The sequence below is a fragment of the Vulpes vulpes genome, unplaced genomic scaffold (assembly GCF_048418805.1).
Source record: "Vulpes vulpes isolate BD-2025 unplaced genomic scaffold, VulVul3 u000000709, whole genome shotgun sequence".
Lineage (NCBI taxonomy): Eukaryota > Metazoa > Chordata > Mammalia > Carnivora > Canidae > Vulpes > Vulpes vulpes.
The window spans coordinates 1,609-73,697 of NW_027325751.1; the positions used below are offsets into that span (position 1 = coordinate 1,609).

At 45.8% G+C, this 72,089-nt stretch overlaps 1 long non-coding RNA gene across 1 annotated transcript; it reads right to left on the minus strand.

The window, feature by feature from the left end:
- Nucleotides 1–5,070: 5,070 nt before the first annotated feature.
- LOC140596797 (uncharacterized) lies at nt 5,071–33,535 on the minus strand. Its single transcript, XR_011998667.1, has 4 exons — nt 33,396–33,535; nt 19,837–19,913; nt 5,580–5,738; nt 5,071–5,224 (listed from the first exon to the last, which is right to left on the minus strand). It is a non-coding gene; the product is annotated as an uncharacterized lncRNA (long non-coding RNA).
- Nucleotides 33,536–72,089: the final 38,554 nt, after the last annotated feature.

The window sequence follows — 72,089 nt, forward strand, 5'->3', positions numbered from 1 at the left end:
AACAATCCAATCCTGAAATAGTCAAAAGACATGAATGGAAATGTCACAGAGGAAGACATAGACGTGGCCAAGAAGCACATGAGAACATGCTCCACATCACTGGCCATCAGGGAAATACAGATCAAAACCACAACGAGATCCCACCTCACCCTGGTGAGGACGGTGAACATTAGCCAGACAGAAAACCACAAATGTTGGAGAGGAGGTGGAGAAAAGGGAACCCTCCTGCACTGTTGGTGGGAATGTGAACTGGTACAGCCACTCTGGAAAACTGTGGGGAGGTTCCCCAAAGAGTTAAAAATAGACCTGCCCTACGACCCAGCAATTGCCCTGCTGGGGATTTACCCCAAAGATACAGATGCAGGGAAACGCCAGGACACCTGCACCCCGATGTTTCTAGCAGCAATGTCCACAATAGGCAAACTGTGGAAGGAGCCTCGGTGTCCATCGAAACATGATGGATAAGGAAGATGTGGTCTCTGTATACAGTGGAATATTCCTCAGCCATTAGAAATGACACATACCCACCATTTGCTTCGACGTGGATGGAACCAGCGGGTATGATGCTGAGTGAAGTAAGTCAATCGGAGAAATATGGTTTCACTTATATGGGGAGTTTAAGAAATAGTGAAAGGGAATAAAGGGGAAAGGAGAGAAAATGAATGGGAAAAACCAGACAGGGAGACAAACCACGAGCGACCCCTAACTCTGGGAAACGAATAAGGGGTGGAAGAAAAGGGGGTGGGTGGGGGGTGAGGGTGACTGGGTGATGGGCACTGAGGGGGGCACTTGACGGGATGAGCACTGGGTGTTATGCTATATGTTGGCAAATCTAACTTAAACGATGAGATAAAATATATGTATATATAAATATTAACTCAAAATGCACCATAAGTTTAACCAGAAAACATAAAAGTATAAACTTTTAGAAGAAACATGATAATCTTTAGGGTTTGGGCTACATAGAAAATTCTTAGAACACCAGAAACACAGTCCAGAAAGGAAAAAATATCAGTAAATCGGACATCTTTGAAATTTGAAACCTCTGTCGTGGGAAAGACACTGTGAACAGAACGGAAAGACAAGCCACACGTGTGACAGTAGAATCAGATCCAGGATTCATCGAGAACTCCAAAAAGTCAACAGTACCAAGAAAAAAAAACACTCCAATTACAAAGCAGACATTTTGCCAACAAAGAGAAAATATATGGGCAGAAAACAAGCACTTGAAAAGGTGGCTGGCATGACGAGCCACCTGGGAGATGCCAATAAACACAAGTCACTAAACGTGTTAGAACAGACAAAATTTTCTAAAAACAGAGACAGCACAAAGCTGGCTGGACGCAGAGAAGCTGCGTCTCTCACACGTGGCTGCCGGGAACGTGGTATGGGACGGCCTTTCTGGAAACAGTTTGGCAGTTTCTTTAAAAAAAAAACAAAAAACAAAAAACAAAAACAAGACCCATCCGCAGTACAGCTGGGCATCTGTCCCAGATAATAAGCATTTTGGTCCCCACGAAAGGGAACGCAAGCGTATTTTGCGGTTTTATTTTTAACAGTCATGGTTGGGAACAAGCTAAACATCCTTCAACGGGTCCGCCAACGGTGGCCCGCCCGCCCCGCGGAATGCCAGCAGAGCACGGTGGGACGGGGGACCCGGGGCTCCATCCCGAGTGAGGAGGAGCCAGAGTCACGGGGCGCATCCCAGGGTCCGCGTCCACGATGTCCTCAGTGCAGAAGTCAGCACGGAGAGCCGTCCATGGGGGGCCCGGCGGCTGGGGAGGGGACAGTATGGCTCAGCAGAAGGGGGATCGTGGCGTGAGGGAACGTTCCGGGCCCCGAGTGTGGCCGCCAAGACACCCCAGGGCACAGCCACAGGCACCACCCAGCGGCACCCATCACTAGCTCGGGTGCATGGGTCCTGGGGAGCTGCGACCTCGGGGAGCCCGCCGGGGGCCCCAGTGTGCACACTGTGTGGTGCCACCACAGACATGCGTGCAGCCAGGGTGGTGCATCACCACCCCACTCCGGAACGCAGCGAGAACATAGGATGGGTTGGGACAGCAGGCCCAGCTCCTTCGAGGGCAGGACCTCCGCTGCACCCCCCGCCCCCCTGCCCCGCAGCGAGGCCACGCACTCCCTCTTTGTCGTTCTTCCCTGGACTTTCCACAACAATAGTGTTTCCTCAGAAAACAAGTCAGAGCCAAGGTCACAAGGAAACATGCCCGTTTTGGTGCAGACTCTGGCCGCCTGAGCCTGTTTCTTGACCTGCCAGAGGGCAGGCTCGAGGCCTGGGTACAGAGCCCTGGGTGCGGGGCAGCCGTGAAGCCCCGAGGGCGCACCTAACATCTCTGCTCCAGCTTCCCGGTCTGCGACCCACAACAAGGGTGTCACGGCGTGCTGCCAGCAGGAAGCACCAGAGTCCATGCAGAGACCCAGGTGAGGCAGAGCCGCAGGGAGCAAGAGGCCCTCGCGGGAAGTCGGGAGGCCTGGCTGGGCTGGCTGACCCCAGGCAGGAGAGGTGACCCCGACCCGCTCTGCTCGCCACCAGGCCTTGTGGGGATGTGGGCATGACGGGGGTGGGCAGGCAGTAGAGCCAGCTTGGGAGCCAACATGGACTTCCCTGCTCTGCTTCCATCCCGCCAGCTGAAACGAGGACTCAAGGACCAGAAGCCCCAGCATCCGTGCTGGCACACGTGGCGATGACGGCAGGCAGGCCGGAACAGGGTCACGGGTCTGGCTCAAGACGATCATGAAGCTGCCACGTGGGCTCCCACCTGCCTGCTCTCTGGGTTCACTTTAAGTGTAAGAAAGCTAACCTCTCTCCTGTTCAAGCAGCCACGACCACGGATTTGTACAACTGCACGATGCCCACGCTGACTCACAGAGGCCCTGAGCGCACACACATGTGACATGAATTTGGGGGGCTCAGCGGTTGAGCGTCTGCCTTCAGCTCAGGGCATGACCCCAGGGTCCCGGGATCGAGTCCTGCATCGGGCTCCTGTGTGGAGCCTGCTTCTCCCTCTGCCTGTGCCTCTGTCTCTGTCTCTCTCTCTCTCTCTGTGTTTCTCATGAATAAATAAATAAGCCTAATAATAATAATAGTAGTAATAATAATAGTAATAATACATAGTGGAAAAGAGATGCCAAAGTCATACCTACAACCATTCGTCCAGAAAACCGAGAGAGCTAACCCTGGCCATACACGAGGGTGCCTGCGCAGGACTCAGGCATGGAAATGAACGACCGGGACACAGGGCCAGTGAGAGACCCCATCTCAATGGGGACACGGGCCCCGGGGGGCAGTGGGGACAGTGCCTGTGGGCAGAAGGGCCTGCCCAGCAGGGTCACCCAACATCCACCTCCCCAGCTGCCCAGCTGGCATCCTGGCCCAGCCTCGGTGCCTGTTCCCCGCCCTTCGGAACCACCGGCCTTGTCACTGCCCCGTCTCCACCGCGGGGGCAAACCCAAGGTGGGAGGCCAGGACCCGCTGTCCCCGGCAAACAGACAAAGGACCAGAATCGGCAGGTGTGCACGGCCCCACCTGGGAGGCATCCCGCACTGCAGACAGAGGTTCAGGGGTCAGGGGCTGGGCCAGGAATCAGGGACGCGGCCCTGTGCTCCCAGGTAGGGCAGGAATCCAGCAGGGACATCAGACAACAGGGAGGGAGGGAAGGGCTGGCGCGCACGAGCACATGCATGCGTTCTCATGCACACACGGCCATGCACACGCATGTACACTCACTCAGGGACACTTACAGATGCACAAGAACGTGGTAAGAAAGGGAAGCTGCCAGGGGCCCTCAGGACGTGGGAACCCAGGCTGGGCAGGTGGCAGATGCACCAGAGAGCTCGCGCAGCCCGTCATCCTGACTGCAGCCACGCAGGGCCTGAGAGAGATGGGCAGGAAGCTTCCCCCCAAAACCCCACCAGGAAACACGGACATGGGGAGACCCTGCCCCCCGTGGGGGGGGATGGTGAGGACCATGCCCGCAACCCCCACCTGTGCCCCCAGAACCCACCTGTGCCCTACGGCCCCCCCTTCTGTGCCCCCTGCCCCTCACCTGTGCCCCCCAACCCTCGCCTGTGCCTCCATCCCTCGCCTGCGCCCCCACCCCTCGCCTGTACCCCACGACCCCTGCCTGTGCCCTGAGACCCCGTCCTGTGACCCCAGACCCCACCTGTGCACCGTGACCCCCTCCTGTGCCCCCCGCTCCCCGCTTCTGTGCCCCTCGCCCCCCACCTGTGCCCTGCATCACCCACCTGTGCCCCCCAACCCCCACCTGTGTCCAGCGCCCCTTGCCTTTGCCCCCAGCCCCTTGCCTGTGCCCCCTGCTCCCTGCCTGTGCACCACAACCCCCACCTAGTCCCCATGAACCCCGCCTGTGCCCCACGTCCCCCACCAATGCCCCCTGCCCCTCACCTGTGCCCCGCATCCCTCACATATGCCCCACACACCTCGCCCGTGTCCCCTGCCCATGCCTATACCCCGCACCCCCCACCTGAGCCCCGCACCCCCTGCCTGTGCCCCTGCCCCTCGCCTGTGCCCCGCACCCCTCGCCTGTGCACTGTGCCCCCTGCCTGAGTCCCCCGCTCCATGCCTGTGTCCCCCGCTCCTTGCCTGTGCCCCTCACCCTACCAGCCTGTACCCCGTGCCCACCGCCTGTGCCCCGTGCCCCCTGCCTGTGCCCTGCGCCCCCTGTCTGTGCACCACACCCCTCGCATATGCCCTGAGACCCTCCTCTGTGACTTGAACCTCTTGCCTGAGCCCTGGAAGAACTAGGCCCCCTTAATCACACCCAAATCCATTTCCTTGGGCACAAAACCTTTGAGGGCCCCCATGCAGGTCACGGGCCCTCCCACATGCACAGCACCCTCAGCCCTCAGCAGCCCCACCCCTGACCTGTGCTGCTGGAGAGGAGTTGAGGCCCAGGAAGGTCAGTGGGGGGAGGGTGGTTGCAGGGGGCCCCGCCCCCGAGAGGACCCCGGGCTCTGCCTGGGGATCCAGGAGCCCGTCCATCCCAAGGGCCTGGCCCAGGCCCAAACAAGGGGGGCCCCGTCCCCCTCCCGGAGCCTACCTTCTGCCGGTGAGACGGCACGATGAAGAACGTTTCGTGCCGTGTTGTGAGTTTTCAGGAAGCTGTTCCTCTTGTGCCCGTGATCCGGCACCACCTCGTAGTCACCATTCAAACACGCCAGCGTCATCCTTGTGATGTGGACCTTCCTGCAACACAGCAGCCCCGCCATGCCCAGGGCGGCCCTCCCCGCGGGTGCATCCAGGACTCAGGCTCCCCATGTCAGTGGCAGCCCAGGCACTTGGACACACAGTGCCAGGAGGAAGCCGGCGTGCCCTCCGGACTCTGAGGCCACGGGGCCTCCCTTCCTCACGTGAGTGCAGGGGACGAGCAGAGAGAAGCGACAGCACCAGGTGGTCCGAGCCTCGGACCTCCTCTCCGTCCACTGTGGCTCCTGCAGAGGCCGGGGGTCCTTGGGCCCCCCCGCAGGCCCCTCCCAGGTGGCTCCGAGAAGCACCTGCACCAGTCCTCTGGCCCGGAGCGCATCGCCTCCCCCCGACTCACCCAGGCAGGCCAGCGGCCTCCATGACACTGGCCAGGATCTCGTCGTTGGACCACACGTCGTATTGCCACTTGCGCAGGCCGAGGACCCCGCAGAGGACCCTGCCGGTGTGCAGCCCCACACACATGTTCCTGTACACCTCAGTGGCCTCGGCCACCGACCTGCAAAAAACAGGTCATGGGCATGAGCTGGGCCCTCGTGTACACCCATGAGGAGAGGCTCTCCTGAACAGGCGGGAGCACGGGGTCCCCGCCCGGCTCTGGGACGCACGGCCACAGTCAGGTGCCGGAGGGAGTGCTGAGCCAGGTGACTAGCCCCTCTGCCGCCCTGGTCTGTCCACAGGTGGCCCCCACAGCAGGTGTGTCCAACGGGCCTTCCGCATGAGCCCTCGGCTCCTGCCTCCTACAGCCCCACCCACACCCCACGTGAGACGATGGGGTGCCCGCCCGGCCCCCTTGGGCTCCCCCGTAGACTGCGAGCTGGCCGCAGGGATGTCCAGTTCTCACCATTCAGTCTCCAGAGGACAGCGGCAGCCACCTTTTTGGACCCCTCCAGCCTCCCTGCCTCCAGAAAGGAGCTCCCGCATATCCCACGGGAAGGCCATGCTGGTGGCGGCCTGTCCTCTGCTGGTGTTGGGGAGCCGGAGCCAGATGGCTGGAGGCAGACGCCCCCACCCCGGAAGAGCCGAGGGCCGGACCCCTGGGAGTCAGCCAGCCCGCGTTCCTCAGCCACGCTTGCCAAGCCTCCAGCCAGCAGGAAGCCCTGGGCTCTCTCCCAGCTCTTCCAGAGCGCTCACCCTACTGTCCCCATCGTCCCCAGTGGGCAGGCAGGCCAGGACACCCATGCAGGCCAAGGACAGGGAGCCCTCTCCCAACGTCCCCTGTCCCCAGGCCTGGGGTCCAGGGATGGCACCAGAGGCCACTGCCAAGCCTCGCCCGTCTCCTGGGCGTCAGGGCGTCCTCCCAGAGACCAGCCCGGGGCTGCAGACCCCCACCTCCGAGGAGCCCAGGAGTGACGGCACTATTCCTGCAGCCGGCCCAGGTCCTGGTACCTCAAGGGTGATGTGTGCCCATCAGCACCTCGGCAGGGCGTGCCTGTGCCTCTGGCTGTCTCTGGACCCCAGGTGTGCGACAGCCACAAGAAGGCAGGGAGGTGCCCACGGGGAGCCCTGGGAGTGAGCACGCTGCCCGCACGCCGACCTCCAAGTAAGGGCAAAGCCACTTAGCAGGTAGCGGCCAGAGGCCACAGCCTCCTAATTACAGGCTGTCAGCGGCAGATGTGTCCTTCATGAAGGTCCCGCCGCACAGCCTCCACCCCTCCCAGCTGCCTGGCCGCGGGGCAGGGCAAGGCACAGCGCACAGCAGACTGGGCTGAAAGCAGCGAACGCCTCACCTCGTCTTCTAACCTCCAATGTCCCGGCTGCCATTCGCCAGCTCGCGAGACAGAGGAGGTGCTGCATGGACTTGAGCGTGCTCCAACCTCAAGCCCCCTGAGGGGCACCCCTGGAGCTGGAGCCAGGCCTCTGCGATGACGACGGGACAGCGGTTTCTGAGACCTCCACCCACATGTCCACGCTGGGGGACACAGCGGCCAGCGAGGCCCGAGGGGCTGCAGGAGGATCCAGGCAGGAAGGCCACACGCGGGGCCTCATGGACAAGCTCTGACCCGCCGCCCGGCGGAGTGGGCAGCCGTGGGGCCCGGACCCATGACGACAGCCAGAGCGATCGCTGGGAGGAGGTGCGGACCACCATCCACCGTGACTTCCGTTCCTCCTGAACCGTCCGCACAGAATTCCCTTTACCCAGCCCTTGAGAGCTGGCTCCCGGCTAGGATGAGGGTCCTGTGTTCCCAGAGCCTCTGCCCACCGGGGGGGGGGACCGCACAGGAGCCATGTCTGTCAAACCGCAGAGAGGCTGTCAGCCCAGCACCGACTCTGCAGGCCCAGGCAGGCCCAAGACGGCCCCGTGCCCGGTGTGGCTCTGGGCAGCAGGCGGTCATCGTGCACGTCGGCTCCTGGTACTGGTACCGAGGGGACTGCCCAAGGCAGCACGATGCCCGACCCCGTGGGCGGGGTGGCCCTCCCTCCACGCACAGGTCTTGGGGTCTCCACCGAGGAACCAAGCCATGCAAATACTATACACAGTTCAAAAAATTCAATTGAGGGACACCTGGGAGGCTCAGCTGAAGCGTCTGTCTTCAGCTTAGGTTATGATCTCAGGGTCCTGGGATCAAACCCCATATCGGGCTCCCTGGTCAGCACGGAGTCGGCTTCTCCCTCTGCCCCTCACCTTGCTTGTGTTCACGCTCTCGCCCTCTAATCAATTTTTAAAAATCAAAATAAATAAATAAATAAATAAATAAATAAATAAATAAATAAATGTCAAGCAGCGATGCTCAAAACGCAAAACCAAAATGAAATAAGCCCTAAGGGTGACACCGTCGGGTGGGCGACGGCATCGGGATGGCGACCGCATCCGGGTACGGCGACTACGCGTCCAGTGGGACGTCAGCTGCAGACAAAACAAAGAAAGGCCTCGAGGAACCCAAAACTGCACGTGGGGTCCTGTCGCACGTTTCGAGCGGGCAACATCCCTCTGAGCCTTCGATGCACAGAGACATGAAAGAGGGAAAGGCCGTCGCCAGCGCGGGGACTTCCAGCCTCGGGGAGAAGGGACGTGCAGGTGAGAATCAAAGGAGCGGAGTGACTCAGTGGTCGGAAAGAGCAACACAAACACAGAACTCGCAATTATTCTTCTAAAACACAGCCTCACCCCTGCGTCCTGAGACGCCGGAGGACAAGGAGCTGGAAAACCAGTTCCCGTGGATGGAAGCAATTGCTGCATCTGTGTGCGGGGGGGCGTCTCGCTGTCCAGGGACATGGGCTGGGGGCGGCCTCGTCCCTGGAGGCAGATGGCACCAGCGGGGAGGCCCCAGAGCAGGGGGAATGCATCCAGGCACAGCGGGCACCCACAATCCCAGGAACGCCCGGGACGGAGGGGCCAGAAGGCGGCTCCGGGGCGCCCATTCCTCAGTCGGAAAGCACATCGGTGACAAAAGCCAAGCGGGCACCGTTTTTGAGGATCACCAATCAGCTGACGTGTGAACCTTCTTCAATGTAAAGAATCACGAGCCAATAAGTGCAGGAACAATGATGGCAAAAGTTCACCGCAGTAAGTTGCCAAGCGCCCCGCTTTCCGGGCAGCTGCCACGGCCCCCCATGGGACGGACGTCATGGGAAGCAGCCGGCAGGTGGGTCGCATGCATGCAGGGACCATGGAAACCATGAGCCTTGAACCACCTGGGAGCCGGCCAAGGGGCACGCCAGGGGACGAACAGGGAGACCGGCGGCACCCAGGAAGGCTCCCCAACATGAAGGAACCAGGCAGGGTCCCAGCCCCAGAGGCCGCGACGACCAGTCCCGCTGTCTCCATGGTAGCCCAAGGGTCTGGAGCCCCCACCCCACCCCACGTGCTCTACTTGCCCTGCCACCCAGGCTGGCTGCCAGATCACAGAGGAGGGGACACCAGAGCCAGGGTCCATGTACCGACTGTCAGGCCCATCGCCCGCCTCGCCCTTCCTCTGTGGAAACCCCGTGAAGGCCCCACCACGCAGCCCAGCCCCCTCTGTGCCCCGCATGCCTTGCCCTGCCCTCTTCAGGGTCTGTGGGGCCGTGACCAGTGGCACGAGCTCCGTGCCATCGGACAATGCCAAACATACATTAAACCCAGACACGTATCCCGCCTGGAACGACGCTGCCAAGGAGAGAACACCTGACATGATGAGCAGGTGCCACAGCCCAGAGAGACCCAGAGCTTCCATGCTGGCGGTCCACTGGGTGGGTGACAAAGGCATCACGGCGGCCTCGTCATTCTCGAGGGAAGGGCTGGGGCCCAACTGTGAGCACAAGGTGCGGTGACATCTAGAACCCGGGAGGAGAGCCGCCAGCCAGAGGGGCTACAGGGGTCAGGTGGGGCCGTTGTGTCCTCCCTGCCATCATGCATAGGTGAGTCCACGCGACACGTTCCCCAGCCCCCGAAGGCAGGGCTGGACCTCTCCCTGCAGCTTCTCTGAGCGTGTCCCCAGAAGCACGCAGGCACCCCCAGGGTCGCCAGGTGCCTCCAAGCTTCCCGGGGGCCCACACCCCACAGCCCTGAGCTGCCAGGGACGAGCAGTGATCGTCTCCTCCTGAAACGAAGCTACATCTCTGCACACAGAAGCAGGCGAAGCGGGGATGACCAGGTGAGTGACCCTGGGGAGGAGGACCCCAGGCCCCTGGGGGACTATGCACTGGGGACAGCCCGGCCCCCGGCCCCCACCCCCAGGGACTGCGCACTGGGGACCGGGCACCGGGGCAGCCCCCTGGGTACCACGCAGCAGGGACGGGGGATCGTGAACCGGGGCAACCCGGACTGCGGCTGGGCTTCCACCCACGGGAAACCCCAGTGGTCGCATTCCACACACCGCCTGCTGTTTCAGGGAAGTGTTTATTTCCTGCTCATTAGGGAAGAATTAAATCGGGCTCATCATAATGCAGGAAGCTCCAAAAAATTAAAACTCAGCGAGAACCCACAGCCCTGGGGCCCTCGTCCCCGCAGCCCACCCCCGACGGCTCGTGGCTGCATGTGCACATGCTCTGCAGCCGGTTTGTGCCCCTGGCCGTCATGCACATGCCTCCACAACGTCAAGGCTCGCCAGGGGGGACAGTCCCCCAAGCTGAGGGTGGACGCCGCCTGCTCTGCCCCCTCCTCCCTTGGGACAGCCGGGCCCAGTCCTGACCACACCGCCCCATGAGGGCCCCTCTGGCTTGGGACACTCCAGGCGAGCCACCACGTGCCCCACAGCCTGCCTGCGTGCAAGCCTGACGGCACGGGCATAGCACGTCAGCACGGGGCAGCTGGGAACGCAGCTGGGGACGCAGCTGGCCGTCGCACACACTCCCTGCCCGCAGCACGCTCCGGGAGGAGGCCACCTCCGGGGATGAGGCCACCGGGGCTCCTCATATTCACTGGCCAGGAAGCCAAGGCGCGAGGAGACCCAAGGACGCCACTGAGTCTTCGCGCTGCCTGCTGAGCCCAGGGGAGCCCGGTGAGGAGGAGGGACGTGGGCACACACTGCAACGAGCTCTGGCTCCCAGACTGGCTTCTGTGGCCACACGCAGAGGATCCCCGGGCACTGGAGATGGACAACCTCACCCTCATCGGTCCTCATGGTCACCTTCCGGCGGCTCCCGGGGGAGCACAGCACCGCGGCTTTGGCCAGCCTCTCCGTGTCCTCACCGCCCCGTCTTCCCTCACAATCCCAAACAACACGCTCCCTGCATTCCTATCCAGCGGGTCGGGGGGCCAGGAAGGCTCCCCACTGCATGTGCGGCGGAGATTGCGCAGACTGGCCAAGCCCGGGGCGGGGTCCCAAGGTGAGCCCCCGCGTGGACATCATGCGCCCTGACAGGAAATGCTTCCCAGGCTTGTCCAAGCTGGCCGACTGCGCTGGACCCCACGCCAGTCTAGTCCGAGTGTATACGCCTGCTGTGTGACAGGCACAGGCCGCCTGGGGGCTGAGAACCGACCAGAGTGCACCAAGCTCCGGCCGGGAACTCCTGGGGCGCAGCCCTGACGGAGGATGGTCTCCAGCTGTCAGCCCCGAGGGGCGCGTGGGACCCAGGCCGCCTCCAAGGCTGGCACAGCCAGAGTCTGGGCCTCCGCAGGGAGCCTGCACGCTCATGGAGCAACGTCTGCTTCTCCCAGTGGGGCTGCTCTCCCCGCATCCAGAGAAGAGCCCTGTGGTCAGAGCAGATGTAAACCTAAAGTGGCTCAAGCAATAAATACTGTGTCCATCTGCGGTCCGCTGGGCACAAGGGTAAATAAACATCCGGAGACCGTGGAGACCAAGCCAACACGCTCACCCTCGGTCTCACTGCTCACAGCGACCCTGGTAAGGCGGGGTGAGTCTGGGTGACCGCATGCAGGTGCACTCATGGGGCTCATTCATCACTGGCTGGCCCGCCCTCCTCCCTGCAGAGCACCCACATGCAGACCCGCTGGTGACCCGAACAGGCTGGACCCCACTTTCCCTCTTCTAAAGGGAATGGCTCGTTTGCCCAAACATAAATGGCAACAATGCAGAACAGGGTTTATAACAAGAAGTGAAACATGCACAGCAGCAACCTCACAAAGGCCAGGAAGGGAGGCACATGAGGAGGCACATCCGCGAGATCCTCGGACGACGTCAAGGAACCTGCCGCAGACCCTGGAGCAGCCAGCCCAGTGACAGAGCCAACGGTGCACACTCATGAGCCAACAGAGGTGCAAGGGCAGAGTCACAGAACGCACCCCCTACACCCACAGAATGGCAGGAAAAGTAAAACCACGACACAGAACAGATGGGACAAACCAGGGATCCCTGGGTGGTGCAGCGGTTTGGCGCCTGCCTTTGGCCCAGGGCGCGATCCTGGAGACCCAGGATCGAATCCCACATCAGGCTCCCGGTGCATGGAGCCTGCTTCTCCCTCTGCCTGTGTCTCTGCCTCTCTCTCTCTCTCTCTCTCTCTCTGTGACTATAATACATAAATAATAAATAAAAAAAATAATTAAAAAAAAAAAAAAAGATGGGACAAACCAAACCCGGGCTGACGGCACAGCACAGCAAACGCAGACGGTCAGATTCGAGGGAGAAAAGACAAACCCAGCCCGTTAGAGAAAGACATGAACCCCTTGGGGGAAAAGAAAGGGGGATGGAAAAGACATGCTTCCCGACAATAATCAAAGGAAAGCTGGAACGGCTATGCTCACACAGGACGTTAGGTCTCCAGGTAACGAGGGTCATTTCTTCATGAAAATAGGGGATTAGGGGAGCGTGGGTGGCTCAGTAGGTTGAGCATCCGACTCTTGGTTTTAGCTCTCCCTCTGCTCCTCTCCTGGCTCACACGCACACACACACTCTGTCTCTAAAAAACCAGAATGGGACCGCTGGGTGGCTCAGTGGTTGAGCGCCTGCCTTTGGACCACGGTGTGACCCCGGGGTCCTGGAATCGAGTCCCATATCGGGCTCCCTGCAGGGAGCCTGCTTCTCCCTCTGCCTGTGTCTCTGCCTCTCTTTCTGTGTCTCTCATGAATCAATAAAATCTTAAAAAAGTTAATTCATCAAGAGGACCTAAGAACCCTAAATGTTACAAATCAAATAGCAGAGCTCGAGAACACAGGAAGCAGACAGATCTCTAAGTATGTCGCAGACTCCATACCCCTCGATCAGGAACTGAGAAACCCGGGAGCCAGGACATAAGTAATGACGCAGAGTAAGAACGTGAGCAGCCCGTCCCCAGCCAGCCTCAGCGTGTGTACACAACACCCCAGAACACAAGGATGGCACGGAAGCACAGTGCATCTTGTTGCTCAGTTACTGAGGAGACCGTGTTCTGAACCGTACACTTAAGAGGACTCAAATTTTTGATAAAATGTGTTCTCTGACCACAACAGAATTAAACGTGAAGTCAAAAACAGAAAGACCTTTAAAAAAATCCCTCACAAAACATATCTCTAAATAAGCCATGGGTGTAACCACAATTAAAAGGGAAATTAGAAAGCATCTTGAACCAAGGGGAAATGAGGACACAGTGTCACAGCAATGCGGGGATGCCACCTTAGCCAGACACCTGCCTGGTCTGCGGCACCAACTCTTCACATTTGGAGGGAAAAGATCCTGATCAGCAGTCTCAGCTTCCATCTTCCCAAACTACAAAAACAAGAGTAAAAGAAAAACAAGGAAAGCACAAGAATCACAACAATAAAATATCAGAGCAAAACAATAAAACAGAGAAATCAATGAAACCAAAAGCAAACTCTTTACAAAAATCGATATCATTGATAAACGTGCAGCCAGAATGATGGGGGAGAGAGGGAAGATACAAATTAGCACAGTCAGAAAAGGAGGAGATGATGTCACTGCTGCTTCTGCAAATATTAGAAAGCTAACAGGGAAATACCATAAACACCTTTATTCTAACAATCTCGGTGACTTAGCTCACGTGGACAGATACCTTGAAAGACTATGAAACACAAAGCTCACTCTGATATATGTACATAGGCATATCGTATATGGATATATCACATACATATAAAAAAAAAACGATTCTAGGGACCCCTGGGTGGCTTAGCAGTTTAGTGACTGCCTTCGGCCCAGGGCATGATCCCGGAGACCTGGGATCGAGTCCCACATCGGGCTCCCTGCATGGAGCCTGCTCTCCCTCTGCCTGTGTCTCTGCCTCTCTCTCTCTCTCTCTCTGTGTGTGTGTCTCATGAATGAATAAATAAAATCTTTTTTAGAAAAGCCCTGATTTTATAGATATATATATATATAATAGCCCTATTTTAAAAAATTGAACCTGTACATAAAAACTTCCAGGGGTGCCTGGGCAGCTCAGTCAGTTAAGTGTCTGCCTTCTGCTCAGGTCATAATCTCAGGGTCCTGGGAGGGAGCCCCCAGTTGGGCTCCCCGCTCAGTGGGGAGCCTGCTTCTCCCTTTCCAGCCTACTTGTGCTCTCTCATGCTCTCTCTCTAATACATAAATTTTCTTAAGAATTCTTTAAAAGTTTCAGAAAGAAAATCTCCAGAAAGTGGAACAGGAGGAAACATGCCCAAACTCTTCCAGGAGACCAGCCTGACCAAGATTCCACATGAAGACGACATAAGGAAAGCCACAGAATAGCATCCTTCAGAAACATAACAGGAAGACATCTAAAATAATTTTAGCCCACATGCACATACTCACACATGGACACCTGCACACATATACGTGAACAAGCATGTCCATATGCACATGTGTGTGCACAACTGCATACGCACATGCTCTCATGCATGTATGCACTGCACTCGCGGATATCCATACACACGTGCATTCCCCCACACACACAGCTATATGGACATGTCCCACCACGTCCCACTGCAGCCCACCCACCACGTCGCTCCCACGTGTGCAGCACCCGCTGTCTGGTGTGCGCACTTCTCTCGATAAAGGTATTTAAGCCAGAGTCCCAAACACAAGCACGTGTCCTGGTGAAAGAGCCAAGTAGTGAATAAAAAGGGACACATCTTATACACCAGCAAACCTGACAACCTAGAAGAAATGAATAAATCCCTACAAACACTCAACCGACCAAGACTGAATCATAAAGAAACAGAAAATCTGCAGACATTTCTAGTACAGAGACTGAAGCAGTGATCAAAAGCCCCCAACACAGAAAAGCCCAGGACCGGATGGCTTAACTAGTGATCTCTACCAAACGTTTGAATAAGATCACCAACAATTCTTAAGCTCTAAGAAAGCTCCCAAATTCACTCTATGGGGCCAGCATTACCCTGAACCCAAAACCACTGGACCTGACCAAAAAAAGATGATGATCTTTTTTTTAAAAATTTATTTATGATAGTCACAGAGAGAGAAAGAGAGAGAGGCAGAGACACAGGCAGAGGGAGAAGCAGGCTCCATGCACCGGGAGCCAGACGCGGGACTCGATCCCGGGTCTCCAAGATCGCGGCCTGGGCCAAAGGCAGGCGCCAAACCGCTGCACCACCCAGGGATCCCCGATGATCTTTTACTAATACCAATACCCCCAATGATCACAGATGCAGAAATCCCCCCAAACACACGAGCAAGCCACTTCCAACAGTACATTAAAGGGACTGGACACCACAACCAAGTGGGATTTGTTCCCAGGATGCTAGGATGGTTCGATATCCACAAATCGATGGATGTGATGCATAGCATTAACAGAAGAAAGGGTAGAAATACATGATCCTCTCAGCAGATGCAGAACAAGCATTTGACAGGACGCAACATCCTTTCAGGATAAAAACTCCCAACACGGTAGGTGCAGAGGGCACGTTTCTCGACACAGTGAGGGCCGGGGATGCCAAGCCCACAGCACACATCGGCCCCGACAGTGAGAACAGGAGAGCTTCTCCTGCAGGGTCAGGAGTGGACAGGGAGGCCACTCCCATCCAACAGCATAAGTCCCAGCCTCAGCAACCGGGCATGGAAAGAAAATCACACACTATCTCCTCTGCAAATGGCTTAGTATCTACAGAAAACCCTAAAGATGCCACCAAGAACTTGTCAGAACTAATAACTGAATTCAGCAAATTTTCAGGATGTGAAATTAACACACAGAAATCTGTGGTGTTTCTGCACACAAACAATGAATGCTCAGAAAAGCGGAGAAAATAATTGTATTTACAACTGCATCAAAGAGAATAAAATACCCAGGAATAAATTCAATGAACAAAAACAGGAAGGCAAGTCTAATGACTTGAGAGATGTTTGGAACACGTCCTGTCCCCAGAGTAGGCCCAGCAGATGTCCACCGCGTGAGCCCCGAGTGGGTTGCCGATGCAAAAGGATGGTGACATCGCAGCTGGGGTGCAAGCCCGGGAGGCCCCGCCTGGGCCAGGGGGAGCCCAATGTATCCTGAGCTGATGAAGAAAGAACGGGACAGGACAGCGAGCCCCCACATCACACATTTCATCCCGAGAACAAGAGCCAGACCATGCATCCCTGGGACAGCCTCTCTGCCCTCCACCCTGCGGTCAGGGAGGCCCACATCTGTAGCCCCCACCCCGAGCAGAAGTGGGCCAGCCAGCACACCCCTCCCTCACACTGGGGATGCCATGGTCCACACGAGAGGACACTGAGAAGTGGGCTGCACTCAGAGTCACACGCCATGTAAGTAAACTGGCGGAAGCCAGGGAGAAGACATCTGCCAACCGTGTACCCACGGAAGGACAAGCTAAGACTCTACAGACTCCTGTCATCCTGGGGTCGGGGGCTGTTGTAAGCGACCCAAGCAGGGGCGGGGGTTGGCGGTAGCCTGGTGGCACTGCTGACCACTGAGTCACTGAGGGAACACATCCCCTCCGGGACCAGGAAAGACAGATTCGGACAGTGGGGGGAGGGCACACCCCTCACATCAGCAGCCTGTCTTCAGAGCCCCAGTGGCCAGTGAATCCTCATCCAGAAGATTCTTCGTGGAGGGGCAGGGGAAAGTCGCAGGCCCTGGAAAGCTTAGAGCAGCACCCAGAAAGCCCCGGGCCACCAGGCACCCCGGCCTCGGACAAAACACATGTTCTGACTCTAATATGTGAGCTCCACACGCCACACGGGACTCGTCACCCTGACTCCTCCATCAGGCTTCCCCAAAACCACAGGTGTCAGGGAGGGAGGAGGTCCCGGAGGCTCCGGAGGCCGAGCCTCAGCTGCTCCCCAGGGCACGAGGCCCGCACCCCTGCTCGCAGGCTTCCAGGGCACCTCATGGCCCGGCGCGCCCGCAATGGACAGAGCCGACCCCCGCCCTTCATCCTGGTGAAAGACCCAGCAGCCTTCCCCACACGGGGTCCAGCAGAGCCCACAGCAGCGGGTGCCTCAGGAGAAAGGCCTCCAGTGCCAGCCCGGTCAGAGCAAGTGGCGAACTCCCAACTGGGCATCTCAAGATCCTGACCAGCCTCCAGGAGACTCCGGGTGGAGGGCGGGGGGCAACGTCCAAGGGCCGCATGCCGGCCCCCTCAAGGCCCAGTGGTCAGCTCGTGCCACTTGTTCCTGAAGCCACGAGTCGGGGGCGGCGGGCAGCGTGGGTGTGGGAGGCCGCGGACAGGGTTCTGCAAGGTCAAGGTGCTTCATGTGCCCCGGGTGCAATCGTGGGCGCCTTTCCACCCCCATACGCTGACAGGTTCCCGTGCGGAACACACGTCTTTTCCGGGCCAACGCACGACCCGTCTAGCCTCTCTGTGCCCCCGCACGGCCTCGACTGCACGTTTGGCAGCAACGGGACCGGCGAGCTACGTGCCCCCCCCTGCAGCCCGGCACCCCACAGCCCCCATGCGGGCACCCCGCTCGGAGGCACAGAGTGGGAGGTCGGGACCCCACGGGCTGCCCTGCTCTGGGCCAGAGGCGGGACACGGGCCAGCGGGAGGCCAGCGGACCAGGGGTGAAGCGGACAGCAGAACAGCAGGGCCCAGGTCACCGCCCTACACGCACCTCATCACTCCTTCCCTTCCCCCCCGCCACGATGATCCACCCTGGGAAACTGAGGCCCCCTGGCTGGTCAGCCCCGTGAGTGCTGGTGAAGCTGCCCGCGTGCAGGAGGAATCTGTGTCCAGCAGGCCGGTGGGGGCGCTCCTCTGCCTGGCGCTCTGCATGCACCTGGTCCGGGGCCTCCCCGCACCCCCACCTGCCGGCCGGCGCTCCCCTCCCTCCTGGCGTCGCCCACACCCTGTAGTCAGGCACAGCCCTGCCCGGTGGGCCGCAGGGCACCCTCAGCGTGGGCCACGTAACCAGCCACCAGTGATGGGGGTGATGCCCGGAGGTCACCTGCTGACAGTTGGGACCAGGGGCAGGGGGGGGAGTTCGCATGGGGAACTGTGGGGGGTGGGGGACAATCCGAGGCCGGGGCAGGGCATATCGGGGTCCAGATGAGCACCCCAAGACCCACAGGTTGGCAGGGCCACAGGGCAGTGGGGCAGGAGCCACAGGGCCGGCCAGGGAGTGCCCGGCGTAATCTGCTGCCTCTCTCATTCGGCCTCTGGGTCCCCACCAGGAGGCCGGCCTGTGGAGGAGGGTGCCCCGAAACCCTGCTCATCCGTGCCAGCCCCCTCCCCCCGTGAGGAAACACTGCCCACTCGGGCCCCCGGTGCACTCCTCCTCGTTGCTCCACGGCCAGGTCAGAGCAGCCATGCCCACTGCTGCCCCACCTGGCACCTGGCGCAGGCTGGGCCAGGCCACAGGAGCGGGATGTCCGCACCCCTCACGCACTAATGCTCTGGCCTCCCTTGCTGCAGCGCTCCCCCAGGGGGGCTCCAGCCAGGGGTCCCAGGGAGCGAGGCCCCGGCCCTGGCTGCTTCCAGACCACTGCCCCATTCACCACCTGCAGAGCAGTGGCACCTGGCCCCTCAACCACAGGGGTTCCTGGCAGGTGACTGGTCCTCGCTGCCCCCACCGTCATCGCCACCAACAGACACAGCTGCGCTCAGGACGTGCGGCCCTGGGCTGAAGGGACTGCTGCACACTCTACAGCCCTGAGCTTCTGGCCTCTGCACACCTGCCCCACGTCCCTGGCCTCCTGTATCTGCCCCACGTCCCTGGCCTCCTGTACCTGCGCTCACCCCCCGCCTCCTGTACCTGCCCCATGCCCCTGGCCTCCTGTACCTGCCCTCACCCCCCGCCTCCTGTACCTGCCCCACACCCACGGCCTCCTGTACCTGCCCCATGCCCCTGGCCTCCTGTACCTGCCCCATGCCCCCAACCTACTGTACCTTCCCTATGCCCCTGGCCTCCTGTACCTGCCCCATGCCCCTGGCCTCCTGTACCTGCCCCACGCACCCAACCTCCTGTACCTGCCCCATGTCCCCGGCCTCCTATACCTGCCCCACACCCGTGGCCTCAGCACACTGGCTCCTCAGGACTGTCCCGCCCTCTGCTTTCCAAAGCCCACACTGCTCTGGACACAGGGCCCTGTCAGGGCCTCCAGGCTACAGGTGTCCCGCCCTGGAAGCCCCAATCCGTATTCTCTCCTCCTCCCACCTACCCCCTTCCCGCCACTCTCCTACTCTGGGAGGAAAATGCAGTCCACGTGATGGGCCCTGCTCAGTCTACACCAGGGCTCTGGGTGCACCTCGTGTGGCTGGAGAGTCCTGCATTTGCCCCTCCTCCCTCGGGGCCCGCACCTGCCACCCAGGCCACAGGACTCCCTCTGCCCTCCGGGCGGGACACGTGGACCCGGCTGCATCCCCCTCGGCAGCTAACACACCGACCTGTGGTTCTTCCTCTCGTCTGAGGACAACACGCTTCTCCGGGCCCCTGCTGCCCCTGCCAGTTCTGCACCATCTGCCCGCAGCAAGCCAGGAAAGGCCCCCGCCCCCTTGGCCCCCCCAGCCCACCCGCCCTCACGGCGGCCCAGGCTCTGCCCAGGTCAGGTCCCAGCACCCAGCACCCCTCACTGCCCCTTGGGCCCATGCACATGCCTGGGGCCTCTCCACCGACAGCACCCGTCCCCCTGCCCTGTGCCTCTGCACTCCACGTGGGACCCGACGCCTGGGCCAAGGAGCCACACCTCCAGTCTGGCCCCATCCCAGCCTGCTGCGCCCTTAACTCCAAAACCCAAGAACCCACCAAAAGGGAGAATCCTGGACCGACGTCCCTGATGAACATGGAAGCACACCTTCTCCACAAGATACGACCCAACAGGAGGCAACGGGACATTATTAAGAAGTTACTCACCATGACCCAGTGGGGTTTATCCCCGGGCTGCAAGGCTGCTTCAGCACTCGGCGAGCACTCGATGGGCTTCATCAGATCTGCCAGAAAGAAAACAAGAACCAGATGATCCTCTCAAGAGACAAATGCAGAGGAAGCATTTGACAAAATACTGCATCCATGCCAGATCCAAACGCTTCAGAGTACGGGCACACAGGGAACGTTCATCAGCCTCTTGAAAGCCATCCCCGAGAAGTCCGTGGCAAATTATCATCCTTAATGTGGAAACACTGGGAGCCTTTCTTCGAAGATCAGGAACGAGAGACAGGGATGTCCACTCTCACCACATCTATACAACATACTAAAAGATATCTTGGCCTCAGCAATCAAGCGACAGAAAGAAATAAAAGGCATTCAAATTGGCAATGAATGAGTCAAACTCTCCCTCTTCACCGATGACATGGTACTGTACCTGCAAAACCCAAGAGACTCCACCCCAAGATTGTAAAACTCATACAGCAAATTCGGCAGCGTGGCCGGATCCCAAATCAATGCCGAGCAATCATTCAACTCTTTATACGGCAACGATGAGACTGAAGAAAGAGAAATTAATGAGTCCATCCCAGTGACAACTGCACCCAAAAGCATGAGATACGTAGGATTACACCTGACCAAAGACGTAAAGGATCTCTACCCAAAAAACCACGGAACACATCTGAAAGAAATTGAGGAGGACACTAAGAGATGGAAAACTATTCCATGCTCCTGGATTCGAAGAATTCATATATTGGGAAAATGTCAACGTGACCCAGGGCAACCTACACATTGAACTCAATCCCTATCATCAAAAATACCAAAGGCTCCCTTCAGAGAGTTGCAACAAATCATCTGAAGATTAGTGTGGAATCAGAAAAGACCCCGAATGGCCAGGGCAGTATTAGAAAAGAAAACCACAGCTGGCGGCATCACAATGCCGGACTTCAGGTTGTGCTACAAAGCTGTGCTCATCAAGACTGTGCTACTAGCACAAAAACAGACACACGGACCAATGGGACAGAATAGAGTCATCCAGAAGTGGACCCTCAACTCTACAGTCAAGACCATATATTCAACCAAGCAGGAAAAACCATCCACTGGAAAAAAGACAGTCTCTTCACTAAAGGCTGCTGGGAACGTGGGATGGGACAGCCACATGCAAAAGAATGGTACTGAAGCATTCTCTCACACCATACACAAAGATAAAACTCAACATGGATGAAGGATGTAAATGTGAGACAAATTCCATTAAAACCCTCCAGGAGAACACAGCCAACAACAACACCCTTCTTGAACTGGGCCACAGCAACTTCGGGCAAATTACATCAGCCACCGAGGCCAGAGAAACAAGAGCGAAGATGGATCGCTGGGACTTCATCAAGATGAGCAGCTTCCGCACAGCAAAAGAAACACTCAGCAAAACTCAAAGACAACGTCCAGACTGGGAGAAGATACGTGCACATGACCTGTCACATAAAAGGCCTGCATCCAAGATCTCTGAAGAACTTCTGCAACTCCACAGCAAAGAGACCAACCATCCAATCCAGAAATGGGCACAAGACAGGAAGAGAAAAGTCACACAGGAAGACATAGACGTACATGGCCAAAAGCACACGAGACCATTATCCGCATCACTGGCCGCCAGTGAAATACAGATCAAAACCACTATGAGATCCCACCTGACACTAGTGAGAATACTAAGAAGATAGGAAACACCAAATGTTTGGAGGCTGTGGAGAAAGGGGAACATTTTCAAAATGCAAAAATTTCAGAAGTAGCCGTACTCACCTGTAAGGGACCAAGGAGGGGGGGGCGGGCTCCCAGCCAGGCTAGGGAGCTTAGGGGGGGACCTGAGAGCGGGGAGGGGGGCAGGGGCGAGGTGTGGGAGGGGGGCGGAGGAAGAGCCAAGGGCCTTGGTGGAGCTCCTGGGGCCCCGCATCCCAGGCCCTAAAGCCACTGCCCCAAGGCCCTGCCCTGAAAGTGGACGGTGCCTGCATCCTAACCCCTCTGAGCGAGTGGATGGGTTCGGGGGCACCTCCCTGAGCCCGGGGGAGGGGCCCCGCACCCTCCCTGAGCCGCCCATGTGAGACCCGGCCTGACCCATAGGAGGCCCCACTGCCACCCCCTCCGCCAACAGGTCCCACCACTCCTCCCCCGCACAGCCCTCTGCCCGGCACCCTGGCGGCCCAAAGGGTATCGGCCCAGCTCGCCACGGGGCCGCCTGCATGCGGCCCCCGAGGCCCACTGTCCCCTCCCGACCCCTCCCTGGCACCCGCCGTGCCACCAGGGAGGGCCCGATACCTCTCGCACAGCCACCCCGGGGCCCCTCACGCCTCCCGGGGCCCACGCTGACCTGCGCACCGGGGGCCGAGGCCTGCAGAGCTGCTGCTGGGAGCCCGGGGCGCGGGGAACCGCGGGCCTGGACCGGTGGCGCGGCCGTGCAACCTCCTGCCAAGGCCAGGTCCGCATCTGGGCACAGCTTCTCCTGTGGCCACGCCCTGGCCCCCTTCAGGTCACTCTCGGGTCAGGCACGGGGCAAGCTCCTGGCCAGGCCTGGCCATGCCCCCCCACAAGGCCCGCCGCAGAGCCTCTGTACAGCGACCCCCTCCACGGAGCCTACAGGGGACCCGAGACCGCCTCTGCCTCCACCCGCTAGTCTAGTTGGGGCGCCAGGGTCCGAGGCTAAGAATGCATTTAACCAAGGAGGTAAAAGACCTATACTCTGAAAACAATAAAACACTGAAGAAGGAAACTGAAAACGAAACAAATGGAAAGATATGCCCTGCTTATGGATCAGAGAAATTAATATATTTAAAATGTCCTTACTACCCAAAGCAATCTACAGATCTAACACAATCCAAATCAAAATACAAATAGTACTCTTCACAGAAGGCAAACAAATACTGCTAAAATTTATATGGGACCACAGGAGATCCCAAATAGCCAATGTAATTTTTTTTCCTGGTTTGGAAGATGCATTTTTTAATTTTTTATTTAAATTAAATTAATTGGAAGAGGCAAGATGGCAAAAGGGGAGGGATCCTCCTTTCATCTCGTCCCCTTATTTAGCTAGATAACTCTCAAATCATCCTGAAAACTATGAATTCAACCTGAGATATAAGGAAAGAATGGCTGGAACAATACAAATAGAAAAGTGAGGGGATCCCTGGGTGGCTCAGTGGTTTGGCGCCTGCCTCTGGCCCAGGGCAGGATCCTGGAGTCCCAGGATCCAGTCCCACATTGGGCTCCCGTCATGGAGCTTGCTTCTCCCTCTGCCTGTGTCTCTGCCTCGCTCTCTCTCGCTCTCTCTCTCTCATAAATAAATAAATCTTAAAAAAAAATAGAAAAGTGACCATTTTTTGCAAGGAAGGAGTGTGGGGAGAAGAGAAATGGAGGGGCCATACTGGAAGATAAATGGTGTGGGGGTGTGGAGGAGCCTCTGTAAGCTGGTACTGGAAAGTGATGTGGCCCTGGAGCTCAAAATTGGGACCTTTAGAAATCTGCTCCTGTGAGAGACTTCCCTGCCTGAAAGATACCCAGGGGTGAAGTGGGGGCAGAATTAAAGGTGGGACAGTGGGGATCAATATCCCTGGAAGTGCAGAAAGAACAGGAGTGTCTCAGCTGAAGGAATTCCAAGCATTGCTGCAGGGAAATGGCTTTAAATAACTGAGCCAGGGAGGGGACCCTCAGCTTGTTTTGCCCTAAACAATGAACCAAGGCTGGCTTGGGTGACTGCTCTGGGTGTTGGGCCCCTGAAAAGGATGGGAATGCAGCAACCCTCTGTCTTCTTTCAGGAAAGGCAGAGCGGGTGCACACTCAACCAGATGAACACTCTGTGAACACTCCTGCAATGGACAGAAACAGGGTGACCCTCTCCTTCCTCTACGAGGGGGCGTGCAGTTCCATGCCCTAGTGGGGGAAGCTCTCCCTGCCAGAGCCCTGCAAATCACACAAATCAGTGTCCCTCCATCTTCCCCCTGGAGGATGTGAGTGGGTGGGCACCATAGCAGTCTGTAGAGTTTGACACACACCACGATCTTTCAGCTCTGGGGTTGGAGATGGGGGCCAGTCATTTTTATTTCCACCCTCTTAAGTGCTGTGGAAAGCCTTCAGGGAACAAAAGCCACAAACAGCAAACAGCTTAAACTGAGCCCAGGCCCCTGGCAAGGGGCAGGCAACTCTGCCCAGGCACAGACACCTGAGAACCAGCACAGCAGACCTCCCAGACCCCAGAATACTGGCTGGAAGAACACGGGAACAGCAAGTTTACTGACCAACCAGGACTGGAAAACTCCAGTGGGAGGGTAAAATAATATATATAAAGAACTCAAGGTTTTTTCTTATGGTTTGTTCGTCTTTCAGTTCAAATTTTTCCTGTGTTTTTTTTTTCCCATTTCAACTAGTTTTTTTAATCCACTTTTTCTTTTTAAATCTTTTTTTAACTTTCATATTTTACAATTACATGTTACAGATATGTTTTTCATTTTTGGCTTCCTTTGACTCTATTCAATTTCGTTTTTATAAAATATATGTAATATATATAATAAATATATTTTTATAATATATATATATATTTGTTTTCTTTATAACTTTAGAATTTAGGATCTTCTAACATATAGACCAAAATACACTCAGGACTAAGTGGATCATCCTGTTTTGTCCGCTCTGAGGTTATATTCTCTCCTCCCCTTTTTTCTTTTCTTTTCTTTTCTTTTTTTTTTTTTTTTTTGGTGTGTGTGTGTGTGTGTGTGTGTGTGTGTGTGTTTCTTTGTGTTTTGTTTCTTTCCTGGTTCCTAACCTCTTCAGATTCTTCTAGTGTGTATTTTGCTTGGGTCGTTGTTGAAAATTTTAGTTCTGTTGACTCATACAGCCATTCTTCACTGGAAAAATGACTAGAAGGAGGAAATCACAACAAAAGAAATAACAGGAGAGAATATTCTCTGCCACAGATCTAATGGATATGAATTTAAGAAAATGTCAGATGGAATTCAGGATAACAATTATAAAGTGACTAGCTGGACTTCAAAAAAGCATAAAAGACTCTAAAGATTCTCTTACTGCAGAAATGAGATCTAATCAGGCCAAAATTTAAAATACTCTGAGATGCAGTCTAAACTGGATGCTCTAACAGCTAGAGTAAATAAGGCAGAAGAGAGAAAAAGCGACATAGAAGACAAGTTGATGGAAGAAAGGAAGCTGAGGAAAAGAGAGAAAAACAACTAATAGCCCATGAAAAGAGGTTCCTCATGGGCATAAATAATACTATTTAAAAAAACAAAAATCTGAATTACTGGAATTCCTGAAGGCACAGAGCACGGGAATGAGGGGGAGGCAGGGGATATATTTGAGACAAACATAACTGAGAACTTTCCTAATCTGGGGAAGGAAACAGGCATTCATATCCAAAAGGTAGGGAGGACCCCTCCTAAAATCAATAAAAATAGATCAATACCCTGACATAGAATAATGAAGCTTGAAAATTTCAGAGATAAAGGGAAAATCCTGAAAGCAGGTCCAGAAAGAGATTCCCAACATACAGAGGGAGAAATATCAGACTGACAACAGACTTCTCCACAGAGACCTGGCAGGCCAGAACGGGCTGGCATGATATATTCAGTATACTAAATGAGAAAAACATGCAGCCAAGAATACTGAATCCAGCAAGGTTGTCATTCAGAATGGATAGAGAGGTGAAGAGCTTCCAAGACAGATAGAAACTGAAAGAATATGTGACCACAAAGCCAGCCCTGAAAGTAATATTAAGGGGGATTCTGTAAGCAAAGAGATACCAAGAGTAACACAGACCACAAAGAAATGGAGATAATCCGCAGAAACAGGGATTGTACAGGTAATACAATGGCACTAAATTCATATCTTTCAATAGTTACTCTAAACATGAATGGGCTACATGCTCCAGTTAAAAGATACAGGGTATCCAGATTAGATTAAAAAAAAAAGCAAGACCATCCATAAGCTCTTTAAGAGAGACTCATTTTACACCTAAATCTATCTGTAGACTGAAAATGAGGGGGTGAAGAAACATGTATCATGCAAATGGATCTCAAAAGAAAGCTGGGGTATCAATCTTCGTATCAGATAAATTAGATTTTATTTATTTATTTTTAAGATTTATCTATTTATTTACTCAGAGAGAGAGAGAGAGAGAGAGAGAGGCAGAGACACAGACAGAGGGAGAAGCAGGCGCCACGCAGGAAGCCTGACGTGGGACTCCATCCCAGGTCTCCAGGATCACACCCCAGGCTGCAGGCAGCGCTAAACCACTGTACCGCCGGGGCTCCCAATAAATTAGATTTTAAACCAAAGACTGTACGAAGAGATGAAAAGGAGCACTATATCATACTTACAGGGTCTATACAACAAGAAGATCTAACAATTGTAAATATTTATGCTCCAAATTTGGAAGCAGCCAATTATATTAACCAATTAATAACCAAAGTAAAGAAACACATGTAAGAAACATCAATGTCCTTTATCTTAAGTACTACAGCAAACACTAGTGATTTGGTTTTTGACACAGACAAGATACATTTATCTCCACTACAATAAGCAGGAAGATGCAAGGCTCATATACTAGCATAGGAACTAGGACCCTGAATATATGACTTCCTACCCATGTCTAGAAAATAAAGCCATAGCTACATAACATCTTGAGGTCCTGCGGGAAAATGAAAGCTGCAGAGATTATTAATAATCTTGGGTTTCTAAGAGGAAATGTAATAAGCTCATTTTTCCTTAATAGTTCTTCATCTAAACCATCAGAGACTCCTATTAACAAGCCAAATCCTCTGATCTGTCGCTGAGGAAAAATAACGTGTTTTTTTTTTTTTTTTTTGAAAAATAATGTTTAAGAATTTTGCTACTCAAGCAATAGGGAAGATTATAAAGAAGAAACAAAAAGCACCTGAAACCTATAATTGTTAATATTTTGGTGACTATCCTTGCCCAAATATCCCCATTTATTCATTCATTCAGCAAATGGTTTTTGAGTGCCTACTGTGTGCCATGGGACACAAAGCCTATGTCCTCAAGATGTTTATATTCTAGTCATATGCCAGGTAGTAATAGATGCTAAAAGAAAAGTAAAGAAGGTTATTAGTATCAGAGATGTTATTTTGGGTAGCGTTGTCAGGAAAATCCTTTTTAAAGAAGTGACATTTAAGCAGAAGTATGGAGGAGAAGGCAGGAAGATGGAGATGGCAAAGGGGATTGCAAAAGCACGAAAGTTGTGAGGTGACATGGCATTCAGCACATCCGAGGAATAGTGAAGACAAGTGTAGCTGGAGTGTCCTGAGGGAAGGGAGAGAATGACCTGAGGTTAGAGAAGCTACAGGGGCCACATTCTACTCTGAGTGAGATGGAAAGTACTATCATGAACTACCATGTACTATCATGTACTCAGAGAGTACTATCATGCAGTACTCATCAGAGAAGGATCTGATTTAGCTTTTCAAATAATCACTCTGACTGTGTGCAGAGTGCTGCATGAAGGCAAGCATGGAAGAGGGAAATGAGAAAGAAGATTCTAAAGGGAATCCAGGAGAAGAGCTGATGTTTGGACTTGGGTGGGAGCGGTGGAAGTAGTATATACACAGACCTATACATAGACATATATGTCAATTATTTTTCGTGAATGGGACCATGTATATGCTGAATGTGTTCTTTAAACTTTTCTTGTGTAATCCTTTTTCTTTTATTTTCCCGCTCCCTAGTCCTGCGTCCCACGCTCCACACTCCTCCCTTCCAGTAACCAATGTAAGAAGCCAGCCATTTATGAAACCTTTCACATTTCCCTCCATTTCAAAAATCATCCATGGAGGACTGTTGTTTAATGTCTTGCTTTATGAAAACTGAACTATATTATCTTATTTTACTGTGTGAATTGCTAATACCTTTGCTTACTTTTCTATTTCGTTAGTTGTCTTTTTCTTACTTGGTAGGCACATTATAAGTATTGACTCTTTTTTGTGTTTTGTTTTCCTTTATCATGTGAATTCCATAACCCTGGCCTTCAAACTCCTATGTGATCACCTCCTCCCTAGAATGACCTAGAACCCTACATGGTAGAGGCTTCCTGGGGCTACTGATCTCTGGTTAGTCTCACGGTCCCTTCTTTGTCTTCTCAGCATTCCCATCACTGAGTAAACGAATTCCCTGCTTTAAATTTCCTATATTTTCTTGGTTCAGCCCTGATACTCTTCAATAGTATTTATCCTTGTGTCTCGATCAGAGGAGAAGCTGAAATATTTTTTTAAGCAATGATTATCATGGACGGCCTCCCACACATCAGCAAATTAGTGGGAACTGTTCATTCTTACTTATTCAACACCCCATGCATCATAATCAACCAAACCATGTTGACTAGTATCACTCAATCACCACCTCCAAAAATACAGTGTCAAGTTTACCCATCACCACAATGCTGCTACCATCCTCTTAGGGGCCAAAAGGCAGACCACCCCAGGATGGATAGCTTCTTTGAGTTCAAATGCAATCAAAACGTAGAAGATTCAGGAAAAGTTCATCTCCCCCACAACTGACTAAAAATACTTTAGATAGACACCCTGCTACAGGAAGAGAGCTATCATCAGAGCTAACTACAGTACACTACAAACTAGATACGGTAGAGAGGAAAGAATATAGCAGGGCCTGTTTGATCAAAGTCCTTTCTGTCCCATTGTTTCTGAGTGGTAAACAACAGTTTACCAAACATCAATCCACTTACGTCTTCCTGAGAATTGCATTCCTTCCCTTTGAAGTACCAGATCCCTATCTCTTTTTTCTTAGTTCAGAATGACATATATATACCTCCCTTGCCTGACTATCTTTGGTATTTCCGAATGTGTGGATTTTCCATATGTAGGAAATTAAATTTTATTTCCTTTTATTAATCTGTCTCATGTCAAGTTGATTTTAACCCACCTAGAATAACCTACTAGGGAACAGAAAATTCTTGCTCCATAACACCTCATTAATAGATTCTGAGGATTCCAGATTTAGTTCAAAATTTCTCTGTCCTTCATTGCCATTCAGAAACATTTTTTCACCTAAGACTCTACTGAACGTATTGGTTATTAAGGTTTTTTTTCTCTTTTGACCTTCATGGTTTCTACCATCCAAACTCAACTGTCAACATTTATTAAGTCACTGAGCAAGTATCTAGTGAGAGTCCGATATCTGCCAAGCACTATGCAAAGCACAAGCCAGGTCCACCAAGAGATAGTACTTCACGGATCTCAGCAATTTGGCAATTATAATGCAATATGATAAAGGATATTTTGAGATGACTGATGTCTCAGTCATAAAGCAAAAATGGCAGAATTTTGAGATGACTCCCTAGATCCCCTACCCTTGGTATATACACACAGTATGATCCCCTCCCGCTTAAGTATGGGCAGAATTTGTGAATATGATGGGAAAGTCACTTCCATGATTATTTAATGTTACATAAGCTCCTATTGTAGCAGATTCCCTGCTGGCCCTGAAGTGCCACACTACCGTGTTGTAGAGGGCCACATGGTAAGGACTTGAGTTGAGAGTAGGTCCCAGCCTACAGCTATTAAAGAAATAGGAACCTCAGTTCTACAGCTGCAAGGAAACAAATTCTTCCAACAAGCTAAGGAAGCCTGGAAGCCTAATTTTCCCTGGTCAAGTCTCCAGATGAAGACACAGCTGGCCAACATCCTGATGTTAGCCTTAGTTACTGAGCAGAGTGTCCAGGATACCTAAGGCACAGAAACTGTGAGAAAAGAAATTTTGTTGTTTTAAGCTGCTACATTTGTGGTGATTTGTTACAAAGCACTACATGAAGAAAACAAACTTCACAGGGGTAAGAGGAGGACATTAGTAGTACACACAGGAAAAGACCTAACCCAGTCTATGGTCAGGGATGGCTTTTTCAGAAAGACCTAAAACTGAGACCTGAATACTGCAGGAGTTAGTTTAAGCAAACAGGAGGGGAATGGGGAGGGGAGGGATAGAGAGGTATTCCAGATAGAGAATCCAGGAAGTGTGGTGGGGTAGAGGGAGGGGGAGACAGAGGGAAAGAGGGAGAAAGAGAAACACAGACCATAAACTCTTCTTTGAACCTCTGATAGTTTGCTAATTACCTTGAATCTAAACCATACTTAAACCACATTCTTTAGGACTCTTCACACTAGGTTTTTACCCTGCCCAACCACTCCCATCCCATTCTATGCTTTAGCCAAAAACCTTCATTGGTGCTAGGAAAGATCTGTGCGTTTATTTTGCAACTCCTATCCCAGAAACTGCCATATTAAATATCCTAGGTGCAGAGAACAGCTTCTTTGACTCAACAACAGGTCTGCCTCATGTGTTTCACATAACAAGGGCTTTATCACCTCCAGGATGCTATCATATAGTACTTCCTTAGTCTCTACCCAAGACCCCATGCCTCACTCCCAACAGCAGTGCACTTTGTAATACCCGTGTGCACCTCTGTTCACAGTATCCCTGGCTACATAGTCTCTTCTTCGACTTTTCCAAGGTTAGGGCCATGTCCGGTTGATGCTTTGTCCTGTTTTCACTTGTTTTCATATCGTAACTGCTGCCTGGCTGCTTCACTTTCATGTGAGAAAGCCTTCATGACATCTGAGCTATTCAAAGAAGAATGAAAGCTCTCACCCAGAGGCCCCAGACCCTCTTCAGATCTTCCTTTTTCATGGGGTATTTTTATGGTTTGGAGATATGGACAATGGGTGAGGAATTCATTTGTTTTGTTATCAGTCAAGTGTAAGTATAGCTAAGTTTTCCTGAGTGTGTGTTACATGCCCAGCATTGTGTAAAATAGTTTCCATGGATTACCTTGTCCCGTGCTCACAGCAGACCTACAGATATGTGTAGTAATATTTTCCTCACTATAGACACAGGGTAACTAAAGCCTGGTAGGCAGCAAAGCAGGGATGCCAGCCTCTGCACACTGTTTGTCTAGAGCCCAGGGTTTCAACCACTATTCCATGATGTTTCTTCAGTCTCAACCTGATCATTACCCCCTCCCGGAGGTCTGCCATGATCACAGAGGCAACCAAATAATGTTGGGACTAGGAAGCTGTCCCCTCCCCAGAGGGTTATATATTCTGCAACAGAGCTGGGACCTGAATTGAGACTGCTTGGATTTTTCCACAGTTCTGCCATTTATCAACTTTGTGATCTTAATTCCTTAGCCTCAGTTACTTCATCTGTAAAATGGAGTCCATAATAACCATCTCACAAGGTAGCCATAAGAATTCAATAAGATGATGCACATAAAGTGTTTATTCCCAGAACTGGCAGTTTGTAAGCACTCAGGAAAAATGTGATTACTATTATTCTGGTCCTCAAGGGAAGTAAAGCAGATACAAATACTTCAGTTAATGCACTTCCTACTGGTTGAAAAAGCAAAATCCCTCGAATCAGGCATTTCTTTCTTTCTTTTTTTAAATTGATTTATTCATGAGAGACAGAGAGGAAGACAGAGGCAGAGACACAGGCAGAGGCAGAAGCAGGCTCCACACAGGAAGCCCGACGCAGGACTCGATCCCAGGTCTCCAGGATCACACCCTGGGCTGAAGGTAGATGCTCAATCGCTGAGCCACCCAGGGATCCCCCTAAGCACATATGGTGAAAATTGAAATGTTCCTTTGAAACACTATCTTAACATTATTTAAATTATTAATAATAGCCAGAGGGAAGGCAGACTATAAGTGAGTATCATTATGTTTCTGATTTTGAATGGTGAACATTAAATTACATTGTTGTAAACTGAAATATTTCAGTTGATTCCCAAATTCCCAATAACTTTTCAATAAGGTAAAGAGGATGGTGTTCGAGAGAGAGGCTCAAAAAGCAGCTGCAAACCTAATATATCAGAGAGGAACAGTATATTCAGGACAGGAGGTGGGACTGGATCTTTCCAGTCCCACTATTTTCACTATAGCTAATGAAAGGTAAACCCCAAAATTTTCAGAGCTCTAGGACTTTTTAGATAAACACTGGAAATGGTGAGTATGATTCATGTCCAAGATTGATTTACTGAAAAATACAGATGTGGAGACAAAATTTCAGCATTTTAATCTTTGCTAAATATGGTCTCCTTGAAATACAGTGGGGAAGGTCTCAACTGCAAGCCAAGAGATGTGGGCTCCAGTGCTGGCTCCTCCTTTACTAGCTGTGTGGCCTTGGCAAGCTGCACCATCTCACTAGGCTTAGCAACCTTATCTTTAAAAAAGAGAAGATGAGGAGCCCTGACTGCAGGACCTCACACACTCCCTCTAGCTTGAATATTCAATGGAATAAAGGACTGAGTATCTTTATTTATTTTTGGTGTTTCTTATTTTTAAAGTGGATGATCACCTTTGAAAGCATACATCTTAAATAAAATATGGATTTGAGACACCTTAGACAGGCATCTTCATGACCACTGGCTGGAAGAAAATAGATTGCAACCAGCAGCTGGAGTCAATACAAAATTAAATGATACAGCAAGAGTATTCAAATATTTTCCTAGGCATAGAAGGCATAGAAATAGACCTTTCAGAATTATCATTTTTAAAATCATAACTATTTCAAAAGGTGCACGGTTAGTAACCATGTAAAAAAATAAGGTATAGCATGTTATAAATAAAACATATCTTACATGGAAACCTCAATGATAGAAAGTAAAGGCTACTTATGAATTATTTTCAGACATTCAAGTTAAATTATAATTGAGAACAGCCCAAATTTTCAATTAACTTATGTTTCAAAATAGTATACAATTTTTAAAATAGGCTTCAATATAGTCATACTTCTGTAATTCCTCTGGATATTCTTGCTTCAGAAAGCTGTGCAAGTCCAGAGAAACAGATTACCCCTTCATACCCCAGTTTCACGCATGAAATGTGAATATTAACAGCAGTGCCGTACACAGTCCCTCAAACCTTCACAGAAGAGTAATATGTTCCACTAAGCTAGACTGGAAGCCGGCATTGGAAGTACTTGTCAATGGTCTAGTGGAAAGTCATTTCAAAACTGGTGAAATAGCATTTCCCTTGGTAACTCAGGGGAATTTTACTGGTATCCTGCAAAATCTCTGACTCTTGGTTTATGAATCAAATTTTTATTTTCTGTTGCTGTTGACAGTGTTATGTCTTTTGTTTTACTTTTGTTTTGGTCTTCCTTCTCCCAGAAACTATGATTTATGAGCAGATGTGTTAGTTTGCAGGCATATCTTGAAGCTATAACTTTCTTACCACTTTCTTTCTGTCAGAAGATGATCTAATCCATGAGTCAATCTGTATTACAAACACCTAATCTTATGCTGGTCCTGATGAAATCAAACACTTCGGAAATATGTCTCAAGTCCTTAGATCTGTTCTCTCTGCATTCCTCAAGATACACAAACTAAATTGCCAAACTTCTACCAAGAGAGTTGGTAATCAAGAGAAGAAAGGTAGGTAGTCATCAAGTGAGAGGGTAAGCAAATCAAAGAGATTCTACACAAGGAGAACACACAGACACAAGCACATGCATATGTACACCTGGATACTTACCTATGTTTTCACCAAATGCCACATTTAGGAAATATCAGGAAATTATATATAGGTTATATCCATGGTACATATGGGATTACTATTCTGCAGTTACCCTCAGTAAATGGTAATTGTGTGTCTTCTAGGTGGTCTTGACAAAACTGATCTCTGAATGGAAGGAGCTGTCTTCCAACATGGGTGATCTGCTGCTTTGGAGCTTTTACTTTGATTGCTCTGGGAAGTTTAATAGTCATTTAGTCAACCCTCAAGTACTCACTGAGCAAGCTCTAACTAAATACATTGTGATTTGAGTGCTGAGATTCGTGAGATATTGCTCCAGGGAAATTGATGTTTTGAGTGTTTCTAGGGCAACATTTCATCTCTCCCAGCAGCAAGTCTGTTGATAATAAAGGGATGGGAATATTGAAACCCTTTTAAATTAAAGAAACACCATATTTGAAGATTAAAGTCAATGGAGAGATGCAATCAAACATACACTAACGATACAAAGAAATACACTGTTTAAGTAATGACATAGTTACTCAGAACAAAAATTGAGAGAAATTCACTTGATTAAATGTTTGGGTAATTTTGGTTTGGTTTTGCCCATTACTTTCTGAGGTTTTTCAATAGAGTTTCATTATTGATCTGCCTATAGCTACCTAGGCTAGCTCTGTTGCTAGCTCTGATAGCATCAGAGAGGAGTCTGGGGGCAGAGCTGTAAATTATTTAAGCAAATCCATAGAACAAAGGCAACTATTTCTTTGCCTTTCTTTTTTCTGTTTCCTATCATTCCACCATTCTTCTTAGAATTACCTTTGCTTCTCTATTATTTAATCTCCATTATTGGTAAGCCTAGAAAAGAGACATTCTTCTTTATTTTTTTAAATATTTTTTTCTTTATTTATGATAGTTACACAGAGAGAGAGAGAGAGAGAGAGAGAGAGAGAGAGAGTCAGAGACACAGACAGAGGGAGAAGCAGGCTCCATGCACCGGGAACCAGGCGTGAGATTCGATCCCAGGTCTCCAGGATCACGCCCTGGGCCAAAGGCAGGCGCCGAACCACTGCGCCACCCAGGGATCCCGACACATTCTTCTTTAAAAGAATATTCTCAATTATAGTATTTTCTCTTTTGAAGTCTGCAAAGGCTCAGATCAGGAACTAGCAATCTCTTAGAAATGAGTGTCCTTTGTCTACATTTTCCCCATATTCCTGGTGATCAGGGGGTGGAGAAGTGGAAGACACAAGTAGTTTTGATGTCATATATATATCTTAAAGGGAGGACAAAGGAAGTCTTTCCATCTTCAGGAATCTTGTTGCTTAATGCTAATATGAGTAGAGAGGATCAAATTGTTACCAACTTACATAATATTTCATTAATTGATGATACTTCAGAGAGAAGCAGAAATTCAAAAGGCTTTACAGAATAAAGAGGGATGCTACAGAAGGAAATCTGGGAAGAAAATTAAAGGCAACAAAATCACATAACCTATCAGCCACCAGATTAGTAATCTCCCTGGATGGGCAGTTTGTTGGTTTACTGCTTGTTTTGGTGGGAAGGGTTTAGACTATAGAGATTATAGTTTTAAGTGCCCAAGATATTCAATTCAAGTAAAAAGGATAAGCTCATTTTACACCTGTCCTTGAGCCTTCAAAGATAAGAAAGTTCTCAGGAAGTTTGTGTCCAGGAGAAAATATAGGTTCAAAGGTTTCACGGTAGGGAGAGTACTTAGTAGTTTAGTATATCAACTTACCCTACCTTCTTTTTAACAAATTTACATTGTAGGTACATCTTGATCTCCTTCTAACATCCACCAAGAGGCAAAAGCTTTTTTTTTTTCCACCAAAGTAGCTACAGATACAGAGGTGCTTTATTTTAATAGGGTAATTTGAAAAACAGTTCCCTAAAGAATCAGAGTTTAATCTTTATATATATAGAAAAAGTGAATGCAAATTTCCAAACAGTACATTCTGTGACTTGTGACCTCTGTAACATGTATATGTTTGTTTTTCTCTTTAGAACAAATGTATTATTTGAATATCTACTCACTAATGAGACCTGTCAATGTTTCTAACTGACAAACAACCAATGCAGAAGGATTAGGAAGAGCATGGATTAAGAATTTCTTTGGAGGCAGAAGGAAAAATTATTATGCATGGTGTGGTTAAAAGCAACCCTTCTGGAGCCTTAAGTTCTTGGGAAAGGGAGAGTCCCCAGGGCTTTACAAAATAAATTTAAAAAAATCAATGCCCTCCACTTGCTTTACCTATCTGAGTACCTAGACTTCTTAAAGCCAAGGAAAGAGAAATATCATTTTCTAAGTTTTCTCTGATCCAATCACTCTTTTTAGAACCTCATTTCTTCTTCATTGTTCTAGAGCATTGCCATTATGTTTCTCCTGTATTTGAGCAAACAAGAACATATGAGAGAGGACTAGGCAAGTTAAAAACTATAAGTCTATCTATCTATCTATCTATTATCTATCTATCTATCTATCTATCTATCATCTATCTATCTATCTATCTATTTTTACTTAACTTCAATTTGCCAATATATATAGTACATCATTAGTTTCATATGTAGTTTTTAATAATTCACAGTTGCATATAACCCCCAGTGCTCATATAAGCCCTTTAAAAAAGGATGACAACTCAGTAAAGATTACTGGATTATGTTCTTTCGTAAATCTATTTCTTGGCTATTCCTAAAAAGAAAAGATCACACCCAAGGACCACGTTAGAATAAATTTATTTGAAAGCACTCCTTATCAGCTGCCAATTAAAAATATTCTCAAGCAGCAATGAATTTAATCCACATAGACCTTCTGAGTCCCAGGCCTGAGATGCTGAAAGGAATGAATAAAGTTAAGAAGCTTTTACTTGTAACTTTTCATTCTGGCAGATTAAACAACTAAATCTCTTTTCCCTGATTATTAATATTTCCAGGTAAGGTGGGATTATTCAGAGGTTATTTTTCATATAATTCCCAAACTCTGGCACAGGATTAGCAACATCCTTCTAATTCTTTTAATTTAAAGAATGGTGGGAAGGAGGGGGGAATAAAATAACTTAGTTATACACTGTAAACAGTCTAGCGGATAAAGATTTTTTGTAGGGATATTTGTTTTGGTGAAATAAATTGACACTGATGCATAGAAACTAATTTGAGGGGAAAGGGATACCAAAGAAGACACAATCCAAGAATATAAATTAAAAAGTAATATAAGGAAAAGGTTTAGTGATGGCAGTAAATCATCTATTTATTCATGGCCATTTATTGATATTATACTTCCAACAACATGCTACAAATATACTAAAATCTTTATTTTCAGAGACACATTTATGTATCTCAAAGGCTTAAGGAACTATTCATTCCATTTAAGACACCTTTCCAATATATTTGGTGTAAGATTCTAAATATAGCAAATATAGCAGAATTTTCCCATTCTTATCCCTATTATGTTTTCATTTTTTCTAGAGGTATTTGGAGGATCATAAGACAGAATATTTGAGGTTCCACATCCACATTAGAGAACTGATTTGACAAACTCTTAAGCTGTGAAGATCATTTTACAGTTTTTATAAATTCATCCTTGGCCAATATGCTGGAGCAGAGTCATTATGCATTGTAAGAACTAATTAATAAGCTTTCAAGAGGTTTTCAAGCCAATTGACATCCCAGGGGTAGTCTGAAACTGGCCCCATGTAGGAGTATTTACATCATGTTAATTGTCAAATGCTATGAATCAGGACTTCTCTAACCCCATTTCCAGAGCTAGTTAATAAATATTTACCAGTAAGTATAAGTACACAGTTGGTCAGAGCTATTCGTTGACTTTTTCATAATATGCCAAGGAAAATAAAGCCTATCATATAATACAACTTTGACCAAAAAACCTTCTAAAATATTTTGTTTATTAATGTATTAATAATTTCAAAATTCCAGGAATTGGTATTACTAAACTTAAAAAATATGGGCTAGTCAAATCACATTAGATTAGGCTTCTCTGTTTTTATTTTAAAATTGGAAATGATGTCCCTCAAAGATATATATTCATTTTACTCAGACACAGTAAGTTAGTGAATTTCTCCATTCACTGTAGTCTCTTCCTGCTGTCCAACCTATTCTGAGGAGTTAACTCTGCTGATACAGCAATTTGACATCCGAAGAACACATTATTTTATAAGTAACCATATAAACGAAATATGTATATTTACATAGTCATTTGACATTACTTTTCTCTTTTCCTGGGTGTGGCTCTTGCTTAGTATCCCTGAGGAAATGAGCTGTTAAGGGATGTGCTGTTCCGTGCATCACAGCTCTGAAAGGAGATACCTTCAAACCACCAAAGTAAACCCTCCTTTGTGGATAATTTACTAGGCTGATTAGAGCACATTTCATCACTGACCAACAGAACAGAAACAACTACGAAAGTGAAGGCTCATTCCAGAAACATCTCTGACCAAAGTTTGCTCGAACTTTAACTTCATGGTTTTATACTTAATCATTTCATCATTTTGCTAGTTAAACAATTCTGATATGAAATGTGAATCCCAGAAAGTGCAGTTTCATTCCACATAGCTGGAAAATTGGTAACTCATTTTTCTCTGCCACTTGTTATCGATTCGAAAAGATCTTTCCAAATCCCCACTATTTATTCTGTTCCTTATATTGTCTTATTCCATGGTTTTTCCAGAAACTTTAATCACAGTTCTAATATCTCTTTCTAAATGTTGTCTCATTTTAAATAACTGCTTTCAACAAATATTCTAAACTCACTACCAAATTTAGGGCAGCAGATTCAGACTCGAGCCCTCCAGATCACTTGTCTACAATCCATATGACACGTACAAACAAAGTCTTCCAGGGGCACCTTGGGGGCTCAATGGCTCAGGTCATGATCCAGGGTCCCGGGATTGAGTCCCACATTGGGTTCCCCACAGGTAGCCTGCTTCTCCCTCTGCCTATGTCTCTGCCTCTCTGTCTCTCATGAATAAATAAGTAGAATCTTAAAAAAGAAAAAAGAACAAAGTCTTCTAGTTCAAGCAGGAAAAGCCTTCCAGTTCGGGGAACTGTTGTTACCTCTTTAATTCACATCATCACCATTACTTACAATTTTTCTCTAAATTTGTATTAAAGAAATCAAGTATCTTTGTAAAGCTGTATAATGTAGACATTCTAACAGTACTAATTTTCTTTTTTAAAACCCCACCTCAATGACTTTAACTCTGAAAAGTTAAATGACAAATGTTTTTTCTTAGAACGTACCAGGTATCAGAGGTATTGCTGTTTCCGTGCAACAGTGATATTCATGAACTTGATCAATGTGTCATCACTTAAGAATCCATAAGAATAGGATATAAGCTGGTTGGTGTGGATCTGGCTGTGTCCACTACTTTTTATTGTCTGGAGGGCACTGGGCAAATGCTGAATTCTCTCTACAGTGAACAGCAGGTGAACAGGAGGGACAGAAATGCAAGGGTTCCCTGACCATGTCCCATTGATTCTGAATAATTTGAGGCCACGTATTATAACATTAGAACTTAAGAGTGTCAAAGGATGAGGTGGTCTAGTCCAGACTGAATCCTAATCAAGTAAATCTCTGAATGGGCCAAGCAGAACCACCCCTTTCTGTCCTTTTTCCCAGGGTGGTGTTGGAAAGCACTCCAGCTCCAGCTTTAGCTCTAGTCCTGGACTCTAGGTCTATCCCTCTTATCTACGAAACCATTTTTAAACTGTAGGAAACTCTGGGTAGACCATATAGCTATATGAACTGCATATTTATATAATCACTCTCTGGATGTGTTTAGATTCTTTACTATGAAAAAGGCATTGCAAATCTCACATAGCCATCTGATTCCAGGTTGGTTCCCTGTTAGATTCCAGGAGTTTTATTAAGCAAAGGAAGAAGCCCTTCACAGTTGATCTTACCTTCATAGGCTGGCATATAGTTCTAGGTATCGATATATCCCCACAGACCTAAACAACAGTTAAGTCCAGCAGAATATTATATGATGCACAGTCTTTCTTCATGTTGGCAGCAATAGTTTGGATACTGAGAATACAGTTGTGGGTTTTTTACTCCTGTTGTGTTACATATTTTATCAGCAATCTGAAAATCACTATATTAACACATTTGAACTGCTTAATCAATGCTAGTAAGTTGGCACAGTCAGCTTTTTCCCTCACTACTTATACTTAATATTCTTTTTGGGTGTGTTTTCGAACGGAACAAAGAAGGATAATGCTTCCTGTTTTTCTATTTTCCTTTTCCATCTCCCTGTCCTTTGGCTGCTATTTTACAAAACACTCTAATTTATAAAAGGAGGGTCTCTTTCAAGTGATGAAGTACAGGAATTTTAAACCCCTTAATTGCACTGTATGTTTCAAATTTTAAAACTGAATTCTAATTTAGTGCTCAACATTCTAAATCAACATTCCAGGAAATGTTTTTAATCTTGCAATGATGCAAAGTTATCACGTTGAAAATCAACCACTAGAAGACATAACATTTCCACACAATCTAGGGTTGGGGTTTTTTTGTGTGTTCAGGTGCCTACAAGAACACTAGGGAAAGAATGTAGGCCATTTTCAGGTAACTTCAGCTTTCATTGTGCAAGATACAATCAATTCAAAAGAATTCTTTTTAAAAAAGAATTTCTAGCCTAGATTTTCATTTAGTGAGACATAGCATGTATATAAATATGTCAGTTTATGCCTAATTTTTCCTAAATTTATGATATTATACTTTTAACTTACGGGCTAAAAGTGGAAAAAGATTCACATTGTTTGTATTTGCTTTTGCCTGATTAATGGCAGTTATATCAGAAGGCCCTGGCCAACACTTGGAGAAAGCAGCCAAGTATACACAGACAAGCCAAAAGTCACTAAAGATGAGCAAGTCACAATGCACTGTCTGTGGTGGCACCGGATACCTGCATAAAATAATTCCTCAAAATAAGAGAAAATTCACTTAAGACAAATGCAGCTTGTTTTAATAAACTTTCCTCCGGTAATTGATATCTTTTTAGGAAATCCCATAAATATCCTGCTGGATATTTATGATTGTTTGGGCAGCTCATGAGGGCCATAAGTAACAGGGAGACATGGTTTTGGTTACCTCTGTCGCACACAAAGACAACTTGGGACCCTTAAATAATGCCTTGCTTTCAAATTAATGCAAAATGTTATTACATTAACCCAGTAATCAATTAAGCTATTTTTAAGAAATAATAGATTTTTTACAATAACCAGGCTTTAGTTGAATAAGCTGAAGTGTGCCTATACCTCCAATAACACTTGGATGAATTTAACCTAAAGGAGTTACAACTTAATAAGAATAGATGAGGGACATCTGGGTGGCTCAGTAGTTGAGTATCTGACTTTGGATCAGGTCATGATCCTGGGGTCCTAGGATGGAGTTCCACATCAGGTTCCCCCTAGGGAGCCTGCTTCTCCCTCTGCCTATGTCTCTGCCTCTCTCTGTGCGTCTCTCATGAATAAATAGATAAAATCTTTAAAAAAAATACAGATAGATGAGATTACATCAGAGCACATGGCAAAATATTTTCTGCCACTTTTATGTAGTTTGTTTTAAAATATGTTAACTCAGTCTTTGGAATTTTAAAGACATTTTTATATCTTCTCTAATATAATCATTCATATGTACTAATACAACCATCACATTGGCACATACTTACTAGACTCTTTCTAAAGTTAGGTTTATGAATTAAAATTATTGTGTTTAAACACATTAGTGGAAACAGCTCTACTTTCAGCACTTGAGCCAAAGGATCAGGAATGGCCACACAACAGAGGCAATAACTAAGGTTCAACACCTCACTTACCTTGACTCACAAGTATCTCTGACTTTATCGCCCCTCCGGTTCCATTCTCTGTTTAATTCCAACCTTCATTAATTCTAAAATGGTCCCTGACAGTAACCTCCTCTCTAGCCTCTGGGCCTCCAAACTACACTACACTCCATAGGAATGTGGCCATTTGACACCCGTCCTTACAGCTTTGGAAATTGTTCAAATGTCAATAGCCCTTAAAGTTCAAACTCTAGTAAGTCAACAATTTTCTGTTGAGCAAATCAATTGATAAACCAACCTCTTCACAATTTGTCTCTAACCTATCTCTTTGGCCTTATGTCTAACTATCCATATGCACTCCCAAATACCCTAAAGTGTAGTCTTTATCACAATGGCAAATTAAAGACTATGTAATCAGGCTCCCTGGGTTCTAATCTCAATAGTACCACCTTCAAGATGTGTTAGCGGGAGACCAAATACTTTATTTTTTGAAATTTCAGTTTTCCCATCTGTACAATTGGGATCAAAAGGTTGTTGTTGATTAAATGACACACACTAATACTCAATAAAGAGTAGCTAGTAATAAACACAGCAAACAAACACTTAATCCATGCCTTGACCCCAAACTTTCTGGCCGATGTGTCCTCCCATCTGGCATCCTTTTCTCAATGAACTCCTATATGTCCCTCAAAGATTAGTTCAAATGGCACCTGCCTTTGAAAGCCTTCCTTTACCATTTCACTTGGGAAAAGGTAGCTTTGCCCACTGCAATACACTTACAGCATTTTGTGAATATTGTATATTACAACCTGCATCTTCATAAATCTCTATATATGTGTTCTTCCTATAGTGTAAGATCTGCATGGAAAACAATAATATCTTGACATCCCCATACTCGGTTATGGGTACACTGTACCATCCCTCACCCAAGAAAGATGTAGTAAAGTCCTAATACCCAGTACCTCAAAATGTGACCTATTTGAAAACAGAGTTGTTGCAGATATCATTAGTTAAGATCATACTGGAGTAGAGTAGAGCCCTAATCCAAAACAAATGATATCCTTTTAAGAAGACAGCAATGTGAAGACACAGAATCACAAGCACCATATGAAGCCAGAGGCAGAGATTCGAGTGATATATATCTCAAGCCAAAGAGTGCTAAGAATTGCTGGCCTTCATCAGAACCTATGAAGAGGCAAAGAATTCTGCCCCAGATCCTTCAGAAGGACTGTGGCCCTACCAATACATTGATTTCAGACTTCGAACCTCCAGAATTGCAAGACAACAAATTTCTGTTGTTTTAAGCCACCAGCTTATGGTACTTCATTATAACAGCCCTAGGAAACCAATACATATTCCCAGATTCAGGGGAAAAACTAACATATTTGTGTTAAAGAAGCAAATGACTTTAAGAATTTTACTTAATCAATTGGGACTTATATAGAAAAATAGGAGTGTACACAGACGGCTAGATTAGAACATCCTAAATTCTGGCTTTAATAATCTGTGAGTATGTGATTTCCATTTTAAGTGTCATATTTAACTTCCTTCCCCACGTAAAAATTTAAGGTTATTGATGCTTTTCCTTTTAAGATTTTTTTTTTTTATTCATGGGATCCCCGGGTGGCTCAGTGGTTGAGCATCTACCTTTGGCCCAAGGCATGATCCTGGAGACCCGGGATCGAGTCCCACATTGGGCTCCCTGCATGGAGCCTGCTTCTCCCTCTGCCTTTGTCTCTGCCTCAAAGAGACACAGACACACACAGAGAAAGAGGTTACTGATTATTGATTCTTAATACTTATAAAATGTTGACATATTCCTCCTTGCCCTGTACCTACACTGACTGTTCATAAAATGGAACCTATTATTATTCATCAAAGCAATGACATAAAAGTTTTTCAACAGGTGATTTATAAAAAATGGCATAATTATTCATATTTATATGATAGCTATAGTCCAAGGACATTGTGTCTGAGACTCCAGAAAGTTTTTTTCCAAAGCATTTTTATTAACATGTTGGATCTCAGGGACCTATTAATTTATTATAATGTAGATATACTGATAGGCATCTTACCTAAAAACAATAATTTACATGGAAATAACAGTGTAAAGACAGATAAAAGTAATCTTATATTCTAGGCCAGAATTAAGGTCTACTCTCTACGTTAGTAATTGCAGCTAAGAAGGAAGGGAAAAAAAATCTAGAATTTGGAAGGGAAAATGTAATTTCAGTCACTGTGGTTAGAAGGGACATTTATTGTATAACTGAAAATTCCAAAGTACACAAGGAAGGCAAAATGCCATACTTATATGGTGCCTAAAATAACATGTTATTATAAAGTAAAGCAATTTCATTTTTAGAGCATGGAAAATCCAAAACTACGAAAAATGTGCTTTCTGAGATCTCGATGAGCCTTAACTTCAAAAACATCCAGTAAAGGTACTAAATCTTTCATGAAAAAGAAAGCTCTGGACTGAGTCAAACATCCAGTTTCTGACACCTACATTTAATGTTGCCTCTAAAGAGATGTCTTATCGTTTACTGTTCAGGTCCTGGAGAACCAGGCCTCACAATGAAGGACGCCAGTATAGTCACAGTTTGGTTCTCCAGCTTGTGGAACTCCTATGAGTGTACACATTTGATCCAGTCATCTAATAATCCAACGGTCATTCAATAATCACAAGTTATGCCTTACCCTAGGCCCACCACTGATTTGCTGTTGGCAGCTTTAAGTTTTTTTTTTTCTTCAGCTCACTATTGTCATCTGTAAGCAAGAATAATGATGGTATCTGCTTCCTAGGATTTGTTGTGGTAATTAAATAAGAGATGGCTCATAGGGCTTCACATAGAGCCTGGCATATGATAATTATCCAATACAAGTTAACTGCTGTCTTTATCATCATTACTGGGATATGTTATAAAACTAGTAAGCAAGTTGAGGGTAGGACTGTGTCTATTACTTAACAGACACCCACACTAAACAGCTGAGGCCAATGAATGCTAAAGTATATCTTCGTGCCAATTCCAGCCCAGAGCCTACTTCTGCAAATGTTTATTGGAACACAGCCACTCCTGCTCTTTTATAAATTCTCTATGTCTATGTGACCCAGCAGATGTACATAGTTGTAAAAAAAAAAAAAGGACTGGATAGACTGCAGACTGTGAACCATTTATTACTTGGCTCTTTAAACAATAAGTGTGTTAGTCCTGCACTAGAGCTTCGCCACTTACTATGTGGTCCTCAGTTCATTAGAAATACAGACACTGGGATCCTTGGGTGGCTCAGGGGTTTAGCGCCTGCCTTCCGCCTAGGGGGTGAGCCTGGAGGTCCGGATCGATTCCCACATCGGGCTCCCTGCATGGAGCCTGCTTCTTCCTCTGTCTGTGTCTCTGCCTCTCTGTGTCTCTCATGTATAAATAAATAAAATCTTAAAAAAAAAGAAATACACACACTTAGGCTCCCTTGACCTACTGAATCAGAAACTATACATTTTCACAAAATCTTCAAATGATTTACAAACCTATTGGGGTTGAGAAGCAGTGGTCTAGGTCAGAGGTTAGCAAACTTTCTGTAAAGGGCTAGACAGTAAATATTTAAGCCTTTGTTTCAGGACTATTATATCTGTTCAACTCTGCTTTCCTATCTCAAAAGCAGTCACAAAAAAAAAATATGTAAATAAATGGGCATGGTTCCACGCCAATAAAACCATGTATGGAACCGGAAGTTTCAATTTTATAAAATTTTCATGTATCACAAAATATTCTTTTAATTTTTTCAACCATTTTAAAATGTTGAAACCTTCCCTTAGCTTGTGTACCATACAAAAACAGGCAGCAGGGCAGACCGGGTGGCTCAGCGGTTTAGTGCTGCCTTTAGGCCAGGGCATGATCCTGGAGACCCGGGATTGAGTCCCATGTCAGGCTCCCTGCATGGGGCCTGCTTCTCCCTCTGCCTGTGTCTCTGTCTCTCTCTCTATGTCTCTCATGAATAAATAAGTAAATAAAATCATTAAAAAAACAAACCAGGCAGCAGGAAGGATCTGGCCTGTAGATCAGTCAGTAGTCTTAGTCTAGGCTAATGCCACATCACTGTTTAGCCAACATGTTACCCCTCCTCCTATACTCTTCCCAGGACTCTAAACACCTATGTCTATTTTCTGGCACATGTGACTTTAGAGAAGTTATCTTCCACTTATTTAACTCTTCTTAAAAAAACATTTCTGTTCCTCCTTTATGACTTCTAACTTGTAATATAAAGTTCCTGTCAAATGATGTGATGATGTAACTGTTTCCTTTTCAATGGCAGAATAGAACATACCAGAGAGGCTGAACTACGAAGCTATAGGTGGATAGACAGACAGGTGGACAGGTAAGATACCTGCCTCCAAAGAAATAGGAAACTGATCACAATGAAAAACTCTGCCTCTAAATTCAACCAACTATGCTGAGCATTTCTAAATATATAGTCAGGATTTGTGTCTATTTGATCCACAATATCCTTCTCCTTGACCCTTCAAGAAGGCTGAAGCTCTTGGAAAGTAACATAGGAAGTCTGCACATGTTGCCCTTCCCCTTCCAGAGGCTAGTGGATCACAAACAACTGAGAAGGAACTGACAGAGAGGGTTCTCACTCCAGAAAAAAAGAGCTTTGCCCCAATCTCAGGGCTCTGGGACACACTGGTGGGAGAGAGATGGCTAGAGGAGGGGATCCACGCCTGCCTTTTATTTAAGCCAGTATTCTTTGTTCCTGCTTATACTGAGATGATAAATCAGTTTCAGAATAGAAGCTTAGTTCACAGAAACCTTTATGTTCAAAGTTTATTGAAGCTAAGCTCAATAAATGGTAGATAAGAAGACTTTGTTGAGTAAACACATTAATAATTTAGGTTTAGCAATTTAAGAAACATGAAAGTACTCGAGATTCATCAGAAGCACAAACTATATGAACTATCTGCACAATCTTAGAGGAAACATGTACGTATACACACTCAGGATATATATATGCAATATATATATATATATATATATATATATATATATATATATATATATGACATTTTTAAACTAAATGAATGTGTTAGAATACATTCTGACTCCTGGTCGCAGCTACTATCACATCTTTTGTTGTTTAACCTTACCCTGTTTTATCTTTCTACCATCACCCAATTTTCCCTCTCCTTTCTAGGATAATTTATTCTGCGAAACAGGCTGAGATAAAAACCTTTCTACATAGCCTGGTAAACCTTTTTTTTTTTTCCTGATAAACCTTTTAATTGTAAATCATTCACTAATGAAGTTGTTCCCCTACTGTATTAATGAGGAAGATTTCAGCTACAAGAAACAGAAAATCCTGACCAACTAGCTGATGTCTTAAGAAATTGATCATTTCATATGAGAAATTCAGCAGTTAGGCAGCTACAGGGTTGCTTAATTCAGTGCCTCGACAACATCATCAAGGATCTTTCGATTTTTCTATATTGCATTATTCAGGATATAGGCTTATCCTTATGTTAACTACCTTACACCATATGTGACAAAATGATATCCAGTAAAAATGCTGTCTTTTTGTGTCTCTTTAATTATGACAAAGTTTTCCCTGAGCTCCCAGTATATTCCACTTCATAGCTCACTGACCAGAAATGCATCATACCTGTTTCTAAAATATGAGCAGCCAAGAAGAATGAGATTACCATAATTGTGCTGAATGGGGAAAATATGCAGCCACGAATATTTTATCCGGCAAGGCTGTCATTTAGAATAGGAAGAGAGAAAAAGAGTGTCCCAGACAAACACAAATTAAAGGAGTTCATAGAATACTAAGCGAGCCCTGCAAGAAATATTAAGAGGAACTGAGTGGAGAAAAAAGATCAGAAGTAACAAACACGGGCAGCCTCGGTGGCCCAGCAGTTTAGCACTGCCTGCAGCCCGGGGTGTGATCCTGGAGATCCAGGATCCAGTCCCACGTTGGGCTCCCTGCATGGAGCCTGCTTCTCCCTCTGCCTGTGTCTCTGTCTCTCTGCCGCTCTCTCTCTCTCTCTCTCTCTCTCTCTCTCTCTCTCTCTCTCTCTGAATAAATAAATTAAAAATATTTTTAAAAAAGCAACAAAGACTAGAAAGGAACAGCACCAGAAACACCAAATTTACAGGTAACACAATGGCATGAAATTCATATCTTTCTTTTTTTTTTTAATTAATTTTTATTGGTGTTCAATTTACCAACATACAGAAAAACACCCAGTGCTCATCCCGTCAAGTGTCCACCTCAGTAAGCAATGTGAATGTATATGGACTAAATTTCCAATCAAAAGACATAGGGTATCTGAATAGATTTTTTAAAAAGGCACATCTATATGCTACCTACAAGAGACTCATTTTAGACCTAAAGACACCCCCATATTGAAACTAAGGAGATGGAGCACCACTTATCATGCTAATGGATGGCAAAACAAAGCCAGAGTTGCCAAACTTATATCAAACTAGATTTTAAAACAAAGACAGTAACAAGTGTTTGAATGACACACTAGACCAGATGGACTTAACAGGTATATATATTCAGGACATTTCATCCCAAAGCAGAATACGCATTCTTTTATATACAATGCAGTATTACTCAGAATGTAATCTTGCCATTTGCAACAATGTGGATGGAGCTAGAGCATATTATGCTAAGTGAAATAAGTCAGTAAGAAAAAGACAAATACTATGTGATTTCATACTCATATGTGGAATTTAAGAAACAAAACAGATGAACATATGGGAAAGAGGGGGAAAGGGTGAAAAAGAGAGAAGGAAACAAACCATAAGAGACCTAACTACAGAGAACAAACTGAAGGCTGCTGGAGGGAGATGAGCAGGGGATGGGCTAGATGGGTGGTGAGGACACTTGTCAGGATGAGCACTGGGTGTGGTATGTAAGTGATGAATTACTGAATTCTACTCCTGAAACTAAAATTGCAAATGTATGTTAACTAGAACTTAAATACAATTTTTTAAAAAAGATTACTGTAATTGGATTAGGAAAGCATATGGTCATATGAAAGAGATTAAATTACCTGAATGAAAATCAGCATTAGAAAGAAGTGGGGAGGGGTGCAGGAGCTATACTCAGTAGTCACACAATACTCAACACTACCATCAATAAGAGGTATCCTGTTCATCAGCTTTTGAAGGTAGCCAATTAATTTGCAGGAAATACGAACTGGGAGATTCTGACTGTGACTATACAATTTTATATTACTGGAGTAATGAAGATATCTGAAGCAGCCTAAATGTAATTACAGAATAAAGGCACATACCACAATCTGAGAATAGGTATAGAATTTGGCAAAACCTGGTCTTAACACCTTTCACTAAACCAATGTTCATCAAGGACTGAAGCAGTTGGAATTTGTAACTGCCACTCAGGCCCCAGCCAACTTTGCCCATGATGTGATCAGTTCCAATTAATACAATACACTTTACATAATAATAATAATATATAATAATATATAATATTTTATAAAGTGTGTTTAATATAATACACTTTGATTTGTGTATCATTCTGTATTCAAGTATCATGAGTACTTGAATACAAAGTTTACTTTAAAACAAGCAAAGAACAAAAAAGCAAAGTTGAAATTAAAAAAATTAAAACATTCTAATGTGACCCAGAAGCTAACAATTTGTGAATGTTGGCGTGGGGTGGGGGGTGGTGTTCTCTTACAGCTTCATTTCAGGGGGCTGCAAGTGGGCAGAAACAAGGCTTGGTCATTCATAGCCAATAGATGATAGAAAACTGAAATGGAAAGAGAAGTCTGTGCGTTCTGTTCCTTCTGTCCCACCCTGTCCACCCACAGTGTCCACCTAGCAGCACAAGTACAGAAATTTGGTTTCCGTAAGCCAAGAGGAAGAGCAGAACGCTGTTTCTGAGACCCAGTTGACGGAGGAGGGGCCATGGCACACAATTCCTATTTACTTTTTCAACTATTTCTTCAAACTAAGAAAAAAACCCTATTCTAAATCTAACCTATTCTAAAATTATCTTAAGTTTTGCAAAAATGAGATCGAAAGCATCTCAAACAAATTCCCTTTCATAATTTGAAAGCACAAGTTAGAAACTGATGTCTGTTAATATATATCATGTGTTTCAGACACAGCTATCTTACCTTCCTGTTATGTTTTGCTCTTTTTTATACGAATGTACTAATGCAGCCAAGTAATTTAGGATGGGATCAACTCTAGTGGACTTCACAAGCAGGTTTACTTTTGTTGGACAGCTACTTCTTTTAAGTGTTTTGTTGCTAAAAATGTGACAGAGTTACTGTTTCTCCCATGAGTGTTCTGAAGACATATTTAAACATTTCAACCTGTGAGAATCTGCTTAATTCCTCTGCAGAATATTACAGGGAAAAGAAGTTACTCTTTGACCAGGAAAGTTTAAGGCATTTAAATATGATCAGATATCCAGAAATAAAATAGTTCATTCCATGAAGAAACTAGGAAATCACAACACAGATACTTCATTGTACATGAACAACTCAGAAACTTAGTATAAAAGAAATATTAAGTGATATTATTAAAGTAAGCTAACTAGAATAAGAAAGTAACACCAATACCACATTAATTCTATTGGTTTTTCTTGCACAGAACAGAGGAAAAACAACGATAAAAATTGGACATATTAAATTTCTCCATTCTTTCCACTTAAGGGTAAAGTCTAGTTTGAAAATGTCCTAATAATTTCCTTTTATTTTATTATTATTATTTTAATAATATTTATTATTATTTATATGGAGCCCAATGCAGAACCTGAACTCATGACCCTAAGATCATGATTTGAGCTGATACCAAGAGTCAGACACTTGATCAACTGAGCCACCCAGGTGCTCTGAGAATGTTTTTGAGAATTTAATGGATAATTATTTCTCTTCAATCCAAATTTTTCCTTAATAGATTTTGAGAGAACCATATGTCCCTCAATAGTACTTAGTGTTGGCTTATGAATAAGATGAAAAACGTTTGAGGGATAATGGCTTTTATGTACGGACCTGGGTGTGCATATGCACACACACACGTGTGTGTCTGTATTTCCATCAACTGTTTATAATGGAAATGTATCCAGAATAAGGATAAAACTACAGATTGGAGGGGATCCCTGGGTGGCTCAGTGGTTTCACGCCTTTGGCCCAGGGCGCGATCCTGGAGTCCCGGGATCGAGTCCCACGTAGGGCTCCCGGCATGGAGCCTGCTTTTCCCTCTGCCTGCGTCTCTGCCTCTCTCCCTTTAACATAAATAAATAAATAAATAAATAAATAAATAAATAAATAAATAAAAATAAATCTTTAAAAAAACAACAACTACTGATTGGATTCTTAAATGATATAACTACTGCCTCAGAGTCTTAGAAAAAACCGTTGCTCAGAGGCTGCCAGGATTCTAAGAAATCAACCAGGAAATCTACAAGCAAATGTGCAGAACTTTGATTAAAAGTCCACTACCTAATCTAAGGTGATTTGAGTACATCGTTAGGTGTTTATGAGATTTTATCACATATCACTATGGTTCATAAAACACATTATTTATACAAACAATAACCACAGAAGTCCAACTCTCTAAACTTTCAAGTTACCACTCAGTAGAGCAATCAATTACTTTTAGTACACTGCTCTGGATTTTTCCTGGATGGCAAAGCCTAGATATTGGGAAAGACGCTAAAGACATGGCCAAGCTTCAGACCTTATCCTTTCTCCATAAAAGGCATTTAAATAGTACCTACCTGTTGCAGGCAGATATGTTGGTTTATGTAGATTTTCATCTATATCAAGTGTTAGTACCTTGCAGTACAAAAGATCATTTTGGTCTTCCTAAAAAACAAGGGAAAAATTGAGCAAAGGCATTCCTCATATGTGTGCTTTACTCAGTTACTTTTGCCACTTTGGCTTTGGACTTTTTGGAGTGGAAGGTGAAATCTAGATGAAAATCAGACCCTTATCGTACCCTGTTAACTCTTAACTCCTTTTCTTTTAATTCCAGTACAATACCAACTTTATTTCCTAAAGGCCCTTCCAGTTCTGTGTAATCCATAATCCCATGAAGACTTCCACAGACCCTGACCACAGCAAATTCAAATTATTTGATAAGACACCCTTCAGATAAATGAGACTTTTGTGCCGCTCTTTCAAATAATCTCTGGGACCCGGTCTTGCTATTGTGGTTTGTTGTCTGTTTTTATTTAGGGTTTTTATTTATTTGAGAGAGACGCAGAGACAGTGACAGAGAGCACAAGCTCAGGAGGAGAGGGAGAAGCAGACTCCCCACTGAGCAAGGAGCCTGACGCGGGGCTCCATTTCAGGACCCTGGGATCATGACCTGAGCCAAAGGCAAACGCTTAACCAACTGGTCACCCAGGTGTCTTCTCTTGTTGTTGATCATCCTGTCTTTAGGAATTTTCTCCACATTTGGCCACACTAATCTGACTTCCCCACTTAACCCACCACCCATTGCATCTCATGAGCGGCTTTAAACGACAAAAAGGAAAATCCTGAAAGACATCAAACTCCTAAAAGACAGGGGAATTGTTAGGGACACTCCCAGAGCTGCAGCCCACCCCCTGACTTGTGATGGTATTTGAGGGCACTGAAACCAAGGGTAGAGCAGAACACACAGTTGTCTGGTAAAGCTCAGCAGTAATGACCAACTGGTGTTTGGCCAGAAATTCAGTTTTCCCTCCTCTTCCCCTAAAGACCATTAACGTTTTTTTTTTTTTTTCTTTTAAGGATTTTATTTAGTTATTCATGAGACACACAGAGACAGAAGCAGAGACAGGGGCAGGGGCAGAAGCAGGCTCCAGGCAGGGGGCCCGAAGCGGTACTCGATCCCGAGTCTCTAGGATCAGGCCCTGGGCTGCAGGCCACGCTAAACCGTGAGCCACCCGGGCTGCCCACATTTTTTCTTTAATGTGATGGATTTGGCAGGTGAATTTATTCCATCTAAATACGAATGCCCTGTCTCGATTCATTCTTCTAGCCTGAACTTTTTAAAAGTCTTCCGCCAAAAACAAACCGCCATCGCTGTACCCTCCGCCACCTCCCGCAGAACATCCGGTCATCAAATTGCATGAAAATCCTCTCCTCGCGGGGCTGCAAAGACGCATCCGATTCCTTTCCCCCGTCCCGCCCTCAGAAAGGCAGGCCTGGGGGGCGCACGTACCTCGCGGAGGCCCCGCCGGTGAGGGGGGCGGCGGCCCGGGAGCCCGCGTGCCCTCCACAGAGAGCCGTCCTCCGCGGTGCGGCCAAGGGCGCCCGGACACTGGCCGGGCAGGGCCGCGGCGGGAGAGCGCACCTTGCGGGGTGTTTTCAGGCAGGCTTCCAGCTCGGCGGCCCGGACTCTCGGATGCGCCCCGAAACCCTGGTCTCCCTCGGGGAGTCCCCGCCGCCGCACCGCGCACGTGCCGGCAACTGCAGGCGCCCAAAGGCCTCCCGCCCGCCTCTCACCTGCGCGTGCGCAGTCGCTCCTCAGAGCCAGCGGGCGCCGGAGCACCCGAGGCCTGTGGGAGCGGAGCTGCTTCCGCTCAGGCGGGCGTCCCCGGGCCTGGAGCTGGTCCCGCGAAGCCTGCAGCCGCGCTCGCCGTTGACGTGCGGTAGAAAGCAAGCTCGAAGCCGGCGCTTTCCTGCCTGCGGCCAGAAGCCTCTGCCTGTACGCAGATCTGGGTCGGTGCGGCCGAGGCCTAGACGTGGGGTTCACGTGCTGTTCCACAGCCCAGCCGCTCTCGCGGGGGCGGCCGCGCGGGGAAGAGCTCGCCGTCCGGGGGTCTCCCTGCCAGGACCCCCTTAACTGGCCGTCCGGCTCCCCGGGACCCTCGAAGGCAGCTCGGACAGAGGCCCAGGAGAGCAGGAGGAAAGGAGGAGAACTTGCTGCCCCACCTGCCCTGCCCCAGAAGGCGCCGTCCAGCCTGGCGGGCGGGGGGCGGAAGCCGGTGGTCACCCCAGCGCGCGGGGCGGCTGTTCAGGCGCCCCAAGGCCCGGAGGAGCCTGCAGCAGCAGCCTAGGAAAAGCTTTCTCAGCTGACAAATGAAACGATTCTTGGAGCCAGAAAGGAAACACGACGGGTCCGTAGGGGCTGTGGTTTTAGATGCTCATCTCCTTCAGGGCAGCCCGGGGGCCCAGCGGTTTAGCGCCGCCTGCAGCCCGGGGTGTGACCCTGGAGACCCGGGATCGAGCCCGGCAGGGGCTCCCTGCCTGGAGCCGGCTTCTCCCTCTGCCTGCGCCTCTGCCTCTCTCTCTCTCTCTCTCTCTCTTGCCTCTCCTGAATGAATAAATAAAATCTTCAAAAAATAAAATAAATTATAATCCCCTTCAAACAGTATTATGCTAATCCACATAGGTGGATTTTCCATTTCCCTGTCTCATTCTTTGTGCCAAAATTTGCGTTCAATTTACTTCTACATGTGTTTAAATAAAACACTGCCAGATTTCAGGTTGTACTACAAAGCTGTGCTCATCAGACAGTGTGGGACTGGCACAAAATCAATCAATGGGACTGGCACGAAAACAGACACATCAATCAATGGAAGAGAACCCAGAAGGGGACCCTGAACTTTATGGTCAACTAATATTCGACAAAGGAGGAAAGACCATCCACTGGAAGAAAGACAGTCTCTTCAATATATGGTGCTGGGAAAATTGGACATCCACATGCAGAAGAATGAAACTGGACCACTCCCTTTCACCATACACAAAGATAAACTCAAAATGGATGAAAGATCTAAATGTGAGACAAGATTCCATCAAAATCCTAGAGGGGAACACAGGCAACACCCTTTTGAACTCAGCCACAGTAACTTATTGCAAGATACATCCACGAATGCAAAAGAAACAAAAGCAAAAATGAACTATTGGGACTTCATCAAGATAAGGAGCTTTTGCACAGCAAAGGATACAGTCAACAAAACTCGAAGACAACCTACAGAATGAGAGAAGATATTTGCAAATGACCTATCAGATAAAGGGCTAGTTTCCAAAATTTATAAAGAACTTATTTAACTCAACACCAAAGAAACAAACAATCCAATCATGAAATGGGCAAAAGACATGAAGAGGAATCTCACAGAGGAAGACCTGGACATGGCCAACATGCACATGAGAAAATGCTCTGCATCACTTGCCATCAGGGAAATACAAATCAAAACCTCAATGAGATACCACCTCACACCAGTGAACGGGGAAAATTAACAAGGCAGGAAACCACAAATGTTGGAGAGGATGCTGAGAAAAGGGTACCCTCTTACCCTGTTGGTGGGAATGTGAACTGGTGCATCCACTCTGAAAAACTGTGTGGAGGTTCCTCAAAGAGTTAAAAATAGACCTGCCCTAGGACCCAGCAATTGCACTGTTGGGGATTTACCCCAAAGATTCAGATGTAATGAAATGCTGGGACACTTGCACCCCGATGTTTCTAGCAGCAATGTCCACAATAGCCAAACTGTGGAAGGAGCCTCGGTGTCCAATTAAAGATGAATGGATAAAGAAGATGTGGTTTCTGTATACAATGGAATATTACTCAGGCATTAGAAACGACAAATACCCACCATTTGCTTCAACGTGGATGGAACTGGAGGGTATTATGCTGAGTGAAGTAAGTCAATCGGAGAAGGACGAACATTATATGGTCTCATTCATTTGGGGAATATAAATAATAGTGAAAGGGAATAGAAGGGAAGGGAGAAGAAATGTGTGGGAAATATCAGGAAGGGAGACAGAACATAAAGACTCCTAACTCTGGGAAATGAACTAGGGGTGGTGGAAGAGGAGGAGGGCGGGAGGTGGGGGGGAATGGGTGATGGGCACTGAGGGGGACACTTGACGGGAGGAGCACTGAGTGTTATTCTGTATATCGGTAAATTGAACACCAATGAAAATTAATTCATTAAAAAAATAAAACTATAGCTCTCTCATGTGCATTGTCAATAGGAAACTCTTTAATAAAGATAAAATATGGCCTGTGAGATTTAAATCTGGTGAGAATTTCAATTAAACTTAAATTAATAATGCTGTAGCTAGAAAAATATTGGCGTTAAATATACTGCATATAACGCAATGCTGAATTTATTTGAAAAGGCGTATATATTTTAAACTAATCAACAGTAATGTAGTTTTCAGGGTGAAAAAAAATGTCAGGGTACTTGACTAAAAAGGTAATTTATCTCCATAAAGACTTTTTACATCTTGAAACTTCATATATCAATCAATTATTTTATCAATAAGCACATTTGTACTTAAGCATATTTTGAGTAGTGTATTAATTTCCAAATTAACATCTATCTATTGATAAAATATACTGTTTCCATAAATTAGTTTAATACTCCATAGGAACCCATTCAGTGTAGGTTAAAAAATAAACTAGTGATTAGTGAGTGAGAGAGGGTTGAGTGTCAAGTTCAGCACAGATCATCTTTAAATAGAAAAAAAAATACAAGTATGAGTAAAGTCTTGGGGATTAATGTAAAAAAGACCAAAAAATGCCATTTTTAATACAGATTATAAATCCCTATGATATAGACCTAATATATCAGTAGATTTTTGTTTGGGGTGTTGATATTGTGCCTTTCATCTTTTGTTATTTCTGTATGGTTATCATGACACCTAAGTGTGACTCCATGTTTGGACTGAAGTCCGGCAGGTTTAAGTATTGTGATTAGAAGATGAAATTATGTACATGATGAAAAATATAACTTAGGGTATAAAATAGAAATATCACCTACCAGCCAGCTCAACAGAAGTTTGTATAGGACATACTTCCTGAGGGGTTCAGGTGGACACCATTTACACCTACTTCTGCAAACTCACCCCTGGCCGTGTCTCTCATGCAATATCACCAAGCTCTATGACCCTGAGGTCTAGGTGGTAATTTCCTTTGTCCTGGTTATTAGTTCTCCATCCTTTTTTCTCTGCCAGAATCCTTTGTATGAGACTCTTCCTAGTTCCTGGCTCTAGAATTGAATCTCTCCTAGTTTAAGCCAAATCTTCACTCTCTTCCCCATGGATTAGATATCCTGTCTTTAACCATGTGCATTTCTGCAAATACAACTTTTTTTCCTCAGATCTCGGCAACTCCACATCATTCTATGTAGCCAACTCTGTTGAAGGCAGCTACCTTAATAACTGCCCCTTCCCCCATCTCTTATACGTTAGACCTGAATTAAATTCCTCACCACAGCTTAAATAAAATCATTAAAGATTATTGTATTTGACCTTCTGTTGAAACTCCCAATTAAATAATCCTGTTTTTCACCTTCATGTTTTAAATATTTAAAAAAGACAATTTAACATATCTTGTCAAAAAAATTTCAGTCGGGATCACCCTCCTGATACCCACTGATACATGACAATTCCTAATAAGACAAAGTACCTCAATTATTTGAGTTCACTGTTGTATAGCTTATGATATACCAAAATATCAAATATTCCTAGATATTTAGGGCCGATTGTTCAGCTTCACAGTTGACTTTATCTGTTTTTCTACTGTGTTCTAAATTAGGTGGAAAGCACCCAAGGTTTGAGAGTTTCTTCTTTAAGCATGCCACTTGTCTTCCTTGACCTCATTTCTTTATTTTTATCCCTATTGGAGTCCTGTGTTGAGCTCCAGCTTCAACCAGAAATAATTTTCAGTCCTACTGTAAGCCAGGTGCAGAAGAAGATACAAAAAATGACTTTAAAATATTCTTGCTAATACAGTTATTTGAGATGATTTCAGATGGTTATTCAATGGGCTCTCAAAAGACTTGTGGTGATGCCTTCAAAACAAGGCCTTTAAAATACAACACTTCTTAAGTAGAAGGATCTACTTTTAAATTACATTTGCTTTTTTGCCCTTCTCTACCAAGTATAATCCATTACATTGAAAATATACAGCTAAGCCTAAACACAGTAATGGAGACATACTTTGTTTATATCATTCTATAGTCTAATACAAACCAATATGGGGATCCCTGGGTGGCATAGCAGTTTAGCACCTGCCTTTGGCCCAGGGTGTGGTCCTGGAGACCCGGGATCGAATCCCACATCAGGCTCCCAGTGCATGGAACCTGCTTCTCCCTCTGCCTGTGTCTCTGCCTCTCTCTCTCTCTCTCTCTCTCTCTCTCTGTGCGACTATCATAAAAAAATGATTTTCCAGATTTTAGGGATGAGAATATGATCCAAATCAGGCCACTCAGATTTGGGGGATGTGTGAGGGAACTATAGGAAAGAGAATCTCTTTTTTTCTTTTTGCAGGTGGAAATACATAATATGACAAAATATGACAAAAAGTAAAGAGACAAAAAATAAATATGACAAAAAAATTACCCTGCATATCCCCCAAATCTAAGTGGCCTGATTTGGGCCATGTTCTCATCCCTAAACTACTGGCTGAGTACAGGGGCCAGGGAATCTCTATTTAGTCAGATGTAGGTCACATAAGTACTTCCAGGTTTTGGGGGACAACAACCTATGAAAATCTGTGGAGTGAGGCACGTTTTTCTAAAAGAAAATCAGAGTGCTGAAGCCAGAAAACAGACACTGCTTAAAAAAGAATATCCATCTAACACACACAAACTTGATATAAAATGTTATATACTCAAAAATTCATGAGTTTAAATTATAATTAATATATAGTAGTTTTAATATTCAGATCAAAGAAAGACATTATATCTATTTGTACAACACTTATGTTTATGAAATGAAATCAATTTAGTAATCATAGGATTTTTTAAAATTTTATCTTTTTTTTTTGAGATAGAAAGCAGGAGAGCAGGAGCTGAAGGAGAAGGAGAAGCAGGTTCCCTGCTGAGGGAGGAGCCTGATGGGGGCTTGATCCTGGGACCCTGAGATCATGACCTGAGCACAAGGCAAATGCTTAACTGACTGAGCCACCCAGGGGCCCTACAGGAATTATTTAAACATCATTTTGATGACACTGACTGTATTGATTTCCTCGAGCTGCCATAACAAAGTACTACAAAGTGGGCAACTTAAGTAAACAGAAATTTTCCTCTCACTTGTCTGAAACTTGAAGTGTGCCATCAAGAAGAATGGGTCCTGGGACTTTCTTGCATACTCAGGAGGAGACCCTATTCCATGGCTCTCTCCCAGCTTCTGAGACTGTTGGAATCCTGGGAGTGCCTTGGTTTGTGGCAACCTAACACTATTCTCCGCCATTGTGGCCACATGGCCTTCTCCGTTATGTCCATCTGTCACCTTGTTCCTCTTGTTCCTCTTTATATAAACACACCAATCATACTGGATTACAGTTTACCCGAAATTGGTACCATCTCATCTTAATTTGCATATATCTACAAAGACTCTATTTTCAAATAACGTCACAAAAACAAGTGTGAGGGGCTAGGATTTCAACATATATCTTTTTTGCGGACACAATTCAACCCATAATAGTGGCTTTTACCTTATTAGAGAAAATAGTGATTAAAATCTAGTAATTAGAGACCATTTAATAGAAATAATTTAAATCCAGGACTGACACTTAGCTGACTATATATGTCTTTTTTTTTTAATTTTCATTTCTTCAGTTATATATAATCTCTATTTTATTTCCTAATGTTTTCAATTTAAAATGGGTAGGGAATAGAAGTTTGTGCATAGGTGCAGTTCTGACCTCCATTTACTAAGAGTGCTCAAAATCCACACAAAATTTACAGTATAGTGTGTCAAAACTAAGTGGAAATCTATATGTTCTTTAGTTCCTTTTTTGATAGGAGTTCTTTTTTAAATTCCCATATAGTTAACTGTTATACTAGCCTCAAGTGTATAATATAGTGATTTAACACTTCCATACATTAGTCAGTGCTCATCCTAAATGTGCTCTTAATCCCCTTCACCTATTTCTCCCACCCCCTGCACTTCCCCTCTAGTAACCATAAGTTTGTTCTCTATAGTTAAGAGTCTGTTTGTCTCTTTTTTGATAGGAATTATTGATATTTTAGAATACAAGCTTCTGTGCATAGTTTAAGTGCTCTTGAAAAAAACATTTTTAAATGTGTGAAATATATATATATATTTGACCCTAAATGACAGCCTATTAGTTTTCCTACATCTCTCCTCTTGCTTCTTTATCAATTATCTCCTGAAAGCCCTCAGGGCTTTAGTTAATTACCTGCAAACATTACCTTTGGCTTTGGGTTAATTAATTTTTCCAAGTTAGAAAGACTAATAAATAGTAGAGTGCAGACTCACTTTATACTATTTGATTCTCAAGAAAATTCCCACAAAATTTCCTAAAATAATGCTACCTCCTTTCTTGCATTAAAGTCTGAAAATTTAAGCATGTTGTTGCCCACCTTGCACTACAATTTATTTTAATTTCTAAATGCTCTGTCCTTACCTGGAGACAACCGCCTCTACTGCAGTACAGCCGTTAATTAGCTTGTCTTTAGGATGATGGTTAAAAGTAGCAGGTAAGAATTGTGGGGGGTATAGTATAGTGAGAGGCACAGGGCTAGGTGATAAATGACATAAAACCTAGCTCCAGATGCACTACTTAATATAAATAGTTAGCATTATAGGCTCTTTAATGTAATTCTGGGCAAGTCCCTTAACTGTCTGACTGAGTAGCTGCAAAGTTAAGGAGGAGCAAGCCCTGTTCTTCCAATCATATGAAACTGAATCATATCAAACCTGTAAGAATATCGTGAAATACTACAGATCTAATGCATATGAACTGATGATCAGCTGACTGTATGGATGTTGATAAACTATTTCAAACTAAATTTGATAAATTAAGTTGCTAACAAAGTTTTCTCTAGATATTATTTTAAAATGTTACTTTTGCAAAGTCCTCCTGAAAAATCAAAGTCATCCTTCTAATGCCAAGCTACTGCTCTGTTTCAAATGATATAAATAAAAATTATTGGCAGAGTTAAGTGTTACAACATTTCAACCTTTATGATTAAAGACCTATTCACTAGCCTGCCATTCACAGGGCTTGCAGAACCCTAAAAAGACAAAACAGGAGATAGGAAGTTTAGAAAGCATTCTCTACAGACTTCTCATTTTATTTTTTTATTTTTATTTTTTTTTTTAGGACTTCTCATTTTAAAGATCAGAAATTAGAAGCTAAATGCATTTGATTAAATGATTTTATACAAAGTTACAGTAAGTGGAAATAATTCCATCCTTTTCCTAGTAGCAACAGCAACTTCCCTAAGAAGTCTAACTTGAAGTTGTAATGAATGATTATGAAAATAGCCAGGTCCCCAGTGTAAATCCGACCCAGGTCATGATTTGGAGAAGCCTCAGAATTTGGAATCAAATGAGATATATATGAATTCTAGTTCTTACTCCAAATAGCCGCATGATCATAGGCAAATTATTTGCATTCACTGAACATCAATTTTCCTTCTCGTTGTAATGGGAGCAATGAAAGGAATAAAAATGTGAGCAAAATAAAAGCAAGAAAGATTAAAGTTGGTATTGAGAACTGAATGAGATAAAAGCTAAATTCTCATGGTATGTAGTAAGTATTCAACAAATGACAGCTTTTTTCTGGACTCTTAAAAATTATGCTTTAACACAATGAGCTAAATAAATAGGTTGCTTTGCTTTTAAACCATTAGTAAATTAACAGAAGCTGCATTATAGCTTGGAAAACATCGAGGTCAATATCTAGGAAATCTGACTTCTAATTTCAATTGCATTATCAGTATTTGTGAGCAAATCAAAATCCAAATTATTCTGTTTGTTCATATGTTGCAATTAACAACAACCTCACTCCCCTTAAATAAAACTTTGAAAGATTTTTTGTGTGTGAAGGTCAAATGAAACAACATATTTGAAAATGCTAGGAAGATGCTCCTCCATAGAGAAGCCAAGTTACTATCAATAAACAAAAGAGTAAACGTAAATTATAACTTAAATACAATAAAGCATAACTTCCTCAGCATTGTATCAAATAGTCAAATTCATCTGCTTGTATTTGAAGGAAGCAAAATCACACTCAAAATTCCATTCTTCTACTCATTGAGGCATTTATTCAGTCCTTTAATTAGATATGTCAAACGTAGTAAGAAATATAGCAAAATAACAGATAATTCAATGTATAGAGCATCGAGTTAAAAGAACAAAGAAGGTAGAGTAAGGAGTCATGTAACTTTTTTTTTAACTTAAGCTCAAAACAGGTAGAGGACAGATGCATTTGTTGGAGAGTTTGTGAAAAGTAGAAAGTAGAGGACTCCATGCCCTGAGTTGATGATGCAGCGGGTAGGGTACGGGGCTATGCATACAAACACTGCCCACGTGAATTTGATGAGACCTTTGAAGCATATTTAATCAACTTCTTGCTCTATAAATTTGATTCACAATTTAGTAACACACAAGGTCATTGAAAGGAAATAAATATAATTTGCCTTCCTACACATGTATGTAGGCTACCGTGATACGCACCAAATGAAGCATTGTTAATCTTTTTTTTTTTAAAGATTTATTTATTTATTCATGAGAGACACTCAGAGAGAGAGGCAGAGACACAGGCAGAGGGAGAAGCAGGCTCCACACCGGGAGCCTGACGTGGGACTCGATCCCGGGACTCCAGGATCACGCCCTGAGCTGAAGGCAGATACTGAACTGCTGAGCCACCCAGGCGTCCCAAGCATTGTTAATCTTGATTTTATCTTTTACATTGAAAATGCAAACCTTTATACAATATTTATTACTCAACGGAAGAAATAGCACTGACATAAAAGAGAACAATGTAAGATTTCTGATTCCTACATTTTATGGAATATTCCTATATTTATTTTCCTAGATTGTGGGATAAAACAAATTAAATATCATTCTTGTATAAGAAATCAGAATTGGATAGGAAGGAAAAATACATTTCTCATGTATAAACCCTAGATAGTTCTGGTGTACTAAGCTTGACGTGGACTAAATTAACATGCGCCGTTCAATTCTAAGCTGAATGCTATGAATGCTATTTTTTTTGTTTTTTGTAGGTTTTCTAGTGCCGAGGTTGCTACCCTGGATGGTCTAACTAATATACGGTGCAAACTGACATGGCTGGTTTCATCTGAATACCTCATAAGTAATTCATTCAAAATGATACAAAAATACGAAATCCTTTCTTGTGAGTTGATCAGATGATCGTTGAAATCACATAAGGGGTCAGAATTTACATTTTGAATGGTTGAAAGGGTTTTTAGAAGATATTGCAATCATCTCCTTATCTTTGCACATGTCCTCACTGAGCTTCAGTTGGGAGAACCCCGGTTTCCCACTGCAGAGGCGCCTGGAGGCCCAGCACTGGCCCAGGGCAGTGCTGTGGGAGCCCGTGCCTCTGCTGTGAAGCAGGCAGAGCCCCGACCACTGTCCCTGCCACTACCATGGCCACCTTTTAAAGACAGGAAAAAATTAATAAGCCCCCCCCCCAGCAAGCCGGGATCCAAGTCATCCATGGGAAGTTACAGCCGCGTGTTGCTTGAAGGGAAAGAGAAGTTAGGGCTGTGTGTGCTCAAACCCTGGTCCTTTTCAGTTTGGAGAATGAGCAGAGGCAGGGAGCACTGAGAAGCTCTGCTCACTGGGGAGCTCAGGCTTCAGAGGGGCCTGCTCAGCTCCTCCCCTGTGGCCAGAGGTCACGGCCAGTGGTCATGGCCATGGCCCACAGGCTGGGCCTGCTGGTAGGAAGGCCTGTGCCACAGAGGGGGGCTGGCGGGGTCAGCCGGGGCCCCACAGAGGCGAGGGGCGGCTCAGCCCGGCCCGGGACCCCACCATCGTTGCAGGTGCAGCCCCCGCCTCAGAACCAGTGCGCACCTGCCTCCGGTGGAGCGGCCAGCCCAGCCCTGCGGTGTCCCCAGCACACCCACCAGGACACACCAGCGCTGCCAGCAGACCTGCCGTGACCTCTCTGCATCCATTTAGCTGCAGCTTTGTTATCACTAGGCCGCTGACTGACCCACTGCCACGGGAGGCCCCGGGGCACAGCACGTTCAGGGAGAGGCAGGCAGAGCCCTGGCTGCCCCCAACCACGTCGCCTGGGGGCCTGCATATCACACCCTGTGGAGGAGAACTTTTCAATAGGAGGTATTCCTTGTACATATAGCACTTCAGCACCTGCAGATTATCTAAACAGCTGATAGGAATTCCTACTAGAAATGTCAATACTTACCCATTATAAACCCAAATTAATCCATGGCCAGGGCCCCTGGTTGGCTCAGCGGTTGACTGTCTGCCTTAGGCCCAGGTCATGACCCCAGGCGTCCCGGGATTGAGTTCTGTGTCAGGCTTCCTGCAGGGAGCCTGCTTCTCCCTCTGCCTGTGTCTCTGCCTCTCTCTCTCTCTGTGTGTCTCATGAATAAATAAAATCTTTTTAAAAAAGTCCATGACTTAAAACAAGGCAGGGTTAATGAAATGAAAAGGAAAACAGTGATTTTTTCAAATATCTTTTTTATTTTTTTACAAAGATACTCATTTATTTGAGAGAGAGAGTATAATAAGCAGGGGGGTGGCAGGCAGAGGGAGACAGCGGCTCCCAGCTGAGTGGGGAGTCTGATCTAAGGCTCCATCCCAGGACCTGGGATCATGATCTGAGCCTAGGTCAGACCCTAATGCACTGAGCCACCCAGGTGCCCAAAAAGTGATTTTTTTCAAAGTTACAGCCTATCTAAAGCTTATTAAATTGTTTAAAATCTTGATCATGCCACCACTGTATAGTTTCATCCATGCAGTTACCCTCTAAATTTGTCATAGTAAACATTAAATTTTCATGTCATATTCAAGAAGATGCATGTCCTCATTAAAACTCTCTTTCAGTCAATTTCTGTTGTGTCAACTCATGATTAGCCACACTAATGAACAGAAGCAATGGCACAGAAGATCCTACGTGGGGAAATACAAAGAAGTCTATTTTTGGCTTCAGTATGCTTTCCTTTATTATAAAGCAGATTTTGTCACACCGAAACAGTTGTACTTGAATTTATTTGAAACTATTATATTTTCCTAAAACTCTTACCATTTTACTGGAAAAACAAAAAAACCAAAACAATGCTGATATATTGTGATTTATGAAAAGTAACTCAGAAGAGGAAAAACTCTTCACAGGTAAACCACACGGTAGATAAGCTATATATGAACAATCAGTTGGGTCCTAGTCAGATAGAAGAAAGTTTATAGAGGCAAAGACGTGTGTGTCTACACATGTGTAAATGATGTATATGCTTACGTATGTACACTTGTCCATATTTATGCATATATGCAGAAATGGTTTGGTGATGAGAAATTGCACCATTTGTCATGAAACATTATTTTTTCCATTAGTAATATTTTAATTTCTGCATATTTCGTGGGCCATTCTGTAGAAAAGGAAGATATAATTCACATTGTGGATGGTTAAAATGGTGTAAATATCGGCATTAAAAAATGTTATGCTAAAAAAACGTTATGCTAAGGCAATATTTTTTTCATTTCTTTCAAAAATATGCAAATAGTCCCCAAGAGACTGGAGAAAATCAACTGATATTGATATGAGATATGGATGTCCACATACCATGAGAGTATATTAAAAATTATAAATACTTCTAAAAAGTCATAAATTATTTTATGTCCAAAAGTTCAGATTTTGAAAATGGAACTTAGCAAGATTCTTTCATCATAAAAACACAAGAAACATTACAAATCAGCAAATCTCAAGCCTCTTCTATCCAAATGATGCCCACCATCTATCTTAGTCAGAGACAGATGAGAAGAGGACAATTTGTCTCACCCCTCAGGGAGTAACCCAGGGTCCACCAGTGGGTTAATATGACTCAAAACCAAAACAAATATATGTATATCAATCAATCTAGTTTTTTGCATTTTTCTTTTTCTTTTTTTTTTCTTTTGATACAAAAAAAATAAACCCACTTCCCCATATATGTTTATCAACTATGCATGTTCAATCAATCAGAACCCTGGGCCTGAAAATCCAAAAAATATTCTTTTAAAATATAGAAACACCTACTAGATCTATTTCTAATGTTCACTCAAGCAAATACTCATTTTCAAAGCATAAACGTCAAAGTACCAGCAGGATGTCATTATTTCATTTTAATGCTATCGTGGGAGTGGCAGTGACACACAGGAAGTAGGGCTATTTCCTAGTTAGGAAATTGGGTTCAGGGGTCAGGTTGCCTGGACCCAAATCCTGACTCTGCCACTTTGTGGGACTATGAACTTGAGCAGGAGCTTAAGCCTCTTAAGTGCCTCACTTTCCTCCTCTACTTGACAGGGTTACTGCAGAGATTCAATGGACTCATATACTGAGTACTCAGAATAACGCCTGTAACCATTAGCTATTATTATGTTGGGAGCTTTTCTCTGCCCAATAAATAGGATATTTTTGACGACTTAGTAGATTAAAATCATCTTTGAAAAATTAAAGTAGGGATCCCTGGGTGGCGCAGCAGTTTGGCGCCTGCCTTTGGCCCAGGGCGCGATCCTGGAGACCCGGGATCGAATCCCACGTCAGGCTCCCGGTGCATGGAGCCTGCTTCTCCCTCTGCCTATGTCTCTGCCTCTCTCTCTCTGTGTGACTATCATAAATAAATAAAAAAAATTAAAAAAAAATTAAAGTAAATCAATCTCACCAGGGTTTGGAAGCCTCCTTATAACAATCTTTTCTTTCCTCTTTTTTTTTTTTTCTTTTTTAAACAGGAGATAAAGAGTAATTCAACAAATTATCACACATACACGCACGCACACACACACACCACAAACAATCTTTATTGTAATTGGATGCATCCAGTATGCCAATTTAAGTGTTAAGATCCATTTCATAGATAATTCTGGTTTTCCAAGGTTTATGATTCCATCATAAATATTCATTCCCCATGAAAGTTTGCAAATGTATCTCAGTCTATATCTCATTATTTCTTTATTACCTGTCTTTTAGTACATTTGGCTTGGTTTACATATTGTTAGCAAGATCAAAAATACTTTTCAGAAGTATAAAATGCAGATTCCACAAACACTCTAGATATTACTAGTGAAATCGGGTGAAGTATAGCAGAGAGAAACTAATATTAATGAGGGGACTGGATGTGAGCGACTCTTTGAGAGTGCACACCAACATCAGTGTTGATGGGCGTCCCTAGCTAGGGCCGCTCAGGTTGGTCTCACGCGAGGTTGGCTGTTGTAGCCGACCTTGCGCATGTGAAGTCAAAAATTGGGAGACACAGCAAAACCCCTAAGATTCCTTTAATAACTTACAAGTCATACTTAAAAACTTCTATTTTTAATTGGTCCCACTTCAGGAAGTCCTATCTTCTGTAAGGTTTACCATAGTTAACGTAAAGTAGAAAATTCTTTTGTACTAGACTCTAGAAAGAGTCCCTGGTCCTAATGCTGCAGAATTTCACAAACAAGTGTGCTTAATTGTCCTTATCATTATGATTGCATTGTGCTGGATGTTTCTATTCTCATGTGCATCTTCCTTTCCCAAGCATCTTTTCTGCTTTCCCTTCTCAAGGGCAAACCATGTGTGGAGGTGAGAGAACTTCAGTTTCATCCACGACTTCTTCTTTGGGGTCTTACTAAGACCCCGACTGAGTCTAATTACCAGTCTGCGCTGTTTTAAATGAAAGCTTTGATTAACTGAAACACAGACTGCAAAGGCATTTGTTTTGAAATTTTGCACAAATAAGTCTATTTCTTAGTGAATGCGCTTGAGTGTATTTGAGAACTGGATGAAGTGATTCGTATCAGCTAATAAAAATGGGCAGGATGAAGCTCAGAAGCCCGGATCAGGCAACATAAGATATGTATCTAAATATGAAAGACGTCCTAACATAATCAAGGCATCTAATTCGTTTATTCCTGACTACATATTCTAGTAATGAAATAATTGTTGTATGAACCTTTCCATGATCTAAGCTCTCCTATTTAGTATCGGAAGAATCTAACAAACAATAAATATCAACTTAAAGTATGGTGATTATAAACATGTAAGGATTTTTATTTAAAATAGATTCTTACCCTGATCGAAGGCCTTTCCTGGACTCCAAGTGTGGAAATAATCATCCTAAGGAGGAAAATAATGTGAATTGAGTGGATGTGAGTAATTCAATTCTAAAGATTCATATAGGGATCCCTGGGTGGCGCAGCGGTTTGGCGCCTGCCTTTGGCCCAGGGCGCGATCCTGGAGACCCGGGATCGAATCCCACGTCGGGCTCCTTGTGCATGGAGCCTGCTTCTCCCTCTGCCTACGTCTCTGCCTCTCTCTCTCTCTCTCTCTCTGTGACTATCATAAATAAATAAAAAGATAAAATAAGAAAATAAAGATTCATATAAAATCTAGAATGAAATATGAAATACAGAAGCCAAATACAAACTTCTACTTCCTTCGATGGCAAGCAGCAAATAAATAAATAAATAAATAAATAAATAAATAAATAAATAATAAAAAAGGAACAAGAGAAAAACAGTAGTTATCAAAAGGGAACACGTTGTTTACATGTCATAGAAATGTTTTTCAAAAATGTGTTCATTTTCATTGCAAGTCAAAGTTTACTATGATAATTCAATTATATTTGGTTGCCACGTCACATAAATATCATAATGCAACACCTTCAACTGCAAATCAATGTGCAATAGAATATGCAGATAATTACCCTAAGCTAATAAGCTACGAAAGTATGTCACCAGTGTCTAGTTACACAACTTCATTTTCCACTAGTATGACACAGCAGCGAAATACCAAGGGGTCTGCACTAGCTGGTACAGAATATATAGACTTTGCAAATCAGTTACATGATAATTGAATATGTAAGTTCATCAAAATGCAATTGGAAGCTTGAAAAGAAAATACACACCTAATTAAATCTTGCCTGAAGCTTAACTCCTTAATATGGAAAAAATCATTACAATATACTTACTATGTATACACTTAATAAATATGAGTATAGGACACTACGGAGGGGCCATGTAAACTGAAAAGATTTTTTAGAAAGCAAAAAAAGAAAAAAAAAGTTTACTGACTATTGTATTTGCTATTTTACCTGCCAGGCTCCACAGGGAGGCTGCTCTGTTTCCCCCTTTCCCTCTCCCCCCTCCCCACTCCCAGGCTCCAGCACTCTCCCCTCTGTCTCTCTCAGTCCCACCTCTCTCAAATAAATAAGTAGAGTCTTAAAGAAAAATACAATTATGTAGGCCTCAGATCCTGGACTGAAGTTGGGAAAAGAATACCTGTGCCTGTGAGCAAGGTGCCTGCGGTTAGTTGCAGAGTGTAGATGTGGTCTGGCCCACGTGTGCACGAAGGGGCGGCCAAGGCCTCCCTGCTCCACAGAGGCACTGGCCAGGGAACCGCCGGTCAGCAAGTGCCCCCCAAAATACCCAACAGCAGGCACGTGAGCTCCCCGAAAGCTGACCACTCATCACTGGGGTCACTGTGAGGAGGCCAGGCCTCCGCTTCCAGCCGAGCCTCTCATGCAGCACGGCCGCACCGTTGCCCCGGCATCGGGCTCCCCGCACTCAGGTGTCAGCGGGAGGACAAGGAGCAGCGCTGAGCTCCTGGCACCTTCAGCACTGACGCTCAGCCATGGCGAAGCAACATGCTTGGGGGTTGTTTAGGATTTTATTATTCACTCAGGGGAGACCCAGAGAGAGAGGCAGAGACCCAGGCAGAAGGAGAAGCAGGCTCCCTGTGGAGAGCCAGATGCAGGACTCGATCCAGGACCTGGGGGCATGCCCTGGGCCCAAGGCAGGTGCTCAACTGAGCCCCCTGGGCGCCCCTGAAAGCAACATGTCTCATGCAACACACAGTGGTTGAAACACCAGCCTCCCACGTGGAGGGGGCTATGCGTCCCGGGAGCTGCTCGGAGGGGCTCGGACAGAGGCTCCACGGAGGGGGCTGGGCCGCCAGGAGCACAACTCCAACAGCGCAGGCCCGGGAGCACAGGGCGCCGGGACACAGCCCAGGATCCGACCTCCCCCGGGACAGGCAGAGGCCGGGAGGCCCCAGGACAGCGAGGAGGCTCCTGCCCCGAGCTGAGCAGATCAGCGGCCCTGCCCCGGAGCCTCCAGGCCCTGCAGACGGAGAGCCCCGGAGTTACTGCGGGAGCTGACTCCAGGGCTCCAGAGCTGGCCTGCGCCACTGGGGTTGTTCCTCCTGGGGCTTCACAGGGTAAAGAACCCCCACTGAGCCTCACAGTGGCCTCACAGGGTAAACAGCTTAAACATCTTTCAGTGAGCCCTGCACCAGGCAGGAGGCTGAGCGGCTCCCCCAAGTGCTAACACCTGAGAACCAGCACAGCAGGCCCCTCCCCCAGAAGACCAGCTACATGGACAGGGGAGAAACAAATTATTGACCAAGCAGCACTGGAAAGTTCCAGGGGAAGTGGAGGGATTTACAGTATACAGAATCAGATGATAGTCCCCCTTGTTTTTTGTTTTTTGTTTTCTGTTTGCTTCCCCCCTTTTTCTTCCCCTTTTTTTCCCTTTTTATTTCTTTTTCTTTTCTTCTTTTTATTTTCATTTTTTCTCCTTTTCCCAATACAACTTGTTTTTGGCCACTCTGCACTGAGTGGAGAAGGAGAACCCCACCTCAAAAGAAAGAATCAGTCCTCTCTGCCACAGAGTTACAAAATTTGGATTACAATTCAATGTCAGAAAGCCAATTCAGAAGCACTATTATAAAGCTACTGGCTGCTCTAGGAAAAGGCATAAAGGACTCAAGAGACTTCATGACTGCAGAATTTAGATCTAATCAGGCAGAAATTAAAAATCAATATATGTTATCCAAATACCCATATATTTGGGATCCCTGGGTGGCACAGCGGTTTGGCGCCTGCCTTCAGCCCAGGGCGGGATCCTGGAGACCCCGGATCGAATCCCACGTCGGGCTCCCTGGATGGAGTCTGCTTCTCCTTCTGCCTGTGTTTCTGCCTCTCTCTTTCTCTCTCATGAATAAATAAATAAAATATTTAAAAAAAAAACAAATACCCATATATTTTCCCATAGAGTTAAGAAAAAATTCCACATAAGACATTTTGAACATAGTGGTTTCTAAGTTTCACACTGATGCAGATAAGGTACCTCTATAAGATCTGATACTAGCCATGTGTTTAGGATGGATGCATCTGGAGCTTGACTCTCCATTGCCAGGGATACCTAAAACTACTTTGAAATGTAAAGTGCATGATGCTAAGAAATTGGAAGAACCTCTAAGCTCTCTTTCTCTCCACTTTGGTAAATTATCCAAAGGAACGTTTTTCAGCATGTGTTACTTAAAATGTTAGGGTCATTGGGTGTTTGTAAAACAACTGGTTAATTTTAACAGGTTTCTTTATTGCAAGCTTTCCTAGAACATTTGCTAAACTAATGTGCAGGCTCCCTGCGGGAGATATATGAAATATGTCAGCTCTCTAGGCTTATTTTCCCATAGAAGAAAGGTATTGTTCTTTTTCCTGAGCCCATTGTCCCTCAGAACACTGACTTCAACCTACTGCCACCCCTCATTTAGGGCAAGAAAGGGTCAATATGTGCGCAGCATAAAAAAGAGGATGGGGGTGGGGAAATTAGTGAAGGTAATAAAGGCAGGAAGAGGAAAAAGAAAATTTCCACAGGGCTAAAATTAAAGCCCCAGAAAATCAGGGCCATGTCTTTATTCAAATTGTTCAATTTACAGTGTGAGATAAATAACTTTTCTGAGCTGAGACCAGACTTGTTACTATGAGCTAGACTCATTCTGTTATAGTGTATAGCAGTATTTTTTTTTAGCAGTATGGTTTTTTGATGCACTAACTGATCAGGCTGTCCTGCCTGCCACAGCCCTCCTCAGTCTATGTGGGCCTCCCCCACGCTGACCCACCTGGAGGATCCCCACAAATCCCCACCGTCTCAGCAGATGGTCTTTACATAGGAAGTGGGAAAGGTGCCAGTGATTCAAAGACTTGATTTTCCAATTTCAGAAAAAAAAATTCCAGTTTCAAAAAACTATTCTGACCTAAGATAGTATCCCTTCTCAGGGACTAGACAGTTGGAGAGGGAGGGGTGAATCAGAATGGACATAAGAGATTTAAATTCTGTTGAGTCCTTTAAGAGGGCCTGGTGCTCTACTCCCCTCTAGTTTCCAAGGTCACAAAAACATTTTATAGGTTTGGCATACAAAAGTAGGAAGTTTCTAGGTGGCTTCTCTCTCCTGAAAGGGACATAGGAAACATTTCCAGTGTTTTCAGCATGGAAGGATGTGAGGCAGTGGTGTGAAGGGGCCACAGGTGTTTGTGGGATGGAGCCTTGAGGTGGTCTTGCCCAGCTTCCTGGAACCCAGAGGCAAGAGGCTGCAGTTCACTGAGTCAGAAAAACCCCAAAGGGAGGCTGAGAAGGAAGCAACTGCTTGCACCAGAGCTGAAGCAGGGGGATGAAAACAGCTGTGGCAAGGGGCTGGATGACCACCCTGAGTCTTTTCCCTTTCTTCATCCTTGTCGTTCAGGATTATTTCATCTACTTGCAGAAGAGAGAATCAAGGAATACAGAGAGTAGGTGTCCTAGGAAGGTTCACATAGGTTAATAAATGGCCCAACTGGAGCTCTATGAATCCAGATTTGATGCTCCTTGAACTACTTCATGGCAAATGGAAACACAGTTGGCTTAGGGAGAAAACAATGAATTGCATTTTTAAAAATTGTTTTTGTTTGAAATCCCAGTTAGAAATTTATTAGTTGGAAATTAAAGGCTCAATACCAGAAAGGAAGGCTTAGGGAAAGAAGCCAAGGTCTTGGTCATGGAGTAAGAGAATATGGTGAAGGGGAATGTTAGTGGTGGAGATGAAATGGAGGGCAGGCCTGGGGGGGAGGCCTGCAGGTTGGCAGCCAAGGAGGGGAAGAGCCCAGTTAGAAATAGAGGGTGAGAATGTGAAGATGATCCCACAGTCAAAGAATGTGTTTCCTACTCTCAGTTAAAAAG